This window comes from Neolamprologus brichardi, chromosome 18, assembly GCF_056152115.1.
Source record: "Neolamprologus brichardi isolate AB-2024 chromosome 18, ASM5615211v1, whole genome shotgun sequence".
NCBI lineage: Eukaryota > Metazoa > Chordata > Actinopteri > Cichliformes > Cichlidae > Neolamprologus > Neolamprologus brichardi.
Window position 1 is genome coordinate 5,796,553 of NC_142121.1, and position 60,948 is coordinate 5,857,500.

General features: G+C 40.3%; 4 protein-coding genes across 5 annotated transcripts; all 4 read left to right on the top strand.

The window, feature by feature from the left end:
• Positions 1–4,895: 4,895 nt before the first annotated feature.
• LOC148097495 (uncharacterized) lies at positions 4,896–19,959 on the top strand. Its single transcript, XM_087832164.1, has 5 exons — positions 4,896–5,050; positions 7,994–8,253; positions 8,730–8,981; positions 13,619–13,634; positions 19,716–19,959. Exons 1-5 carry the CDS (start codon positions 4,896–4,898, stop codon positions 19,957–19,959), a joined length of 927 nt encoding a protein of 308 aa, XP_087688290.1.
• LOC148097496 (uncharacterized) lies at positions 10,813–13,377 on the top strand. The gene is made up of 3 exons (XM_087832366.1): positions 10,813–10,825; positions 10,936–11,667; positions 13,355–13,377. The coding sequence occupies exons 1-3, from the start codon at positions 10,813–10,815 to the stop codon at positions 13,375–13,377; spliced, it is 768 nt and encodes a 255-aa protein (XP_087688492.1).
• Positions 19,960–23,144: 3,185 nt separating the features above from the next.
• Positions 23,145–24,601, top strand: LOC148097497 (uncharacterized). Its single transcript, XM_087832411.1, is given in 3 exon segments — positions 23,145–23,202; positions 23,834–24,473; positions 24,475–24,601. Coding segments are annotated over 3 exon segments (825 nt in total).
• Positions 24,602–27,656: 3,055 nt separating this feature from the next.
• LOC148097498 (uncharacterized) lies at positions 27,657–47,671 on the top strand. 2 transcript variants are annotated; one of them, XM_087832134.1, is made up of 6 exons: positions 27,657–27,819; positions 35,993–36,208; positions 37,327–37,578; positions 46,494–46,543; positions 46,661–47,207; positions 47,334–47,671. In XM_087832134.1, exons 1-6 carry the CDS (start codon positions 27,657–27,659, stop codon positions 47,669–47,671), a joined length of 1,566 nt encoding a protein of 521 aa, XP_087688260.1. The 2 variants fall into 2 exon arrangements, with proteins under 2 accessions (XP_087688260.1, XP_087688261.1); XM_087832135.1 differs by lacking the exon at positions 37,327–37,578 and having other exon boundaries at positions 46,494–46,913; positions 47,166–47,333; positions 47,586–47,671.
• Positions 47,672–60,948: the final 13,277 nt, after the last annotated feature.

Genomic DNA, 60,948 nt, shown 5'->3' on the forward strand with positions numbered 1-60,948 from the left:
GCAGACAGCACTCGGGAGCACAGAGACTGGGAGTAAAATAAACTTTTATTACAGAGTATGTGCAGACGTACAAAGTGAACAGAAAGATGCACTAAACAAGAGGACCGTAAACTTAAAGCGCATAAGTAAACCATGAATCTTGTACTCAGACAATTCAATCTTTCACTGTGAATGAAAATACTACTGTGGAAATGAAGACTCCTGTTACAAAACTGTAAGTACAACTTCAACACTTCTATGAATCACTATGAATGAGAGTACTACTGTGATACACTATAACAACACTATGAAAGTCACAAACATTAGCTGTGAAACGAGGTGCAGGTAATCACTACGTGAACCATGAGGGGGTCCATGAGGGAACCTCGGGAACCCGATACTGGGTAACATCCAGTGCAGGAACCGTGCAGTGTGGGGCAGAGGGAAGTTACGTGGTGAAATTCTCAGAGTCACTAAAACAAGGAAAACAGGTGTTAGAAAGTATTCCAGCTGCAGAGTGTAGGTTGCAATTAGTAAACAGTCTTAGGCTGTGTCCCAATTAAGAGACCGCACGCTTGAAGTACGCGCACTACGCGTACTACATACGGTGTGTACTATAAGTACGAGAAGTGCAAAAGTGAGAGGCTTGTGAAATGGGACGGTCTAGCCTTCGTCGCGCTGTCCAGTTTGCCTAGCAACCATGATACTAACCGCGAGAAATGTTTTATACAGCATTGTGTGACATAAATATGGAGAAAAAATGTTTTGTTGGTCATTCATTTTTGTCATGACATCACTTTGATTAGTTGAGTATCTGAGGCTGAGACCACGGGACTGTAAAACATGATAGTTGGGCTTCATTTCTGTACTGAACAGTCATTTCAAGATTAGTTAGTAAATAACAATTAGCTAATGTTGTTCATGAGACTAAAATCATCTCACTGAGGGTCAAAGATTCAAGTTGCAGTTATTTATATTTCCTATCACCTTAAATCTTCACTCAAAGACAACTATCTTTGACAGTGTATGTATAGCTGTATTAAGAGACAAATATTGTTTGTTTGATATGTTGGCATTATTACATTTGGCTCAATTGCTGCTTACATACATGTGTAAAAAGGAGAATGTACGAGCTGTGAAAACAGTTTCTGACAGAATGAAGAGTAGACTGATATATTAAACTTGTTTCTGCCTTTCATAGTGTTTAACTTGAAGGCCCTGAGTACTTTCTCCCACACTGAAAACACTGGAATGATAAAATTATATTAACATTACCTAATAAGACTGATTCAGGACAGACAATTAGTTATGTTAAACTTTTCTAGCAGTCCTTCACAAACAGGGAACAGTCTGTCTATTCTCTCCATCTGTCAGCTGCTGCTGGCTCTTCCTCCTCCTCTTCCTCACACACTGCTGAGTTTGTCCTGGTGGATCATCAGGGGTGCAAAGCCTCACAGATGATGTGCAGCAGTGGGTCCCTCAGTCTGTCCTCACTCTGGACACTTGCAGTTGTCACACATGGAAATTCAATTCAATTCAATTCAATTTTATTTATATAGCGCCAAATCACAACAAAAGTCTTCTCAAGGCGCTTCATAGATACAGAGAAAAACCCAACAATCATATGACCCCCTATGAGCAAGCACTTTGGCGACAGTGGGAAGGAAAAACTCCCTTTTAACAGGAAGAAACCTCCGGCAGAACCAGGCTCAGGGAGGGGCGGCCATCTGCTGCGACCGGTTGGGGTGAGAGAAGGAAGACAGGATAAAAGACATGCTGTGGAAGAGAGACAGAGGTTAATAACAGATATGATTCAATACAGAGAGGTCTGTTAATACATAGTGAGCGAGAAGGGTGACTGGAAAGGAAAAACTCAATGCATCATGGGAATCCCCCGGCAGCCTACATCTATTGCAGCATAACTAAGGGAGGATTCAGGGTCACCTGGTCCAGCCCTAACTATATGCTTTAGCAAAAAGGAAAGTTTTAAGCCTAATCTTAAAAGTAGAGATAGTGTCTGTCTCCCGAATCCAAACTGGAAGCTGGTTCCACAGAAGAGGGGCCTGAAAACTGAAGGCTCTCCCTCCCATTCTACTTTTAAATACTCTAGGAACAACAAGTAGGCCTGCAGAGCGGGAGCGAAGTGCTCTAATAGGGTGATATGGTACTACAAGGTCATTAAGATAAGATGGGGCCTGATTATTTAAGACCTTGTATGTGAGGAGCAGGATTTTGAATTCAATTCTGGATTTAACAGGAAGCCAATGAAGGGAAGCCAAAACAGGAGAAATATGCTCTCTCTTTCTAGTCCCTGTCAGTACTCTTGCTGCAGCTTTTTGGATTAGCTGAAGGCTTTTCAGTGAGTTTTTTGGACATCCTGATAATAATGAATTGCAGTAGTCCAGCCTGGAAGTAATAAATGCATGAACTAGTTTTTCAGCGTCACTCTGAGACAGGATATTTCTAATTTTAGAGATGTTGCGCAAATGGAAGAACGCAGTCTTACATATTTGTTTAATATGTGCGTTGAAGGACATATCCTGGTCAAAAATGACTCCAAGGTTCCTCACAGTGTTACTGGAGGCCAAGGTAATGCCATCCAGAGTAAGAATCTGCTTAGATACCATATTTCTAAGCTTTTCAGCGCCGAGTACAATGACCTCAGTTTTATCTGAGTTAAGAAGCAGAAAGCTAGTGGCCATCCAGGTCTTTATGTCTTTAAGACATTCCTGCAGTTTAACTAATTGGTGTGTGTTATCTGGCTTCATGGACAGATAGAGCTGGGTGTCATCTGCATAGCAGTGAAAATGTATGCTATGTCTTCTAATGATGCTGCCTAGGGGAAGCATGTATAATGTAAACAGAATTGGTCCTAGCACTGAACCCTGTGGAACTCCATAATTAACCTCAGTGTGTGAAGAGGACTCTCCATTTACATGCACAAATTGGAGTCTATTAGATAGATATAATACAAACCACTTCAGTGCAGTACCTGTAATACCTACAGCATGTTCTAATCGCTCTAATAGGATATTATGGTCAACAGTATCGAATGCTGCACTAAGGTCAAGAAGGACAAGCACAGAGATGAGTCCACTGTCAGAGGCCATAAGAAGATCATTTGTAACCTTCACTAAAGCTGTTTCTGTGCTGTGATGAACTCTGAAACCTGACTGAAACTCTTCAAATAAACCATTCCTCTGCAGATGATCTGTTAGCTGTTTGACAACTACTCTTTCAAGGATTTTTGATATGAAAGGAAGGTTGAAGATTGGCCTATAATTAGCTAAGACTGCAGGGTCTAGAGATGGCTTTTTGAGTAAAGGTTTAACTGCAGCCACCTTGAAGGCCTGTGGTACATAGCCGATTGTTAGAGATAGGTTGATCATATATAAGATCGAAGAATTAATCAATGGCAGGACTTCTTTGAGCAGTTTTGTAGGAATGGGGTCTAAAAGACACGTTGATGGTTTGGAGGAAGTAATTATTGAAGTTAACTCAGAAAGATCGATTGGAGAAAAAGAGTCTAACTTAACATCAATGGTACTAGGAGTAGCTGTAGATAATATTACATCTGTGGGATGATTATTGGTAATTTTTTCTCTAATGATAAAAATTTTATTTGTGAAGAAGTTCATGAAGTCATCATTAGTTAACGTTAAAGGGATGGTTGGCTCAAAAGAGCTCTGACTTTTTGTCAGCCTGGCTACAGTGCTGAAGAGAAACCTGGGGTTGTTCTTATTTTCTTCAATCAGTGACGAATAGTAAAATGTTCTGGCTTTGCGGAGGGCTTTCTTATAAAGCAACAAACTATTTCTCCAGGCTAAATGATGATCCTCTAAATTTATGACACGCCATTTCCTCTCCAGCTTACGAGTCATCTGCTTTAGGCTACGTGTTTGAGAATTATACCATGGAGTCAGGTACTTCTGATTAGAGACCTTAGTTTTCACTGGAGCTACAGTATCCAGAGTCGTACGTAGTGAGGAGGTGAAATTATTAACAAGATAATCGACCTCTATTGGGGTAGCATTCAGATAGCTGCTCTGCTCTGTGTTGGTACAGGGCATTGACGATGATAACAGTGGCTGGATTATATTCTTAAACTTAGTTACAGCGCTTTCAGAAAGACATCTACTTTGATAACGTCTACTCTCCACTGCTGTGTAATCAATTATTGTAAATGTAAATGTTATCAGGAAATGATCAGACAGGAGAGGGTTTTCAGGAAACACTGTTAAATGTTCAGTTTCTATGCCATATGTTAAAACAAGATCTAGAGTGTGATTAAAGTGGTGGGTGGGTTCTTTTACATTTTGAGAGAAACCAATTGAGTCTAATAACAGATTAAATGCCATGTTGAGGCTGTCATTTTTAGCATCTACATGGATGTTAAAATCACCCACAATAATTATTTTTATCTGAGCTCAGAACTAAATTAGATATAAAGTCTGAGAAATCAGACAGAAACTGTGTGTAAGGCCCAGGTGGACGATAGATGATAACAAGTAAGACTGGTTTCTGAGTTTCACAGCTGGGGCGGACAATGTTAAGCATCAGGCTTTCACAGTGTGAGTGTGAGGCATGTAAAGTGTTAAGCATGCTTTGATGGTCTGCAGTAAGACACCTTAAGCATAATGAATTGTCAGAGATGGGCATTACAGCTAATCCTCAACTTGAATAATTGGGAACGATAAATTCTTTATCCAGGTTTCTGCAAAGCTCCAGACTTTATGTCAGGAATTGATTTTTGTTGGACTGACCTGATGAGGGCAGTATTACGCCTTTGACACCTCCAGTCTACCATAAGTACAACAGAAGAAGAATAGCGGCAACGGCGCCACTGAGAGATCCCGTCGCGATCCCGAGTTAGGTTTGAAGATGGTGGTTTGGCGGCATCGGTTGTTGTTGCAATAATGTCTTCAATTCAGCATCTGAGAGAGTTTATCAAGGAGAGATTTACTTCTGCTGCAGAAGAAATCTTCTCAGAGTTTGAAAAGACGATCGTCCGGTATGAGGAGGAGATTAGTCAGCTAAGACTGCTTGATATCAGACCCGGGATAAAGTCACACAATACAGGTGTGTAAACTTGTGGAGATGTGGGGGTTGCGGGATCATCGCGGGATTCATGTGGGCATATGGACAATTCCCGAGGTGCTTTAGAGCAGCGGTCCCCAACTTTGTTTGCGCCACGGACCGGTTTATGCCCGACAATATTATTATGTCGCGGATAAATACAACAAAATAAAACTAGTACTGGTACTGAAAGAAGAAAGAAGATTTATTCATAACACAGTGAAAAGACCCAGGAAAATAGAGGCATTTGGAACGTGTGGATAGAGGCTCTGGTGACTTAAACTCTAGTGACATGTAAAGTAATAGGGAACAGCTTTATTTAGTGACCAACGCGGTGTGTGGTCTTCATCAGCATCATTGCAAAATGTCAAATGGCTTGTGTTTAAATAAAAATCAGGAAACAGAAAAAGAAAACTCCAATTAGACCAATCACAGCTTCTCAAATAAAGCAGTTGACCAATTATCATTTAACAAGTTGGTATTGGTAAATTGGTTAAGCCACAGCCCAAATAGGTTCTGGACTGAGCCACTACAGATTAAAAGGGGAAAAAAGATAAATGGCCTGTATTAGTATAGCGCTTTACTAGTCCCTAAGGACCCCAAAGCGCTTCACACATCCAGTCATCCACACATTCACACACTGGCAATGGCAAGCTACATTGTAGCCACAGCCACCCTGGGGCGCACTGACAGAGGCGAGGCTGCCGGACACTTGCGCCACCGGGCCCTCTGGCCACCACCAGTAGGCAACGGGTGAAGTGTCTTGCCCAAGGACACAACGACAGACACTGTCCAAGCCGGGGCTTGAACCGCCAACCTTCCAATTACAAGGCGACCTCCCAACTCTTGAGCTACGATCGCCCCAATGTAAAAAATCACTGCATGTCTTAATGTAATACATACTAAAAAAGTACACAGAAACCTGCAAACAAGTTAATATAAAAAATACAATACCTACAGGAACATTAAAAGGAAAATGAAGCTCTGACAAGCCTATCTGTTATGTTCTCTTACCTCTCTTAAGTTATCATTGGCGGTTCTTTAAAAATCCCTAATGATAAGCTTGGATCACTCTGAAGATTATACCAATATTTTAAAATGATTTCTTTAATGTTCCTGGGTGTTTGTGTAAAAGTTGTCTAGAAGACAAGATTTGATTTATGTTTTGGAGGTTTCTTGATCTCTAAATAAAACTTCCTACTTTTTGAGTCAACCTTTTTTTTTTTCTGCAGATCTTATTGAGTCCTCTTCATAATTTCTTTCTTTAACTGTTTTCAACGTCTCTTCTTTATTCTCATAGTATTGTTCTGGAATTTCACAGATATGTTTAAGGCTAATCAATTGGCTTACAGGTAAGCTTTTTTTGAGGTGGCTAGGATGGAAACTTCCATGACCCAGACCTAGTGCTAGATTTTTTTAAATTATACTCTGCAAAAACGTTCCCACAGTTACGGTAGAGTTATTTTAATCAGTGCAACATTTTCTTTTGTTTTGCAATGTAATGTATTCCAGTAGGTTTGGGGGTACAGAGAGGTACAGAGATTTCTCTTTTTTGTTACGTTTTTGTCGAGGAAGTTAATTTCAAACTCCAGTAATGAAGTAACTTAGAACTTACGGGGCGACCGTGGCTCAGGGGGTTGGGAAGCGTATCTGTAACCGGAAGGTCGCCGGTTCGATCCCTGGGCTCTCTGTCCTGGTCGTTGTGTCCTTGGGCAAGACACTTTACCCTACTGGTGTTGGCCAGAGGGGCCGATGGCGCAATATGGCAGCCTCGCTTCTGTCAGTCTGCCCCAGGGCAGCTCTCGCATTCACACACACAAAGCGCTATATAAATCCAATCCATTATTAACTGGTGAAGGCAGCTACAACCGTAGCTGCCTTCACCAGTTAATAATGGATTGGATTTATATAGCGCTTTTCAAGGCACCCAAAGCGCTTTACAATGCCACTATTCATTCACTCTCGCATTCACACACTGGTGAAGGCAGCTACGGTTGTATGCGAGAGTGAATGAATAGTGGCATTGTAAAGCGCTTTGGGTGCCTTGAAAAGCACTATATAAATCCAATCCATTATTAACTTGTACATAATCTATATACCATAACAAGTGGGAGGAAAGTGCTATTGTAGTAGTAATATAAAATTAGTTCTTTAGTTCTTCCAGGTGACCAAAAAATAGAAAGGCAAAACTGGGTGCCAGAAATGTTGAGATATGGTATGCTGGGTGTTGGTACCACACTGGCTGGTCTGAGTGTTTCAGAAACTTCTAATCTGCTTAAATATTCCAGCACAAACATCTGTATGATTTACAGAGAGTAATCCAAAAAAGAGAAAATATGCAGTGCCCTTAAAATGACAGTGAGTTCCCTGTACTCGGGTCTCCAGAGTCACCGGCTCTCAGCCCAACAGTGCACCTTTGGAATGTAGTGGAATATGAAATTTGCATCATGGATGTGGAATTGACAGATATGCAGCAGCTGTGTGAAGCTCTAAGGTCAATATAGACCACAAATATCTGAGGAACGTTTCCATCACTTTCCTGAATCTCCACAAAGAATTAAATATTAAATCAGCTGTGAGGACGAAAGGGGCTCCAATCCAGTACTAGCATTGTGTACCTAATAAAGTGACCAGTGAGTGTATATTTATTAGTAAAATGTTAAAAGATTAGTATCAACAGCATACTTTAACTGCTTTCATGATCATATTCAGATCATGCTGCTGTTCATTTCTTTGTTTATTCACAGTTTGTGATGATCACTGGCAGTCACATCTAAAAATTAGACCCCAGACAGCTGTAAGGTTATCAACATCACCCAATGAACAAATGACTATGACTGAATGTTTCTGTGGCAACATCTGCAAGAATGCAAGAGCCCGTGAAACCATAAGCTAAATTCTCAATAGGTGACCCCTTTTCATCCTTCTTGATCTTTCTTATCATCACATTAGTCACTATTTTCTTGTGTCTCTTTGTTGAACACGAAGGTCTGGATGATCAGCAGGTCTGTGACCAGGAGAGGAGTCTCAACCAGGAGGACCCAGAGCCTCCACAGACTAAAGAGGAACAGGAGGAAACCCGCAGCAGTGAGGAAGGAGAGCAGCTTGAACTGAAGCAGGAGGATGAAGGCATTAATGTCTGGAACGGAGAACAGCTGGATTTGTTGTGTAAACCTGGATTACGGCTGACCAGAATAGGTATGTGAATCTGTAATATACAGACTTCATAATACCGAAGTGAATATGACTTATATCAAAAGGCCAGGTGATGACATCACAAAGACACGTGCATTACTGCCTGGCATACTACCTTACTGAAAACATGTTTTCTGTTAGCACAGTAAAATAAAAACTGGGTTTAAAATCTTCTGTTTGTTTAAAAAAAACAACTACATTTTCCACCATATAGATTTAAGTCATGTTGTCCCAGAACTGTATACAGAATGTAGGAAAATGTTAAGACAATGAAAAATGTGGATCACTGGCCACATGGACCAAGTTGGAGTAGCGAGCTTTACGCCTCATAAATGATGACTTTCTGCATGTAAACAGAATTCTTTGCTGTTCACTGCATGAGAGAGAATATTTAAAACATTTGTGCACCTTAAATATCGCTCACATACCTGAGAGACCTGCTCACAGTGTAACTTCTTTCTTGTGTTGTGTCCATCAAGACCTCTCACAGCAACATGATTGTAAGGAAAATGAGGATCTGGATGACCCGCAGGTCTGTAGCCAGGAGAGGAACTCCAGTCTGGACCAGCAGGACACAGATCCTCCACAGACTAAAGATAAACAAGAGGAAATCTCCACCAATCAGGAAGAAGACCAGCTTTCCCTGAAGCAGGAAACCAATGGCATCATCATCTGGACCGGGCAGGAACTGGGCATCATGTGGAACCCTGAAGTAAAGTTGCACAGAATAGGTATGCAAAACTTTAGTAGATAGATTCAGTTTTGTATTAAGAAATCTAATTCACGTTGGGTCCTAATCAGACCTCAGAGATATGTTATAGAGGCTAGGGCTGCCACAAATGATTATTTTGATAGTTGACTAGTCACCGATTATTTTTGCGATTAGTTGACTGATCAGATTATGCATCCATTGGACGTAAAACGTACAGCTTATTGCACCAGCATGCATCTGCTCATTAGCTTCCAGTTTGAAGTGTTTAATGTAAGTCGTAACTAAAAATAAAGACAAGATGATAGTTTATTAAACTTTTAATGAAATTTGCAGATTGTAGCAGCAAACTGAAAGGCACACAAAATGTGTGCTGAAGTGTGCATATTGTTGGCTTGGTGAAAACATCGTCTATTGAAGACAACATATTTTTTTAAGCAGTACTGTAACATAATGTTTACAGCTATCAATATGAGTAAGTAGCTCACTGTTTACGCTAATGTTAGCAGCTAACTAGCCAATCACCTTACTGAGACGACTGAACCACTTCGTCGTCAGAAGCCACCACATGCTTCCTTTTCAGATGCTTGTGAATCACTGTCGTACTGCCATCGAAGGGCTGTTCCATTTTGGAGATTTTGCATTGGAAATTCTTCTCTTTTATTTTCTCAGAAGGCTCCCAGACTTAACGACAGCTGGCGTCCTTGTAGATGCATTGCTGCTTTCTTTTGTTTCAGTCCGTTATTACACTCTTAAATCCTACTTTTTCCTGCATCTTTCAGGATCTTACAAAGCTTCAAACGACGCTTTGCTATTAGATTAGTTGTTGACTTTTTTTTTAAAGTCGACGTAATCGTGACTAGTTGACTAATCGTGGCAGCCCCAATAGAGGCACATGAAAAATTTAAAGACCAACTGAAATAAGGAAACTGACTGATTCCAAAAGCCAAAATTTCTAGCTTCCCAGTGGCCCCCTTGGCAAGACTGTACTATGTTGGTAAAAAATTGTTATAAATGAGCCCAACAGAGAGGAAGACACCCTACAATGAGTTGAAACATCAGCTTGTAATTTATTCCTGCATATACATTTTTGTCATTCGTATTGTCACTTTGTTTGTCGGTCACGAATTGCAGTCGTCACTCCTTTGTTTGTGCTGCGTTCCTGCACCTGCAGGCGCACTTACAGTGAATATCAAATTTAATAACAGGAAGTTAACTAAACATGTAATTCTTTTCCTTCTTGTTTTTGGCCAATTGACAAAGGAACAGGTTATTTGCATGGCTGTGTTTTGTAAACACAGGGTGTTGTGAGTAGAAGAAACAGTCATGAATTTTGGCAAGTCCTAAGCCTAATCAGGGTCACCTGATCCAGCCATATCTGTATGCTTTATCAAAAAGGAAAGTTTTAAGCCTAATCTTAAAACTAGAGAGGGTATCTGTCTTCTGAATCCATACTGGCAGCTGTTTCCCCAGAAGAGGGACCTGAAAGGTGAAGGTTCTACCTCCCATTCTCCCAACCAATCAGGCAATGGATAGTTAATCTAAAAAATACATAAATACTGTAGTGAGTGTCCTGTAAGTTTTAAGTAAACTGTTAAATGTTTTCTGCACTTTAAATTTTAAATGACAACATTTTGTTGTTTTGTTTGATTGTATATTGACTGTATTTTCTCACTGTAGATGGTCTGTAATTGATATCACATATTTGTGATTCATCACAAGAGTTTAAATCACTTGAGAAATGTACAATTCCAAAGTTAAATTGATCACAGAAGAAGAGTGTTTTTCATAGTTTGTAAATGAGCAGCCAAAATGGTTTTAAATTAGTCAGCAAAACAGCTTCTCCCCACAACATGCCTTTCATTGGTATATCTGAGCAACATGTTTATCATGTGGTACCTGCTAATGGTTAAGATTACCTTGTAATTTCTGAAACGTGTTGTTCTTGTCTTTTTTTTTTAAATCTGTCACTTCAGATTTTCCACAACAAGACTGTAAGGACGAAAACCTGCTTGTACTGAAGCAGAAGACTTTTCCTGCTTTTCCTGCTTTTCCTGAAGAAAGTGACCAAAGTGACCCAGAACCAAGCAATGAACAGCTACTTTCTCAAAACTATCCTGAGACAGATCAGGACGAAAACAAGGATGATAACTCACACAGAAAAAAGTCAGATCAAGTCCTAACAGGACTGAGAGTTCAAAATCCCAAGACAGCACATTTATGTAGCACCTGTGGGAACAAATTTAATAAGATGGAAAACTTGAATCGACATATACAAATTCACACAGGTGAGAAGCCACATTCTTGTAGCGCCTGTGGAAAAAGATTTAGCCGGAAGTCACTCTTGAATAGACACATGCAAATTCACACTGCTGAGAAACTACATTCTTGTACCACCTGTGGGAAAAGATTTAGGCAGAAGTCACATTCGAAACAACACATGCCAGTTCACACAGGTGAGAAACTACATTCTTGTAGCGCCTGTGGAAAAAGATTTAGCTGGAAGTCACTCTTGAATAGACACATGCAAATTCACACAGGTGAGAAACTACATTCTTGTAGCGCCTGTGGAAAAAGATTTAGCCGGAAGTCACACTTGAATAGACACATGCAAATTCACACAGGTGAGAAACTACATTCTTGTAGTACCTGTAGGAAAAGATTTAGGCAGAAGTCACACTTGAATAGACACATGCTAATTCACACAGGTGAGAAGCCTCATTTTTGTAGCGTCTGTGGGAATGGATTTAGCCGGAAGGAATATTTGAATAGACACATGGAATTCCATACAAATGAAAAATGATGTTCCTGTAGCAGCTGCGGGAAAAGATTTAATGTAAAATCAAATTTGAATATACACATGAGAATTCACAAGGGTGAAAAGATTTACTCGCAAAGGACAGTTGAAGAGGCACATGTAAGAAAATGTTTTCGGAAGCTCAGTTTCTGTTTTCACACATGGACAAGACAAACAGAGTTTGTCTCGCAGCATAAAATTTGTGCACCTTTATCACCTTTTTCTGCCGTTATTGTTTTATAGTTTATGGGCTTTGTCTTGGCTGAAGTTTCTTCATTTCTTTCGTCACGGCCTTGACAGTGCTTGAGATATTTTTGGTGTCTTAATGTAAAAATAACTATTTCTCAAAAACACAATCGGAAATGTCTGTATTTAAAAAATACACGTGTTCATGAGGTAGCCTTAATTAAAGCCAGTTGTTTATCTGAAGTTCACAGTTTGAAGGTGTTTAAAGCAGCAAACAATTGCAATCACTTTTCGCTGACTTGCACACTGCTAGAAGTCCTGTTGTTGTTTTGTTTTTGTTTTTTTTACATTTTCTTTACATTGGCTTGACATATTTGGGAAGTGCTTTGTATACAGAAAAGGAATATTTTCGGGAATGACAATGTTAAGCAGTTACTCATATTGTTTGTGACCCACATACTTAGGTTGTTTATTCTCTATGTTTATATCATAACTGCTTTTATGTGAGCACCTGTTGACACCCAGCTGTTGTTTTGAGATATAATAATTTAGACTAATGTGTAACTTTAACAGTGTTCCATTTTGAATGGTTTGTGATATGTTGGTTGGTAGAAACTGAAACTGGATTTGAAGATGCACTTGGTAATTATTTTATATATATGTGAGTCACTTTGATGGTCCAAACTGTCCAAAGTTGTAGAAGCCCCTAATTAGCGAAATTTATAGCTTACATTTAGCAGTGCAAATTGATTTAAAGGCATAAAAATATCTGTAGTATTAATTGCTTCTTACTATAAGGTTGGCATAACAGTCATTATTCCTGACCCTATGGGCTGACCTTGCCCCCCCCCAAAAAAAAACCAACTATAAAAATGATGAATGAAAAGGTAAAGAAAGTCCAGAAAGTTATGCAAGACAAATGTTGAATATCAATGAATGTCAAAGTGAGACATTAATAAACACATTTAATAGATAAATGTTTTTAAGAAAATGAATTTGACAAAATTGGGGAAATCAATCTAGTTTAAGATGGAATTAAATCAGTTTAAAGATAAAATATGGATAATTCTATAATAAAGGAGGAGGAGCTCCTCTCCAATAAAGGAGCTCAGAAGTGCCCCGGGAGTCTTCATCTTTATTCATTTTTGTTGGCTTTTGGCTTGCATGTGCTTAAGGCGAACACGCTAGAGGTCTTTCCTTTCTTTTAAGTTTCTGATTAAGTTGTATGTTCAATAAAACTGTTGGCATCACACTTCACATCATCTCCTGTAAATTTTGTGTTTTTGTTTAAATTGTGTTCCAAAAGCCTGAACCAACATCTTTCCGGCCTGAAGAAATTCTGCAAAGCCTTTAAAATTTGCAACCCCACACTCCTGCTACTCTTTGAAAAACTAACAGTACTTCTAAACGAGATGTTAAACAGGGCTTCGTGTGATCTGCCTTTTGGTGAAGCAACTGGCCAGAAAGATTGAACACATTCAAGGGGCTTCATCATACTGACTTCCTTCTCGTCCTCACTTTCCAGGTCCTCAACCGTACTCCATCAAAGGCTTCTGAAGTTGTGTTTTTCAGAACAAAAGTGGAGCACATAATAGCAAACACGGAACACACACCTCCCGTGCCTGCCAAGAGCATGTCTGACAACTTCCCTTTATAGCACCATCAGTGACGTGAAGACACATTGTTTAAACAAATCTGCGATGGTATTTTCAGATTAAGTTAGCCAATTAGACATCACAGTGGACTTAATGCAGTCCACAATTCCTTAGGAGGTACCCAACATGAATTTAAACCAGCCTGCAATTTAATTTAATAACACACCCCTCCCTCTCTGAGCTTCAGTAACACCAATTTGCATCAAAATCTTGATTAAATCAAAATTCAAGAATCGTCTTAACTGTATGAGTTAGGTTCAGTCTTCACAGTCACTGGAAGCTCTAATCTTACCGACGTACAGGTTCCAGACCACAACTGAGGCAGCAAATCCAAAAGTGCTTTTCACCACAGAACCAAACTAGGCCGGTCCTGAAAAGAAGTAACTAACAGGTGTTATACTAATTCATAATGTTTATTATTTTATTACACCATGCAGGCTGCATTTCATTTACCTCAGTGGCAATATAGTGAATTAGACATGTGTAATTAATCTCATTTGGCGTATAGATAGGTGGTCTTGTTATGTATTTAACCCATGTAGAAATTCTCTGCCCACTCACAATTTGAAAATTTGTTTATGCTTTATTTTTATTCATTCCTTCTATTGTCTAATATAAGTTTGACCTGTGTCCACCAGGGGTGGTGAGTGACCTGGATGGACCCAGATAGCACTTTAGCTCAGTCCTACCACTAGTTGATACTAACTTACTTATATTTTTTCTCAAGTGAATTTAGTAATTTACATAGGAAAAGTCCCTGTCCTTGAGATCGTCACTGTCTCCTCTGGCAGAGCTTCGACACCATTCAGAGGGAGACTGGGAACATTGAGTCTAAATGGACCATGTTCAGCACCTTCATTGCTGAGGCTGCACCACTGAGCTGGGGTCCGTGTCATGGTGGTAAACCCCTGTTATGACTGTGGTTTTACATCTCCTATAAACACTACAAGATTTTTATTCTATTGTATATAGTATTTTATTTTATTCTAGTCTATTGTGTACAGTACCTTACTCTTATTCTTATCATCTTATCCTATTCCAGTGTTTTCTAATTTTTGCTATGTAACTTTCTGCTGTAACAAAAGAAATTTCCCACATGTGGGACTCATAAAGGTAATCTTATCTGATGTTATCTCTTATCTTATCACCCAGGACTGACCTGATGTATTAAATGCACTGAAAAAGTAAAAAAAAAAACCCAAAAAACATGACCCTCACAGTGCTCACCAGCTAGACCAAATGGGCGTAGGCACGATTGAGCAGTTATATCATGGCATCCTCAGCCCCGAGGTGGGGCTGGTAACAAACTGAAGGAGATCCTGATGTGGCCTAACTATAGGGCGGAGCTGGTTGAGGATGAGTCTTTCCAGGTTCTTCATGATGTGGGTGTTTTGTTTGTCTCCTTATTTATAAAGAATGAGTCCTTTTATGATCTGCTACATGTTTTTATTATTACAGCTAGCAGGAAGAACATGTATATCACGTTTCTAGCTCTCATACTTGTGTAGGTTTTCTCTTACCCTTTAGCTCACATCTTAGTGTCCACACAGATAGTTCCACCTTGATGTCTTGCATGGAACTATATTAACTTTACAGCATCAGCTTCTGATCATTACAGTGGGAAGTCAGTGTCACAGACCTGTAATACTTGGGGCCACTGTGACTTGGCGTCTTTAATACAGAAATGAGGCATGACATCTTCCACTGCACTGCGACCTTCTGCAGACTCAGACTCAACATGAACATAAATACTTTTTATTTTTGTACAGTGATAAATTGTTAAATTGTTGTTAAAAATGTTAGCTGTTATTATCAGAGGGGAAGAGAAGGGCAACCACATCAACAGCCTTATCCTAATTGTCCACGATCATTTGCTCCACATGAAACTTTAATTTTCTCTGTGCTCTAAATGTATGTAGTTTATTTATATTAATGTATTTGTATATTGTTATTTCACTTCCACTTCATGGACCGTACCAGAGAAATCAGGAGACCCTCGTTTATTAAAAAGATTTTATATAATTATTTTTAGAGTGACTATAATCAATGAAGGGATTATTCTTTGTTCTGTTAAATGATTAATGCTGGATCAAACTAAAGGGTTTTCCAATAAATCAAACTTAAATCAAAGTATTTTCTTCTTTCTTTATTCCAGGATATCACTAATAATCTCATGGCAAAATTGCAGTTTTCTGCAAAGTACCAGACTTTATGTTGGACTGGACTGACCTGATGAGGGCAGTATTACGCCCTTGAATCCTCCAGCCTACCGTAAGAGCAATAAAAGAAGAATAGCGGCAATGGGGCTATTGAGAGATCCCGAGTTAAGTTTGAAGACGTTGGTTTGGCGGTATCGGTTTTTGTTGCAATAATGTCTTCAGTTCAGCATCTGAGAGAGTTTATCAAGGAGAGATTAACTTCTGCTGCACACAATACAGGTGAGTAAATTTGTGGAGGTGTGCGGGATTGTGTGATTTACTTGGGCATGATCTAAATGCTTTGCATAAATGCATTGATCTAAACTAGTAATACACCCCAGTAAAGTGTATGCAGCTATATCTGTGCAGTGTTGAGAAGGTTACTCTTAAAATGTTTTCCACTACAGATTACAAAAAAATGGCCCAAATGTAGTTTGAAATGTATTTCGTTATTGCCGTGTGAATTATTGCTATTACTGAAGGCTACTAGCCACCTGTTACGTTCCTGTTTAGCCCCTAATCTCCTCAGTATGTTCAGCTGGTGCTAATTGGCCCCACCTAGTCTGGTGTTGATAAAAGCATACCTAACGCAGGCTTTCAGGAAGCTCACTAGTCTTTGCCTTGGTAGCCATTTTAGCCAACCTGCTATGCCAATTTAAGATAAAACCTCTATCTCACTAACACTCTGGTATTCATCTCCTTTTTACTGTTGTGCTTTTGAGCCGGTTTTCTGAGAATCCATCCTACCTGACGAATCATCGTACCCAATTTTTCTGCGCATGCGCACAATACGAAATTAAGTTGCGAGCCGTCTTACCTTTGTGAAAATCAGCTAGAAAAATACTCTGACTGGTAAAATCAAGTGCCACACCATGATACCTTTGTGACTGTGACCTACAACCATACTTTAATGTGTAAAATGTAGTGGCAAACCATCCTGGGTTTATGAATATGAGCTACAAGTATACTCTGATGGGCAAAGTTAAGTGGCAAACCATCATACCTACTTAAATTTGTGGTGAAATTACTCTGTGAAAGCAGAAATGTGCATAAACTACTTACGGTAGGACGTTTTGCCAAAGTAGGATGGTTTGTCAGAACACCGTAATGTCGTATAGAAAAAATATTCCCACCAAGCACACTCACCAATATTTTGTTTTCGAACTCCATTGCAGTTATTTCACACATTAAACCTTTGATAGAAAATAATAAAACAAAAGTAAGCTGCAATAAATTACAGGTAGCAGTAAAACTATTAACTCTTTTATGCTACGTCCACACCAACATGGGTATTTTTCTATGCATTTGGTCCTTTCGTCCGCACGTAAACGGTGTTTCGAATCACCGAAAAGGTTGGAGAAAACTCAGTTTTTGCATTTACCTGTGGTCGAAGAATATGGAGTTCATCACACAATGTCAGAGATGTGTGCCTTTCACATCACGCTGTGCGCCATGAGATTAATTTCTGCAATGGCAGATAGATTCAAAATACTGTTAATCTTACTATCTGCAGTTTTTACACACTTGCATATACACAAGCAGCAACTGTCCCTCCATTTAGAAAGGCGGAGGTGTAATTATTTTACGTGTAGTTTTTTTTTTTTCCCCTCTGTGTAATAATATTCAACATTGCTATCAAAAAATGGGTTCAAAAACATAAACAACTGTGGGATACTGTTTGTGCATGATTTGGACAGCCTAGCGCATCCTCCCGATGCAGGGGAAACAAATTCTGTTGGGGGTACCTACCTTTTTTTTTTTTTTTTTTTTCCTGTCCCGTTTGGTTCTTTTGCCATCAGAATTATTGTCTAAAGGCGAAGAAAGATGCCCAACGGATTTACTTTATAGGGATATAGGGAAGCGCTGTATAAGGTTCCCGATGTTTGGGTGGTTGACCGGGACGGATTTTCTCCAGTCACTTTCTCGTCATCCCTGACGTGCTCTCCGTTGTTTTTTCCCTGCTAATTTTAGCAGCCAGCTTCGGTATCACGTGGTATAAGGCTCCGCCCTTGTCATTTGTTGAGCAGGAAGAGTGAGCGCTTGTCTTCATGCAGATTACGTCCCGGATCAAAATGCGGTACAGTCGTTGTTGTCCTTTTTTTTTTTTTTTTTTTTTTTTTTTTTTTTTAAATCGTTGTCATTTGGAAATGAGATCGCACATAAGTATGAATTGAGATCGCGATTTTCTAACGATTAATCGTGCAGCCCTACTTACTATGCAAACATGACAAGTGAAATCTCCCGCAGCAAGCTTAAACATGTGAGAGGTTGATCGCGCAGAGAATCGCTGAGCGTTATGTGAGTGCGTGTGTAAAAGCAGCAGGATATAAGGCAAAAAGAAAGTGCAGCTTTATGGTTTCATGGACAGAAGAATTTCTGTGGCTGCAACATGACGAGCTAAATAATAACCAGGGGTGCACATGATTGGTCCGCAGGTGCGCATTCACTGTCAAAATAAAAAAGATAAGAAGTTGCAACACCTGTTTGCGTACATAAGATTTTCTGGAGGAGGACAGACATTTGTTTAGAACTCTTAAAGATGTCGAAGAAGCAAGCTCCTTTAAGCAATTGGTGTTCCTTCACCTCCAAAGAAATGTCAGAAGGAGTTCGAACCACAAAACAAGCGCGTATTCTTGGAAAAGTGGTTGCAGGAGGTGAGCTGGCTTCAAACAAATGATGAACGCACAGAGATGTGGTGCAGAATGTGCTGTGAAAATCCCACTCTAGCGGACAAAAACAGCCTTTTATATGGACGCAAACGCGCGTTGCAACTTCTTATCTGGTGCGCGTCTTTTATTTTGACAGCGAATGCGCACATGCGGACCACTTATGTGCAACCGTGTAAATAACATAATGTTCTGCCGGGTGTGTTGTTGGTTTTCCCTCGATTTCTGAGTCGACAAGCGCCTCTCTTACTGGGACCAGTAATTTTAAGAAAGGCCCCCATTGGAAATGCATTATTGCTCAGTCTGCAATATCTTTCCCAGAACAAACACCAATTGCAAATAACATACTAAAATAAACCTGAAAGATCTGTTTAGAACAGCGTACTATGTTGCAAAGAGTGGCACAATTTAGCAGTCTTTGCAAACTTCAAAAGGCAAATGGCCTCGATCTTGGTTCCACTTGCCTCTTATCCGTGACTTCAGTGGAAATTTCAAATTCAGGATCTGAAACAGACTGATTCATGTTCTACACAGTTCTTACAAGTTCATAGAAATTTCTGTTCAATTAGAACCAAGTATTTGAGTTGATGATTGTAATTTTTATACAATGTTGTAATTTGTGTTTCAACAATTTTTTGATTAATGTTTTGTTTCCCTTACAATATTATACATTAAAGTATAATATTGTAAGGGAAACAAAACAGGAAACAAAACATCAATCAAAAAATTGCTCTTTTTTTATTCGGGCTACTTAAATTTATTTTGGGCTACCAAAAACTGAAGAGTCCCTGCCCGAAGGGCTACCAGGGATTTTGAAATTTTGCGAGCCCTGGGTAGCAGTAAAACTATTAACTCTTTTATGCTACGTCCACACCAACATGGGTATTTTTTGATGCATTTGGTCCTTCCGTCCGCATGTAAACAGCGTTTCGAATCACCGAAAAGGTTGGAGAAAACTCAGTTTTTGCATTTACCTTTTATAGATGTAGTTTATAGATGAGAAGCAAAAAAGAGCCGTCAGGTGCTCAAAATAAACCTTAGACTCAAGTGTAAGAACAGGCGTCCGTTACAACTTATATCTAAAAATATATAGTTTAATGCATTGGTCAAAAAACAACATCAACATCACCCAATGAACACATGACTATGAGTGAATGTTTCTGTGGCAGCATCTGCAAGAATGCAAGAGCCCTTGAAACCATAAGGTAAATTCTCAATAGGTGACCCCTTTTAATCCTTCTTGATTCTTCTTCCTCCCTTTGTTGAACATGAAGGTCTGGATGATCAGCAGGTCAGTGACCAGGAAAGGAGCTCCAGACTGGACCAGCAGGACACAGAGCCTCCAAAGATTAAAGAGGAACAGGAGAAAATCTCCATCAGTGGGGAAGGAGAGCAGCTTGAACTGAAGCAGGAAGCTGAAAGCATTTATGTCTGGGCCAGAGAACAGCTGGATTTGATGTGGAATCCTGGAGTAAAGCTGACCAGAATAGGTATGTAAAAGTGTCATATACAGATTTCATAATATAGAAATGAATATGACTCATCAAAATGTCAAAAAGACACATGGCGTGCATTACTGCCTGGGATACTGCCTCACTGAAGACATGTTTTCTGTTAGCATAGTAAAATAAAAACTGGATTTCAAATCTTCTGTTTAATAAAAAACAAAAAATTCCACCATATTTAAGTCATGTTAGTCCAGAACTGTACACAGTATGTAGAAAAATGTTGAGATGATGAAGACTGGCTTATTGGCCACAAGGACCAAGTTGGAGTGGCAAGCTGTACGCCTCATAAATGATGACTTTCTGCATGTAGACAGAATTCTCCGCTGTTCACTGCATGAGAGAGAATATTTGAATATCGCTCACATATAGAATAGAATAGAATTCAACTTTGTCATTGCACATGTCACCGGTACAAGGCAACGAAATGCAGTTTGCATCCATCCAGAAGTGCTTTAGCCATGATATAGATATATTACAAATATATATTAGCAATAATATAGATATGTGAGTATATTACAGAAATGGATCTATTATGGTATGTTATAATGTACACGGTATGAAGTATGTTATGAATATGCTTTATCTATAAGTATGTACAGGCTGTAGTGAGTACAAGCTATGAACAGGATATAAATATAAAAAAACTATACAGAATATGAAATAAAAAAAAAAACTATACAGAAATATGAGATATACAGCTATACAGAAATGTGAACTATGCAGGTTATAAACAGTTGTAGATTTAAAAATTATCGTATTGTACAGAATGATTATTTACACAGAATTATACAGTAGTGCAGTTAAGATAAGTGAGATATGTGGATAATTTCTACAGAAGCTATATAAAGTGGTTGTGAGTGGTGGTTCAGTCCATGTTATTATTGTGTGTATGAGGGTACAGTCGTCCATTGTGTGTGTAGATGGTTGTGGGTGTGTGTATGTCCAGTCCATGTGTTTAGTGTGGGTCAGATGTCAGGAGGCAGAGTTCAGGAGTCTGACAGCTGTGGGGAAGAAGCTGTTCCGGTACCTGGTGGTCTTAGTCCGGAGGCTCCTGTAGCACCTCCCAGAGGGCAGGAGGGTGAAGAGTCCATGTGATGGGTGACTGGGGTCTTTGATGATTTTCCCAGCTCTTTTCAGACACCGCTTCCTGTAGATGTCCTTTATGGCAGGAAGTGGTGCTCCGGCGATGCGCTGGGCAGTTTTCACAACCCTCTGCAACGCCTTCCGGTCCTAGACAGAGCAGTTCCCGTACCAGACTGTTATACAGTTGGTCAGGATGCTCTCGATGGTGCAGCGATAGAAGTTCACCACGATGTCTGAGGACAGGTGGTTCTTCCTCAGAGTCGTCAAGAAGAAGAGGCGCTGGTGAGCCTTCTTGACCAGCTTGGAGCAGTTGGTCGTCCAGATGAGATCCTCGGAGATGTGAACTCCCAGGAACTTAAAGCTGCTCACACGCTCCACAGCTGTCCCCTTAATGTAGATGGGTGGATGTGGACAATTATATCCACGCTCTTTGGTTCTGTCCACCAGTTCAGAAGTTTTGGCGCGAGATATGTGAAGACTTATCGAAGTGTCTGAAATGTAACATTCCAACTTCCCCTTTAATGTGTTTGTTGGGCAGCTTAGATAATGTCACTACAGAAAAGAATATAGCCCATATGGTTTTCACTGCCCTATGCATAGCCAAGAAAACAGTCCTCATGAACTGGAAAAATAATCCTAATTCTAACCAATATAGAAATTATCTATTAGATTACATTAGTCTTGATACAGCCTCTGCCACCACATCAGATCAATTGCTCTGGGCTCCTTTGACCAGCTCCATCACCTAGTGGGGGTGGGGGGTGGAGGGGGGTCATAGTTTGGTCCCACCTTTGCTGTTGTGATTGGTGTGGGGGTAGCGACAGGCTTGGGGCGTCGGTGCATTCCCCAGGAGCATCTTCCTTGGAGGGCTCAACCCGGGGTTGGGGTCATGGCCTGTTTAGGGCTCTGTTGGCTCTTAGGTGACGGTAGGGCTGCCACGACTTGTCGACTAGTCACGATTACGTCGGCTAATAAAATCAAATGGTAAATGGCCTGTATTTTTATAGCGCTTTACTAGTCCCTAAGGACCCCAAAGCGCTTTACACATCCAGTCATCCACCCATTCACACACACATTCACACACTGGTGATGGCAAGCTACATTGTAGCCACAGCCACCCTGGGGCGCACTGACAGAGGCGAGGCTGCCTCTGACCACCACCAGTAGGCAACGGGTGAAGTGTCTTGCCTAAGGACACAACGGCAGAGACTGTCCAAGCCGGGGATCGAACCGGCAACCTTCCGATTACAAGGCGAACTCCCAACTCTTGAGCCACGAAATCAAATCCTTCAGAGGCTGCATTTGTAGGCCGATTGCGTTACAGCGACTCGATGAAGGCTGTCCAAATGCGGCCAACAAATGTGTCGTTCATTTCCAGATTTGAAGGATGGGTCGGGTGTATCCTTCGCTGCCCAACCTATCCCAGGATTCATAGCGTGGCCCAGCCAATTCCAGTTTCCAACAATGTCAGCAGCTACTTGGTTTTAATATTACCTTTATTACTCCTTCTGAAGCTCAATAAGGATAAAACTGAAATCCTCCTTATTGGCACCAAATCCAACCTTTTGAAGGCAAACCACTTCTGACTCACTATCGATAACTCCACAGTTTTCCCTTCTCCTGAGCTTAATAGCCTTTGTGTCATCCTAGACTGTTCATTTTCCTATAAATCTCACATCAATAATCTCACCTGTTCCATTTCCATCTACGCAACATTAACAGATTTTGTCCTTCTCTTGTCACCCAGTCTACATCCATTCTTGCCCAGTCTTGTTACCTCCCGCATTGACTACTGCAACTCTCTCTTGCATGGTCTCCCCCAAAAATCCCTCCATAAGATTCAACTGGTTCAGAACTCTGCTGCTCGCATTATCACCAGAACTCCCTCCTACCAGCACATCACCCCTGTTCTTCAGGAACTTCACTGACTCCCAGTGAAATTCTGGATATTCCACAAGCTTCTTCTGCTCACCTTCATAACCTCGCACCTCCTTACCTTTCTGACCTGTTAAGCACTACCTTTTCTGTCCGCTCACTTCGATCTTCTTCTTCTTCTATCCAGCTTTCTGTGCCTTCCTTCCGCCTCACCACAATGGGAAGCAGAGATTTTAGCTGTTCTGCTCCCAGGCTGTGGAACTCTATACCCCCAGGTATAAGAAAGATTGGTTCTCTCACCCAGTTTAAATCTCAATGAGCCTAATCAGGGCCACCTGATCCAGCCATAAATGTATGCTTTATCAAAAAGGAAATTTTTAAGCCTAATCCTTTTTTTTTTTTTTTTTTTAAAAAGAGTGTCTGTTTTCCGAATCCAAACTGGCAGCTTTTTCCACAGAAGAGGGACCTGAAAAGCTGTAGGCTCTACCTCCCATTCTCCCCAACTTTAAGGCAATGAATGGTTAATCTAAACAATAAATAAATAAATCCTGCAGTGAGTGTCCTGTAAAGTTTTTGAATAATTTTAAGTAAACTTTTAAATGTTTTGTGCACTTTGATAACAAAATTTAAGAGATACCACTTCTTGCTTTTGCTTGATTATATATCATCTTTATTTTCTCATCGTAGATCATCTGTTTATATTATTTGTAGAATTTGTAAATGAGCAGCCAAAATGGTTTTCACATAAGCAGCAAAACTGTTTTCACATAAGCAGCAAAACGGTTTCTCCCCACAACATGCCTTCATAGGTATATCTAAGCGATATGCTTACCATGTAGAGACCTGCTAATGGTTAAGCTTGCCTTGTTATTTCTCAAATGTATGTTTTTTGATATGTCCCTTCAGATTTTCCACAACATGACTGTAAGGACGAGGATGGGTTCACAAATCAGCAGGTCTGTAACCAGGAGAAGAACTCCAGTCTACACCAGGAGGATCCTTCACAGATTAAAGAGGAACAGCTGGAACTCCGTACCACTGAAATGGAAAAAACGGTTGTTCTAAAGCAGGAGACTGAAACTTTTCCTGCTCGTGAAGAAAGTGACCACAGTGAACCAGAACCAAGCAGTGACCAGCTCCATTCTCACAAATCTCCTGACACAGATCAGGGTGAAATCAAGGATGGTAACTTGCACAGAAATGAGTTGGAGCAAATCGTATCAGGCCTGAGTGTTCAAAATTCTGAGACAGCACTTCTATGTAGCACCTGTGGGAAAGGATTTTTTTGGAAGTCAAACTTGACTAGACACATGCGAATTCACACAGGTGAGAAACCATACTCTTGTAGCACCTGTGGGAAAAGATTTCCTACGACGGGTCCGTTGACGATACACATGCGAATTCACACAGGTGATAAGCCACATTCTTGTAGCACCTGTGGGAAAAGATTTACTCAGAAGAGTCATTTGAAGTCTCACATGCGAATTCACACAGGTGAGAAGCCACATTCTTGTAGCACCTCTGGAAAAGATTCAGGCAGAAGGAAACTTGAAATAACACATGCCAGTTCACAAAAGTGAGAAACCACACTGTTGCAGCACCTGTGTGAAACATTTTAGTTCTCCACTACAGTTGCAAATGCAATTAGGAAAACATGCTAAAGTTCATTTTTAGACAATGGTGATGGTATAACACATAAACAGTGTTTGGGTCATTGAAAACTGAAAATTTAAAAAGGCTTTTGGAAGCTCAGTTTCTGTTTTGACACATGGACAAGACAAACAGTTTGTCTTGCAGCATAAAATGTGTGCACCTTTATCACCTTTTTCTGACATCATTGTTTTATAGTTTATAGGCTTTGTCTTTGCTGAAGTTTCTTAATTTTCTTTGGCATGGCCTCGACAGTGCTTGAGATATTTTTAGTGGCTTGATGTAAAAAGAACTATTTCTCCAAAACACACTTGGTAATATCTGTTGAAAAAACAACTACACGTGTGAGGTAGCCTTTATTGAAATCAGTTTTTTCTCCGAAGTTCACAGTTTGAAGGTGTTTGACACAGAAGACGGTTGACTAACTTTGCACTGTTTGCTAACTTGTACGCTGCCTGAACTCCTGTTGGGATTTTGTTTGGTGGTGGGGTTTTTTTTTTTTTTTCTTTAAATGAAATTTATACACTGGATTGACCTCATTGTTTTATTGTTTATGGGCTTTGTCTTTACTGAAGTTTCTTCATTTTCTTTGGCATGGCCTCAACAGTGCTTGAGATATTTTTGGGTCTTGATATTAAAGAACTATTTCTCAGAATCACACTTGGAAATATCAGTTTAAAAAAACTACCCATGTAGTAGTTGGATTGACATTAATGGGAAGTGCTTTTCAGATGGAAAGGGAGTATTTTAGGGAATGACAATGTTGACAAGTTGATCCATGTTCTCGTATTGTTTGTGATCCATATTTTAAGCTCATTTATTATTTATATTTATAACATAACTTATGGACTAATGTGTCATTTTAACAGTGTTGTGTTCCATTTTGACATTAAACAAATCCAGTTTAAGATTGTAGATAATTCAGTTTAAAGATAAAATATTTATAATTATATAATAAAGGAGGAGGAGCTGGTGACTCATCTCCCATAAAGGAGCTCAGAAGTTCCCCGGGAGTCTTCATCTTTATTTATCTTTGTTTGCTTTTGGCCTCCATGTGCTTATGTCAAACATACTAGAGAGCTTTTTTTTTTTCTTATATGTTCAATAAAAACTGTTGGCATCAAACTTTACATCTCCTGTAAATTTTGTGTTTTGGTTTAAATTGTGTTCCGAAACCCTGAATCAACATCTTTCCAGCCTGTAGAAATTCTGAAAAGCTTTTAAAATATGCGACTGCACAATCCTGCTGCTCTTTGAAAAACTAACAGTACTTCCAAACGAGCTGTTAAACAGGGCTTTGTGTGATCTGCCTTTTGGTGAAGCAACTGGCCAGGAAGATTCAACACATTCAAGGGGCTTAATCATACTAAGTTCATTGATTCTCGTCCTCACTTTCCAGGTCCTCAACCGTACTCCATCAATGTCTTCTGAAGTTGTGTTTCAGAACAAAAGTGGAGCACATAATAGCAAACACTGAACACACAACTCCCCTGTCTGCTAAGAGCATGTCTTCCTTTTTTATACCACCATCAGTGACATGAAAAAAGATTATTCAAACAAATCTGCAATGGTATTTTCAGATTAACTTAGCCAATTAAACATTACAGTGGACTTAATTAATGCGGTCAACAATTCCTTAGGAGGTACCCAACATGAATTTAAAACAGCATGCAATTTAATAACTCGGAGCTACCGTAACACCAATTTGTATCAAAAGCTTGATTAAATCAAAATTCAAGAATCGTCTTAACTGTATGAGTTGGGTTCAGTCTTCACAGTCACTGGAAGCTCTAATCTTACCGACGTACAGGTTCCAGACCACAACTGAGGCAGCAAATCCAAAAGTGCTTTTCTCTACAGAACCAAACTAGGCTGGTCCTGAAAAGAAGTAACTAACAGGTGTTATACTAATTCATAATGTATATTATTTTATTACACCATGCAGGCTGCACTTCATTTACCTCAGTGGCAATATAGTGAATTAGACAGGTGTAATTAATCTCGTTTGGCGTATAGATAGGTGGTCTTGTTATGTATTTAACCCATGTAGAAATTCTCTGCCCACTCACAATTTGAAAATTGTGAAAATTTGTTTATGCTTTATTTTTATTTATTCCTTCTATTGTCTAATATAAGTTTGACCTGTGTCCACCAGGGGTGGTGAGTGACCTGGATCAACCCAGATAGCACTTTAGCTCAGTCCTACCACTAGTTGATACTAACTTACTTATATTTTTTCTCAAGTGAATTTAGTAATTTACATAGCAAAAGTCCCTGTCCTTGAGATCGTCACTGTCTCCTCTGGCAGAGTTTCAACACCATTCAGAGGGAGACTGGGAACATTGAGTCTAAATGGACCATGTTCAGCACCTTCATTGCTGAGGCTGCACCACTGAGCTGGGGTCCGTGTCATGGTGGTAAACCCCTGTTATGACTGTGGTTTTACATCTCCTATAAACACTACAAGATTTTTATTCTATTGTATATAGTATTTTATTTTATTCTAGTCTATTGTGTACAGTACCTTATTCTTATTCTTATCATCTTATCCTATTCCAGTGTTTTCTAATTTTTGCTATGTAACTTTCTGCTGTAACAAAATAAATTTCCCACATGTGGGACTCATAAAGGTAATCTTATCTGATGTTATCTCTTATCTTATCACCCAGGACTGACCTTATGTATTAAATGTAATGAAAAAGTAAAAAAAGAAAAACCCAAAACATATAATTATTTTTAAAGTGACTATAATCAATGAAGGGATTATTCTTTGTTCTGTTAAATGATTAATGCTGGATCAAACTAAAGGGTTTTCCAATAAATCAAACTTAAATCAAAGTATTTTCTTCTTTCTTTATTCCAGGATATCACTAATAATCTCATGGCAAAATTGCAGTTTTCTGCAAAGTACCAGACTTTATGTTGGACTGGACTGACCTGATGAGGGCAGTATTACGCCCTTGATACCTCCAGCCTACCGTAAGAGCAATAAAAGAAGAATAGCGGCAATGGGGCCATTGAGAGATCCCGAGTTAAGTGGGAAGACGTTGGTTTGGCGGTATCGGTTGTTGTTGCAATAATGTCTTCAGTTCAGCATCTGAGAGAGTTTATCAAGGAGAGATTAACTACTGCTGCAGAAGAAATCTTCTCAGAGTTTGAAAAAACGATCGTCCAGTATGAGGAGGAGATCCGTCAGCTAAGGCTGCTTAATATCAGACCCGGGATAAAGTCACACAATACAGGTGTGTAAATTTGTGGAGGTGTGGGGGGTTGCGGGATTGTATGATTTACTTGGGCATGATCTAAATGCTTTGCATAAATGCATTGATCTAAACTAGTAATACACCCCAGTAAAGTGTATGCAGCTATATCTGTGCAGTGTTGAGAAGGTTACTCTTAAAATGTTTTCCACTACAGATTACAAATAAATGGCCCAAATGTAGTTTGAAATGTATTTCGTTATTGCCGTGTGAATTATTGCTATTACTGAAGGCTACTAGCCACCTGTTACGTTCCTGTTTAGCCCCTAATCTCCTCAGTATGTTCAGCTGGTGCTAATTGGCCCCACCTAGTCTGGTGTTGATAAAAGCATACCTAACGCAGGCTTTCAGGAAGCTCACTAGTCTTTGCCTTGGTAGCCATTTTAGCCAACCTGCTATGCCAATTTAAGATAAAACCTCTATCTCACTAACACTCTGGTATTCATCTCCTTTTTACTGTTGCGGCTTTTGAGCCGGTTTTCTGAGAATCCATCCTACCGACAAATCATCGTACCCATCCCAGATAGCAAGGAAACATTGAACAGATGTTGATTTTCCATCTGAACCATCAGAATCGTCAGGGTTGAAATGTCAACACAAATCCAATGTTGAAACAACACTGAAATACTGATGAAACCGCTTACAGCTGCTAACACTTGGACTATTCCATAGCCCCCCTTCTCACAGTGGTACATCCCTTCAGGTAACCATTGTCTTGTACAGTAGAGCGGGACATTAGATTTACTCTCAGCGGAATTGACCGGAGAAGGCATCAGTTCATGCACTGCACTGGCCTGCACCACGATTAATATAAGGTAAGAATGAATGACTTTTGTTCTATTCGTTATTTCCACGGTTGCATTTGAATAACAGTAAAAAAACAAACAAACTTGTTAATGTAAAGTTTCGGACAAAATGTGGGAGCCCGAAATTGTGTCTACTTTCATCTTACAATCCGGCAACAAATAAATTGCACTGCGAACAAAGTCAACAAAGAAAACATTTTCGTTTCATACTTTTCCGTTATATTCCCTTACAAAGCTAGCTTAACGCTTCGAGGGTTCCTTTGTTCTTGCCGTCGCCTCGGCGCTTGACCCAGACTTTCGCTCTGTAGTTGCTTTTTAGCATAGTACTACAAAAAATTGTAAATCTGTGATATATGATTGATAAACGTAAAGGTAACTGTATAAATGTGTTCAATGACTTTGTTACTTTTAATGATTGGAGAGCACCCGCTTCGATTCGCACTCAATTCAAACTTTACGTTGCACGCTCACCTAACTTTACGTTGCACGCTCACCTAACTTTACGTTGCACGCTCACCTAACTTTACGTTGCACGCTCACCTAACTTTACGTTGCACGCTCACCTACCTCGCGTTTGCACCTTTTGTCCACACGTAAACTGCGTTTTATTATTTATATATTAGTTTTTCGCCTCTCACTGCTTAAGCCATTAATCTTTCTGGAATTGTTTTTTTTAAACAGATGCGACCTCACAAAAGATATTAGCTATGCTGTCAGACCTGACGACAGCTGTTAACGAACTCCGTGAGGAGGTCAGAGCCATCCGCCATCCCTGCTGCAATGAATCGGTAGATGCTGGGGTATTGCCTCTGGATTTGCCCTTGCACAACATTGAGGAGCTAAACAATGAAGAGGCAGCTTTTCAATCATAAGAGGCAAATAAGGCAATGGTAAGTATATAAAGGTTATGTACACTTTGTAACTATAAAGTGTAATAGCTGTCAGATGTGATTTAAATACATAACAACGGCCTGTTGATTAAACACACAAGCACTTGCATACACATTTAAGACATGAGACACGCTAATTCCATCTCTTAAAATGTGTCACACTGGAGGTGCGAGTCCGCCGTGTAATGGCTTATGCCATTACAAACGAGCTGGCCTCGGTACTCAACTGGGCAGGGAAAAAAACCAAGGACCAGACAAAGCAAAAAATGGCATTTAAAGATACAGCGCTCTGCAAATGCATATATGGTGGTAAGTTTTACAGTTTTTTTGCTATATTACTTTGTCTTTCTTAATAACAAGACTTTCATGTCCGGTTAAGCTGGAGATGGAGTCTTTGGTCTTTGGCTTGTTTAGTCCTCGGGTTGTAGTTGTACAGCCCGAGGACCCCATGTTTATTTTGTTTTAAAGGATACACGGCACACCATGCTAAGACTTATAACTTATCACAGCTCATAGCTCTTTGGGAATCAAATGCGGCAGTTTGCAGATTTACGCCTGGTGACTTTCATGTTTATCAGCCTAGGAGTTTACATACTTTCTCCCTGCTGAAGACAGTTAACAAGAGCTTATTCATGTGCTCTAATTCACTTTTTTTGTTTGTTTGTGTGTGTATTTTTTTCCTAGATGGCCTGACGCAGCAGTTAGGGGCAAACTCTATGTCCAGGTTTGTCTTTGCACAAGCAGTGCAGAAATGGCTCCGATACGCCCCAGATCGTATGGGTATGGGTGGTGCAGGACGCACATCATGTATCCCCATCCCAGAGTAAAAAATTACAAACTTCTGTGAAACATATAAATGTAAATAGGAAACTGTCTTTTAATAAAGTATTTAGCAAACGAAACACGCCTATTGACCTTTTTTTGTTTATTTTTTTTCTCTGTTACATCACATGCAATGCTTTCTTATTTTAGGATATTAATATTGACATGATACATTGTGAGACATTTGTTGTTGTTTTTTTTTTTTTATAAAGGGTGTCCACTTTGAGGAATAAGTACAATTATGTGTTTAGGTGGTTTAAGTATTGATGGAAACATGCAGTAGTTTAGTATTGGTTAAAATACCTATAAAGAAAGGTAGATTTCCAATCATGATTTAACTGTTGTTTTAATAAAAAGCAACTGTGCGAAAGAGGTGGAAAATCAACACCATAGCTCAACAGTGTTTCAATATCAGAATCTGACATTGTTTCAATGTCAGGTTTCAACATTGATTCAACATCAAAACCTGACGTTGTTTCAACATTAAAAAAGGGTGCAAGAGTGACGTTAGGTCAACGTCACACTTCAACGTTGATTCAATGACGTCGCCTGATATTGACTCAACGTTGTTTCAATGTTTCCTTGCTATCTGGGATTGTTTCTGCGCATGCGCACAATACGAAATTAAGTTTCGAGCTGTCTTACCTTTGTGAAAATCAGCTAGAAAAATACTCTGACTGATAAAATTCAGTGCCAAACCATCCTGCCTTTGTGAATGTGATCTACAAGCATACTTTAACAGCTAAATTAAGTGGCAAATCGTCTTACCTTTGTTAATCTGAGCTAGAAACATACTCTGACTGGTAAAATCAAGTGCCACACCATGATACCTTTGTGACTGTGACCTACAACCATACTTTAATGTGTAAAATGTAGTGGCAAACCATCCTGGGTTTATGAATATGAGCTACAAGTATACTCTGATGGGCGAAGTTAAGCGGCAAACCATCATACCTACTTAAATTTGTGGTGAAATTACTCTTTGAAAGCAGAAATGTGCATAAACTACTTACGGTAGGACGTTTTGCCAAAGTAGGATGGTTTGTCAGAACACCGTAATGTCGTATAGAAAAAAATATTCCCACCAAGCACACTCACCAATATTTTGTTTTCGAACTCCATTGCAGTTATTTCACACATTAAACCTTTGATAGAAAATAATAAAACAAAAGTAAAATGCAATAAATTACAGGTAGCAGTAAAACTATTAACTCTTTCATGCTACGTCCACACCAACATGGGTATTTTTCTATGCATTTGGTCCTTTCGTCCGCACGTAAACAGCGTTTCGAATCACCGAAAAGGTTGGAGAAAACTCAGTTTTTGCATTTACCTTTGGTGAAGAATATGGAGTTCATCACACAATGTCAGAGATGTGTGCCTTTCACATCACACTGTGCACCATGTTACTGTTTACATGAGATTAATTTCTGCAATGGCAGATAGTAAGATTAACAGTATTTTGAATCTATCTGCAGTTTTTACACACTTGCATATACACAAGCAGCTACTGTCCCTCCATTTAGAAAGGTGGAGGTGTCATGGTGTAATTATTTTACTTGTAGGTTTTCCCCCCCCCCCCCCCCGTGTAATAATATTCAACATTGCTATCAAAAAATGGGTTCAAAAACATAAACAACTGTGGGATACTGTTTGTGCATGATTTGGACAGCCTAGCGCATCCTCCCGATGCAGGGGAAACAAATTCTGTTGGGGGTACCTACCTTGGCACATGTGCAGGTGAAGCCAAAGGCAAGATATGCTTCATCATATTTTCTAGTCTTTGGCTTTGAAGGAAGTTGGTTTGGAAATATATTCGGCGATGCTTCAACCTCTGCTTTGTGTTTGTGTGGGAGCCCCGTCAAAAAGACCTGTCCGTTATTCTAGCAGTGTCCAAGCATTCTTTTTTTTTTTTTTTTAAACATTCATACCTACGGTGGCCCCTAGAGACAAAGCATGTACAAACTCCAAAACACTTGCAAACTCCAAAACACTTGCAAACTCCAAAACACTTGCAAACTCCAAAACACTTGCAAACTCCAAAACACTTGCAAACTCCAAAACACTTGCAAACTCCAAAACACTTGCAAACTCCAAAACACTTGCAAACCCCAAAGCACATGCAAATTCCAAAACACAACGGAAGTGCTCCAGGACGCTAGGGGCAGTGTTGAGCTTTTGTTACCTAGTAACTACACAAGCTAGGATGTACCAATGACCGGATTTGGGGTCTGCAGCCTTAAAGGCCGCATTTTAAGGCCGATTACGTCACAGCGACACGACGAAGGCTGTCCCAATTCAAAGGCTGCTCGAAAAATGCGTCCTTAATTTCCCTGAATTTTAAGGATGGGTCGCTGTAGCCTTCATGGCCCAACATATCCCAGATTTCATAGCGCGGCTGTGGTGTGGATAATTTTGCCGAAAAAAACGGCGGAAGCGGAGCCGCCGAAGAGTAAACTTTCAGAAGTAAGTACTGAATATTATGTCACTTATTTATGCGCAAATGTTTTTTATAATGAAGAACATTAAAACATTACTGTTGGCCACATGTCGGGAAAGTTATGTGACATTAGCGATGTTTGTACTAACTTGGTTTTAAAGCCTTTACTCCAAAATATACGCCGTTCAATAGTTGACTTTAATCTTACAGAGAATGTGATGATTTTATGGATAATTAAAGTCAGTCATATATCCACAAACACAACAGGCTGAAAGTCAGTGATGCTGCTCGGTTTGCAGTCCTGAATATCACGGCACAAGCAGGATTCACTGCACTGTTAATGTTAGCTATGTTATATTGCTGCCTCTGTTCGGTGGTGTCGAGCCAAATGGACTTTAACGTGTGTTTGAACGAGCTGACGGTTCACTCGTTAAGCTGAAAGAAACGTGCTTTAATCACAAGAGTCACACATGTGTCCACTGTACCATCTGGGAACTCTTCTTGTTTCGTAATAACACAGTCCTCCTTCTTTTGTGCTGTTTTGTAGCAGTGTGTACACCTGAGACTATCACCTGTCTGTCTGTCCTGCACTCTCTCTCTCTTTTTCTTTCTCTCTGATTGTGTAATAAAAGTATGAACATGTATTTATAAGTTACACTTGTGTTTGAATCCTGCAGCTTATCACGCATTTGATTTCCATGTGTGACAACTGCAAGTGTCCAGAGTGAGGACAGACTGAGGGACTCACTGCTGCACATCATCTGTGAGGCTTTGCACCCCTGATGATCCACCAGGACTCAGCAGTGTGTGAGGAAGAGGAGGAGGAAGAGCCAGCAGCAGCTGACAGATGGAGAGAATAGACAGACTGTTCCCTGTTTGTGAAGGACTGCTAGGAAAGTTTAACATAACTAATTGTCTGTCCTGAATCAGTCTTATTAGGTAATGTTAATATAATTTTATCATTCCAGTGTTTTCAGTGTGGGAGAAAGTACTCAGGGCCTTCAAGTTACACACTATGAAAGGAAGAAACAAGTTTAATACTCAGAAACCTAAAGTATGTATCAGCAGCTGAATGGACCTAAAAATAAATGTTTGTTTCAGTTCTATGAAGCTTTGAGTATTTTGGATTAGTAGCACTGCTGTGTTTGTTGCATCATATTGCTGTAATTGTTTATATACTTTATATATTCTGAGGTAAGTTGATCTATAGTGTTACATCATATTCTATAATGATGCTATGTGTTTGTAGACTTTCTGCCCAGTTTGACCCATTTAGCAGAAGTCAGCCTGTTTAAGGCTCTGATATCTATTCTGTATGACTTAAAGCAGTTATGACATGGTCTGATTTTCTCACCCAATAAAGGAATATTCAATATATCAGTCTACTCTTCATTTTATCAGAAACAGTTATCACAGCTCATATAATTTCTTTTTACACACGTATGTAAGCAATGAGCCAAATTTAGTAATGCCAACATACTGAAGGAACAACATTTCTCTCTTATATATGATACACCTATATATGCACTGTCAAAGATACTTGTCTTTGAGTGAAGATTTAAGGTGATAAGACCTATAAATAACTGCAACTTGAATCTGTACTGAGGCTCAGTATTTGACACAGAGTTCATGTTCACTGCTGTAATAGCTAATAATGATTAATATAATAACTATAATATTGGCCATATTATATTTACATTACCAAAGTGATATGACTTTAGTCTCATGAACAACATTAGCTAATTGTTATTTACTAACTAATCTTAAATGACTGTTCAGTACAGAAATGAAGCCCAAAAATCATGTTTTACTGTCCTGTGGTCTCAACCTCAGATACTTATCAAATCACACAAAACTCTTGTAGAAACAAACAAACAAATGAACAAAATATGTTTTCCTTCATTTCTGTCAAACAAAGTTGTATGACACGTTTCCAGCGGTTAGTATCATGGTTGCTAGGCAACCTGGGAAGCGCGACAGAGACTAGACCGTCCCATACAGACAAACTTGCCGTTTATTTTGCAAATCGAGCTCAACACTGCCCCTAGTGTCCTGGAGCACTTCCGTTGTGTTTTGGAATTTGCATGTGCTTTGGGGTTTGCATGTGTTTTGGAGTTTGCATGTGTTTTGGAGTTTGCATGTGTTTTGGAGTTTGCAAGTGTTTTGGAGTTTGCAAGTGTTTTGGAGTTTGCAAGTGTTTTGGAGTTTGCAAGTGTTTTGGAGTTTGCAAGTGTTTTGGAGTTTGCAAGTGTTTTGGAGTTTGCAAGTGTTTTGGAGTTTGTACGTGCTTTGTCTCTAGGGGCCACCGTACATACCACCTGCAATGGCTCTGCGCCCCCCACTTTGGGAACCCCTGTAGTAGGCTAACATTGTGCAATGTGACGAAATATATCTGATGATGAAATTAAAACATCTATCGTTTTGAATGATACGCTATTGTTTGTTTTGTGGTGTCGCAAAACACATTTACAGCAATATTTTTTCATTGGTTTCATCTTCACTGGCTGTCAATAAAGATGAGGCAGAACCTGGTAGCTCCAAACAGAAGGACCAGCCAAAACAAACTGAGGATGTTATTCCTAAACCAGGGGCTCCCCCTGTAGGATGGACATTGTTTGGTTATGATAAATCTTACACGGATCAGAAAACTCTGCCATGCAAATTATGCCGCAAAGCGGTCTCCACCACGGACTCAAACACGACATTTCTGTTCGACCACCAATCATTTGAAAGGTTGTGGAGAGAGTTTATAGATGAGAAGCAAAAAAGAGCCGTCAGGTGCTCAAAATAAACCTTAGACTCAAGTGTAAGAACAGGCGGCTGTTACAACTTATATCTAAAAATATATAGTTTAATGCATTGGTCAAAAAACAAAGACTTCCAGTCTGCCGTCTTAAAGTACTTTAAGCTTTCATGATCATATTCAGATCATGCTACTGTTCGTTCGTTTGTTTGTTTATTCACATTGTGTGATGATCACTGGCACTCACATCTAAAAATTAGACTCTAATTTATCTACGGTTATCAACATCATCCAATGAACAAATGACTATGAGTGAATGTTTCTGTGGCAACATCTACAAGAATGCAAGAGCCCTTGAAACCATAGGCTAAATTCTCAATAGGTGACCCCTTCTTGATCTTTCTTATCATCACATTAGTCACTATTTTCTTGTGTCCCTTTGTTGAACACGAAGGTCTGGATGATCAGCAGGTCATTGACCTGGAAAGTACCTCCAGTCTGGACCAGCAGGACACAGAGCCTCCAAAGATTAAAGAGGAACAGGAGGAAATCTCCATCAGTGGGGAAGGAGAGCAGCTTGAACTGAAGCAGGAAGCTGAAAGCATTCATGTCTGGACCAGAGAACAGCTGGGTTTGTTGTGGAATCCTGGAGTAAAGCTGACCAGAATAGGTATGTAAAAGTGTCATATACAGATTTCATAATATAGAAATGAATATGACTCATCAAAATGTCAAAAAGACACATGACGTGCATTACCGCCTGGGATACTGCCTCACTGAAGAAATGTTTTCTGTTAGCATAGTAAAATAAAAACTGGATTTCAAATCTTCTGTTTAATAAAAAACGAAAAATTCCACCAGATTTAAGTCATGTTAGTCCAGAACTGTACACAGTATGTAGAAAAATGTTGAGACGATGAAAAGTGGATTATTGGCCACAAGGACCAAGTTGGAGTGGCAAGCTGTACGCCTCATAAATGATGACTTTCTGCATGTAGACAGAATTCTCCGCTGTTCACTGCATGAGAGAGAATATTTGAATTTGAATAGTGGTGCTCCGGCGATGCGTTGGGCAGTTTTTAACAACCCTCTGCAACGCCTTCCGGTCCGAGACAGAGCAGTTCCCGTACCAGACTGTTATACAGTTGGTCAGGATGCTCTCGATGGTGCAGCGATAGAAGTTCACCACGATGTCTGAGGACAGGTGGTTCTTCCTCAGTCCTCAACAAGAAGAGGCGCTGGTGAGCCTTCTTGACCAGCTTGGAGCAGTTGGTCGTCCAGATGAGATCCTCGGAGATGTGAACTCCCAGGAACTTGAAGCTGCTCACACGCTCCACAGCCGTCCCCTTAATGTAGATGGGTGGATGTGGGTCAGCATTCCTCCTGTAGTCCACGATGAGCTCCTTGGTCTTCTCAGTGTTAAGCAACAGGTTGTTTGTGTCGCACCACTCAGCCAGACGATCCACCTCCTCCCTGTAGGCGGCCTCATCGTTGTCACTGATGAGGCCAATCACCGTGGTGTCATCTGCAAAAGTAATGATGGTGTTAGAACCACCGGCAGGTCTGCAGTCGTGGGTGAAGAGGGAGTAGAGGAAAGGGCTCATCACACAGCCTTGTGGTACACCGGTGTTCATTGTGATTGTAGATGAGCAGTGGTTATCCAGCCGGACATGTTGGGGGCGGTTGGTCAGGAAGTCCAGTAACCATTTGCACATGAGGGAACTGATGCCCAGGTCTGAGAGACCTGCTCACAGTGTAACTTTTTTCTTGTGTGTTGTGTCCATCAAGACCTCCCACAGCAACGTGATTGTAAGGAAAATGAGGATCTGGATGACCCGCAGGTTGGTAGCCAGGAGAGGAACTCCAGTCTGGACCAGCAGGACACAGATCCTCTACAGACTAAAGATGAACAAGAGGAAATCTCCACCAATCAGGAAGAAGACCAGCTTTCACTGAAGCAGGAAACCAAGGGCATCGTCATATGGACCGGGCAGGAGCTGGGCATCATGTGGAACCCTGAAGTAAAGTTGCACAGAATAGGTATGCAAAACTTTTAATAGATAGATTCAGTTTTGTATTAAGAAATCTAATTCACGTTGGGTCCTAATGAGACCTCAGAGATATGTTATAGAGACGCATGACAAATCTAAGGACGAACTGCAACAAGGAAACTGACGTAATATTCTATGAGCCAAAATGTCTAGCCCTCCAAGTGTCGCCCCTGTCAGGACTGTCCTAAGTTGGAAATAATTAAGTTGAGTACAAGAGAGAGGAAGACACCCTACAATGAGTTGAAACATTGTCAATTATTCCTGCATATACATTTTTGTCATTCATATTGTCACTTTGTTTGGCCTGTGCAGTGATGTTATTGGTGGATTTCCTAATTGTGTGGCCAATCCATCATCACTTTCTTTCAGAACTGGTTTTTTTTAATCTTCTCTGGCCACTGGATACAGAGGATTTGCTGCAAGCAGATGTTGATGAATGTCTATAACATACAGAGCACTGTCTTTGTCCTGCTCCATGTTTATGAACTATAGAGAAGTATAGGTTTGACCCTGATTTTAAAAATGCTCCGCTTGTTGGAATTTCTGACCTCTTGAGTTTCAAACATCTTTTTAAATTATGTTGTTTCTTTTTTCTTTCTTTTTTTTAATAATATACACCAACAAGTGGCCACCAGTAAATAAAACATACAAACAGATTTTAAGAGAATGCTAACTGCCGGTACTGATCTTATGAAAGCATACGAGAGAAGAAAATTAAGAAAATATACAAACACTGTTCCATTGCACTAAGAGTCATGACTCTCTCAGGAACTCTCATTCCTTGTGTGAGGTGATATGACATTATTAAAGAAACGTCTCCCATATCCTATTAAAAAAAAAACAAAAGAAAAAAACAACTGCCACTATGATTTGTGCATAAATGATTCTTCAGTTTCTCTAACATGGCCTCCTTCACTCAGTTCAATTCTATTCTATGTTATTCATATAGGGAAATACAGTGGGATGCAAAAGTTTGGGCAACCTTGTTAATAGTCATTATATTCCTGTATAAATCGTTGGTTGTTACAATAAAAAATGTCAGTTAAATATATCATATGGGAGACACACACAGTGATATTTAAGAAGTGAAATGAAGTTTATTGGACTTACAGAAAGTGTGCAATAATTGTTTAAACAAATTCAGACAGGTGCATAAATTTGGGCACCACAAAAAAGGACATGAAATCAAAATTTTGTGGATCCGCCTTTTGCAGAAATTACAGCCTCTAAATGCTTCCTGTAGGTTCCAATGAGAGTCTGGATTGTGGTTGAAGGTATTTTGGACCATTCCTCTTTACAAAACATCTCTAGTTCATTCAGGTTTGATGGCTTCCGAGCATGGACAGCTCTCTTTAACTCACACCCAAGATTTTCAGTAATTTTCAGGTCTGGGGACCGAGATGGCCATTCCAGAACGTTGTACTTGTTCCTCTGCATGAAAGCCTTAGTGGATTTTGAGTAGTGTTTCGGGTCGTTGTCTTGTTGAAAGATCCAGCCCCGGCGCAGCTTCAACTTTGTCACCGGTTCCTGGACATTGGTCTCCAGGATCTGCTGATACTGAGTGGAATCCATGTGTCCCTCAACTTTGACAAGATTCCCAGTCCATGCATAACACCACTTGTTATGCCCAAATAGCTCATTTTTTGTTTCATCAGCCCACAGCACCTTATTCCAGAATGAAGCTGGCTTGTCCAAATGTGCTTTAGCATACCTCAAGTGGCTCTGTTTGTGCTGTGGGTGGAAAAAAGGCTTCCTCTGCATCACTCTTGCATACAGCATCTCTTTGTGTAAAGTGCCTGAAATGGTTGAACGATGCACAGTGACTCAATCTGCTGCAAGATGATGTTGTAGGTCTTTGGTGCTGGTCTGTGTGTTGACTCGGAATGTTCTCACCATTCGTCACTTCTGTCTATCCGAGATTTTTCTTGGTCTGCCACTTCGAGCCTTAACTTGAACTGAGCCTGTGGTCTTCCATTTTTCTCAATATGTTCCTAACTGTGGAAACAGACAGCTTAAATCTCTGAGACAACTTTCTGTATCCTTCCCCTAAACCATGATGGTGAACAGTCTTTGTCTTCAGGTCACTTGAGAGTTGTTTTGAGACCCCCATGTTGCTACTCTTCAGAGAAAATTAAGAGGGAAACTTACAATTGACCCCCTTAAATACTATTTCTCATTAATGGATTCACCTTTAAATGTAGGTCAGGGGTCACTGAGCTCACTAAGCCAATTTGAGTTCCAATAATTAGTTCTTAAGGTTTTGGAATCAATAAAATGACAACAGTGCCAAAATTTATGCACCTGCCTGATTTTGTTTAAACAATTATTGCACCAGGCAGGGCTGCCCACTCTCCCCTTCACTGTTTGCAATTTCTATTGAACCACTAGCAGCAGCAATTAGACAGAATTCAGTAATTAAGGGCATAAAATGCAAGAACGTGGAACTTAAAATCAGCCTTTATGCAGATGATGTGTTACTTTCTCTCCAAAACTTACAAACCAATATCTCTGGGGTGATTGAATTGATAAACTCGTTTGCAAGAATATCAGATTACTCAATTAACTGGCCAAAATCTACAGTCCTTCTGATTAATTGCTCCTTCCATAATTCTTCTTCTACACCACTGCAATCGGGAAATAAAGCTTGCAGATTGAACTAAATTAAACCATATCCCACTTTTAAAGAAAGTAGAAGGTGATCTGGCTAGGTGGAAATGTCTACCCATATCACTCATGGGAAGGGTTGCCGCTATAAAAATGATGGTCTTACCAAAAATAAATTATTTATTCTCAATAATCCCAACTAAACCGCCACAAGATTGGTTCAGGTCTCTAGATTCATATATGTCCAAATTCCTTTGGAAAAATAAACCCCCAATTATTAGCTTAAAAACACTACAAAAGACCAAGGATAAAGGAGGATTAGAACTACCTAACCAGCACTACTTCTTCAGTTTATCTCAGGATGGCTAAAACATACCTTCTTAGACGAACCTTGGCTAGATGTAGAACAAGCACTTTGCAATAATCTAGAGATTTCAGACCTAACATTTATCAGTTCAAATATCCAACGACATGAATGCTTCAAAAGCGTCAGCATCAGCTCTTCTCTGACAGCATGGTGGGAGTTTCTAAAATTGACGGAGTCTTCATTAATCCCATGCAAACGTACACCTATCTGGAACAACCCTAAAGTATTACAAAACAATAATATGATAAACTTTCCAGACTGGAGTGGTGCAGGAATCAAATACTTAGAACATATATTAGAAGGAACAGAATTTATTCTGGGGGTTCTGGGGGTGCTCCGTCTGTGGGCTGGGGCCCTGGCTGGGCTTTGGGGTCTTGGGTCCTGGTTGGTGTGTTGCTGGGGTTGTAGGCGGGTGGGTGTATGGGAGCCCAGCCCTGGCGCAGGGTGCTGTCAGTGCATTGAGCCACCTGGGGGGGCTCTTCAACTGGTGGGGGAGGCTGTTACATCTTGCAGGAGGTCTCCTCTCTTCAGGAACTCACTCTGCAGGAGGGGGAGATATAGGAGAGATTGAGGATCTCAGCCTGAATGTCTATTGTCTTGTGTAGTCTGGAAGATGAGTGGATGACGAGGTGGGTGCAGTTTTCTCTGTGGTGGGGTCGGGTGGGCTGTCCCGGGCTCTGTGGGGCGGGGCGGCACTGCTGAACTGGGCCCCGGTCCGGATGGGCCTGGGACCCCTTTCCCTGGGGTATGGGGGTGCCTACTGGGGTCAGCGGGGGAGCTGGCCCCAGGGAGGGGTCACTAGCCCCTCCCTTCCTTCCCTCCCCATCTCCAGCTGCCTCCCTTTTCCCGCTCCACCACAATCACCCACAATTGCAGGGCCTTGGGGTAAAGGTGTGTCAGCAGGGTGCAGGGGAGGCATCCCCCCCTCTGTCCCCTTCTGGCTGCCTGTGTCTCAATTTTATCCCACAACTTAGAAATTCACATTACTCACACTCTCATTACACATACATATTGGATCTTGGGGGTGGGCATGCTACACGGTATCCAAAAGACCATCAGGGTGTACAACCTCACCCCTGGCGTCGTTGCCTACCTCTCAATTTTAAATACACATAGACATTGAGGGCTATCGGGGGGAGGGGGGCAACGCGCTTACCTGCTGCTCTCTGGCAGGTAGCTCCATGCCCTCCTGGGTTTTAAATGCACCTTAGAACACACATGCATCAACACTACATATGAGCGGGCGGAGGGAGGTTTGGAGTCTTCACACACCCCCGTTCTCTGCGGCCTTTTGGAGCGTGGGGCCAGGAGGAGGAGTTGGCCGTCCAATTGGGGTCTGGAATGTGGGGCCTCCCTGCTGCTGCTGAGTCGGGGCAGTCTGCTTCTCTCCACCCCAGGGAAAACGGTAACACTACCTAGGTTTGGGTGCAGTTTCCCCCTCCAGGGGCAAGGTTACCTAGACCTGGGGCTTAGGGTACGCTTAGGGAGTGTGATTGTGTGTACAGTGTCTCTTTATGTCTGTCTCCACGTTGGGTGAGTGTTGAGTAATTGCATATGAGAGCATGAGGGTGGGAATGGATGTTTGTATCTGTGTGTGCCTGTTTGTCTGTGTCTATATGTCAGGTTGGGTATCAGACACCACCTCTCTAGGGACATCTCAGGCCCTCCAAGGTATGGAGGCCTATCTCCCCCCACCACTTCCCCTGCCAGTGGCAGACGCCCTCAGGCATCGGTGCATTGGTGGTTCTTTGTGTCCGGGGATGGGCGTCCAGGTACACACCGGCTCACTCCTAGTGGCTGTTTGTCAGGGCCTGGAGCCTGGGGCTCGCTCGGGCCACTTTCGGGATGGGGTGCCCTTAGCCTCTCGGCCTGGGTCTCGGCCCACTCTGTCACAGCTGGCTGCCGGCGGAGCTCACGGCACGTCACTGCAACTCCCCCTGGCTTCTGCTCCATGGGTGCTGAGTGACCCCTCATCGGGGGCTCTCCTCAGCTCTTTCTGGGATAGTGCCGCAGCCGCCCCTCTGTTGGTCTTCCTTGGTTTCTTGTGTTCTGAGGGCCTCTGGATGCCTGGAGTTTTGATCTCCTCCATACCTGCTTCATGCCCTGGAGGACGGAGCTGTGGCTCCCCACACCCACTAGCAGATCATTACATGAAGGAACCTTTTAAATACCAGTGCGCTCATGCTCACAGGTGTACACACGGGTACTCACACACACAAACTACACCCTTTTTGGCTCCTACCTCAAAGCACACTGTGCGCTGTCAATCTTACGTGCTGCACAATAATGTTTAATATTTAGTATTTACTGTTATATTCCCATAGATCAGACCTTCCCAAAGTGTGGGTCCCGCCCCCTAGGGGTGCGCAGAGCCATGGCGGGGGGGCGGGATGAAAGGGGGGGGGGGTGAAAAGGGGGGGGGGGGAACAACGCTTGGACACTGCTAGCACGGGCGCCTAAAGAAACGCAAAGCAGGAGATGAAGCATAGCTGAATATGTTTCCAAACCAACTTCATTCTAAGCCAGATACTAGAAAATATGGTGATAAAATATATTGCCTTCACCTGCACAAGTGCCAAGGTAGGTCTTATCAGCAGAATTGCTTTTTCCCTTCGTCGGGAGCAGCGCTGGGGTGTTTTAAATCACGGACAAACAGTATCCCATATTCGTGATTTTTAGTCACAAACACTTGTTGTAATGACTAAGTATTCCTGACATTTTGGAGATATACATACTATACTATACTTTATACAGTAAAGTTACAGTGGGATACAAATAATATCAGGCCGATCCTGCCATGATTTGTTCCCCCGGTTCAAATCACGGACAAACAGTATCCCACAGTTGTTTATGTTTTTAAACCTATTTTGCACAGAGAGACATTTTTTTGAAAAATGTATTGATAGCAATGTTGAATATTATTACAGAGGGAAAAAAACAACTACCTGTAAAATAATCACATCGTGACGCCTCTGCCTTTGTAAATGGAGGGACAGTAACTGCGTGTAAAACCTGCAGATAGTCAGATTAACAGTATTTTGTCTCTATCTGCCATTCTGCAATTCATCTCATGTGCACAACGTGGCGCACAACGTGGCGCACAGTGTGATGTGAAAAAAGGCACATACCTTTGACGTTGCGTGACGAACTCTGTATTCCTCGTCCACACGTAAACGCAAAAAAGGAGTTTTTAAAAAATCGCAGTTTTTGGTGATTCGAAACGCCGTTTACAAACGGCTGCATTATCAAAAATACCCGTGTAGGTGCAGACGTAGCGTAAATTAGTTGGTAGTTTATTTTCTTACTACCTGTAATTTATTGCAGATTACTTGTATTTGCTGAATTGTTTACTAAATGTTTGAGGTGTGAAATAAACCGCAATGGAGCAAAATATGGGTGTGTGTGGTTGGAGGATGTGTTAGTGCGTGTGTGTGCACGCGGGGGGGCGCGAACATTTTTCTTTTAAAACAAAAGGGGGCCCAGCAAAAAAAGTTTGGGAACCACTGCCATTTTTCTTTCTCAACAGGTGATCCAGGTGATTGATATATGCATTTTTTGTCTGCTTATTTTGTTGTTTTTTGTTTTTTGCCCTTTATCACCATTCCTCTTCCCTGCTATTTTTCTTTCCCTCTTTCTTTCTCCCCTTTCTTTTCCCCAGTCAAGTCTGTCCCGTATTTAGCAAGTGAAAATAAAATAAAATAAACAATAAAATGTGAATCAAACAGACCATTACGGCAAGGCTGGAATGGTCCATTTGGTAAAGTAAATCCGTTGGGCAGCTTTCTTCGCCTTTAGACAATAATTCTGATAGCAAAAGAGCCAAACGGGACAGGCAAAAAAAAACCCTCAAAAACAAACAATTATTGCACTTTCTGTAAATCCAATAAACTTCATTTCACTTCTCAAATATCACTGTGTGTCTCCTATATGATATATTTAACTGAGAATTTTTTTTATTGTAACAAACAACGATTTATACAGGAAAATAATGACTATTAACAAGGTTGCTCAAACTTTTGCATCCCACTGTAATCCCAACAACAGTGTCCTGAAGGGGGTTTATACTGTAAGGTAGGGCTGCCACGACTTGTCGACTAGTCACGATTACGTCGACTATCAAAATCAAATGGTAAATGGCCTGTATTTTTATAGCGCTTTACTAGTCCCTAAGGACCCCAAAGCGCTTTACATATCCAGTCATCCACCCATTCACACACTGGTGATGGCAAGCTACATTGTAGCCACAGCCACCTTGGGGCGCATTGACAGAGGCGAGGCTGCCTCTGACCACCACCAGTAGGCAACGGGTGACGTCTCTTGCCTAACGACACAACGGCAGAGACTGTCCAAGCCGGGAATCGAACCGGCAACCTTCCGATTACAAGGCAAACTCCCAACTCTTGAGCCACAAAATCAAATCCTTCAGAGGCTGCATTTGTAGGCTGATTGCGTTACAGCGACTCGATGAAGGCTGTCCAAATTCAAAGACTCCTCCAAATGCGGCCGACAAATGTGTCCTTCATTTCCAGATTTGAAGGATGGGTCGGGTGTATCCTTTGCTGCCCAACCTATCCCAAGATTCATAGCGTGGCCCAGCCAATTCCAGTTTCCAACAATGGCAGCAGCTACTTGGTTTTAATATTACCTGTATTACTCCTTCTGAAGCTCTATAAGGATAAAACTGAAATCCTCCTTATTGGCACCAAATCCAACCTTTTTGAAGGCAAACCACTTCTGACTCACTATCGATAACGCCACAGTTTTCCCTTCTCCTCAGGTTAAGAGCCTTTGTGTCATCCTAGACTGTTCACTTTCCTATAAATCTCACATCAATAATCTCACCTGTTCTGCCTATTTCCATCTACGCAACATTAACAGATTTCGTCCTTCTCTTGTCACCCAGTCTACATCCATTCTTGCCCAGTCTTGTTACCTCCCGCATTGACTACTGCAACTCTCTTTTGCATGTTTTCCCCCCAAAAATCCTTCCATAAGATTCAACTGGTTCAGAACTCTGCTGCTCGCATTATCACCAGAACTCCCTCCTACCAGCACATCACCCTTGTTCTTCAGGAACTTCACTGACTCCCAGTGAAATTCTGGATATTCCACAAGCTTCTTCTGCTCACCTTCATAACCTCGCACCTCCTTACCTTTCTGACCTGTTAAGCACTACCTTTTCTGTCCACTCACTTCGATCTTCTTCTCCTATCCAGCTTTCTGTGCCTTCCTTCCGCCTCACCGCGATGGGAAGCAGAGCTTTTAGCTGTTCTGCTCCCAGGCTGTGGAACTCTATACCCCCAGGTATAAGAAAGATTGGTTCTCTCACCCAGTTTAAATCTCAATGAGCCTAATCAGGGCCACCTGATCCAGCCATAAATGTATGTTTTATCAAAAAGGAAATTTTTATGCCTAATCTTTGTTTTTTTTCTTTTTTTTTCTTCTTTTTTTTTTTTTTTAAAGAGTGTCTGTTTTCCGAATCCAAACTGGCAGCTTTTTCCACAGAAGAGGGGCCTGAAAGCTGAAGGCTCTACCTCCCATTCTCCCCAACTTTAAGGCAATGAATGGTTAATATAAACAATAAATAAATAAATCCTGCAGTGAGTGTCCTGTAAAGATTTTGAATATTTTAAGTAAACTTTTAAATGTTTTGTGCACTTTGATAAAAATTTTTAAGAGATCCCACTTTGTGCTTTTGTTTGATTATATATATATCGTCTTTATTTTCTCATTGTAGATGATCTGTTTATATTATTTGTTGAATTTGTAAATGAGCAGCCAAAATGGTTTTCACATAAGCACCAAAACGGTTTCTCCCCACAACATGCCTTCATAGGTATATCTAAGCCATATGCTTACCATGTAGAGACCTGCTAATGGTTAAGCTTACCTTGTAATTTCTCAAATGTATGTTTTTTGATATGTCCCTTCAGATTTTCCACAACATGACTGTAAGGACGAGGATGGGTTCACAAATCAGCAGGTCTGTAACCAGGAGAAGAACTCCAGTCTACACCAGGAGGATCCTTCACAGATTAAAGAGGAACAGCTGGAACTCCGTACCACTGAAGTGGAAAAAACGGTTGTTCTAAAGCAGGAGACTGAAACTTTTCCTGCTCGTGAAGAAAGTGACCACAGTGAACCAGAACCAAGCAGTGACCAACTCCATTCTCACAAATCTCCTGACACAGATCAGGATGAAATCAAGGATGGTAACTTGCACAGAAATGAGTCGGAGCAAATCGTATCAGGCCTGAGTGTTCAAAATTCCGAGACAGCACATTTATGTAGCACCTGTGGGAAAAGATTTTTTTGGAAGTCACACTTGACTAGACACATGCGAATTCATACAGGTGAGAAACGACATTCTTGTAGCACCTGTGGGAAAAGCTTTAATCAGAAAAGCCATTTGAAAATACACATGGAAATCCATGCAAATGAAAAACAATATTCCTGTAGCACTTGTGGGAAAAGATTTTATATAAAATCAAATTTGAAAAGCCACATGCGAATTCACACAGGTGAGAAGCCATATTCTTGTAGCACCTGTGGGAAAAGATTTAGGTGGACGTCAGATCTGACTAGACACATCAGAATTCACACAGGTGAGAAGCCACATTCTTGTACCACCTGTGGGAAGAGATTTAGTTTGAAACAAATTTTGAATATGCACATGCAAATTCACACTGGTGAGAAGCCACATTCTTGTAGCACCTGTGGGAAAAGATTTAATACGAAGGGTCCGTTGAAGATACACATGCGAATTCACACAGGTGAGAAGCCATATTCTTGTACCACCTGTGGGAAAAGATTTAGGTGGACGTCAGATCTGACTAGACACTTCAGAATTCACACAGGTGAGAAGCCACATTCTTGTACCACCTGTGGGAAGAGATTTAGTTTGAAACAAATTTTGAATATGCACATGCAAATTCACACAGGTGAGAAGCCACATTCTTGTAGCACCTGTGGGAAAAGATTTGCTCAGAAGAATCATTTGAAGACTCACATGCGAATTCACACAGGTGAGAAGCCACATTCTTGTAGCACCTCTGGAAAAGATTCAGGCAGAAGGAAACTTGAAATAACACATGCCAGTTCACAAAAGTGAGAAACCACACTGTTGCAGCACCTGTGTGAAACATTTTAGTTCTCCACTACAGTTGCAAATGCAATTAGGAAAACATGCTACATGCTAAGTTTCATTCTTAGAAAATGGTGATGGTAGAACACATAAACAGTGTTTGGGTCATTGAAAACTGAAAATTTAAAAAGGCTTTCGGAAGCTCAGTTTCTGTTTTGACACATGGACAAGACAAAAAGTTTGTCTTGCAGCATAAAATGTGTGCACTTTTATCACCTTTTTCTGACATCATTGTTTTATAGTTTATAGGTTTTGTCTTTGCTGAAGTTTTTTCATTTTCTTTGGCATGGCCTCGACAGTGCTTGAGATATTTTTTAGTGGCCTGATGTAAAAAGAACTATTTCTCCAAAACACACTTGGTAATATCTGTTGAAAAAACAACTACACGTGTGAGGTAGCCTTTATTGAAATCAGTTTTTTCTCCGAAGTTCACAGTTTGAAGGTGTTTGACGCAGAAGACTGTTGACTAACTTTGCACTGTTTGCTAACTTGTACGCTGCCTGAACTGCTGTTGGGATTTTGTTTGGTGGTGGGGTTGTTGTTTTTTTTTCTTTAAATGAAATTTATACACTGGATTGACCTCATTGTTTTATTGTTTATGGGCTTTGTCTTTACTGAAGTTTCTTCATTTTCTTTGGCATGGCCTCAACAGTGCTTGAGATATTTTTGGGTCTTGATATAAAAGAACTATTTCTCAGAATCACACTTGGAAATATCAAAAACTACCCATGTAGTAGTTGGATTGACATTAATGGGAAGTGCTTTTCAGATGGAAAGGGAGTATTTTAGGGAATGACAATGTTGACAAGTTGATCCATGTTCTTGTATTGTTTGTGATCCATATTTTAAGCTCATTTATCATTTATAACATAACTTATGGACTAATGTGTCATTTTAACAGTGTTGTGTTCCATTTTGACATTAAATAAATCCAGTTTAAGATTGTAGATAATTCAGTTTAAAGATAAAATATGGATAATTATATAATAAAGGAGGAGGAGCTGATGACTCATCTCCCATAAAGGAGCTCAGACGTTCCCCGGGAGTCTTCATCTTTATTTATCTTTGTTTGCTTTAGGCCTCCATGTGCTTATGTCGAACATACTAGAGAGCTTTTTTTTTATCTTATATGTTCAATAAAAACTGTTGGCATCAAACTTTACATCTCCTGTAAATTTTGTGTTTTGGTTTAAATTGTGTTCCAAAACCCTGAATCAACATCTTTCCAGCCTGTAGAAATTCTGAAAAGCTTTTAAAATATGCGACTGCACAATCCTGCTGCTCTTTGAAAAACGAACAGTACTTCCAAACGAGCTGTTAAACAGGGCTTTGTGTGATCTGCCTTTTGGTGAAGCAACTGGCCAGGAAGATTCAACACATTCAAGGGGCTTAATCATACTAAGTTCATTGATTCTCGTCCTCACTTTCCAGGTGCTCAACCGTACTCCATCAATGTCTTCTGAAGTTGTGTGTTTCAGAACAAAAGTGGAGCACATAATAGCAAACACTGAACACACAACTCCCCTGTCTGCTAAGAGCATGTCTTCCTTTTTTATACCACCATCAGTGACATGAAAAAAGATTATTCAAACAAATCTGCAATGGTATTTTCAGATTAACTTAGCCAATTAAACATTACAGTGGACTTAATTAATGCGGTCAACAATTCCTTAGGAGGTACCCAACATGAATTTAAAATAGCAGGCAATTTAAGAACACACCCCTCCCTCTCGGAGCTATCGTAACACCAATTTGTATCAAAAGCTTGATTAAATCAAAATTCAAGAATCGTCTTAACTGTCTGAGTTAGGTTCAGTCTTCACAGTCACTGGAAGCTCTAATCTTACCGACGTACAGGTTCCAGACCACAACTGAGGCAGCAAATCCAAAAGTGCTTTTCTCCACAGAACCAAACTAGGCCGGTCCTGAAAAGAGGTAACTAACAGGTGTTATACTAATTCATAATGTTTATTATGTTATTACACCATGCAGGCTGCACTTCATTTACCTCAGTGGCAATATAGTGAATTAGACAGGTGTAATTAATCTCGTTTGGCGTATAGACAGGTGGTCTTGTTATGTATTTAACCCATGTAGAAATTCTCTGCCCACTAACAATTTGAAAATTGTGAAAATTTGTTTATGCTTTTTTTTTATTTATTCCTTCTATTGTCTAATATAAGTTTGACCTGTGTCCACCAGGGGTGGTGAGTGACCTGGATCAACCCAGATAGCACTTTAGCTCAGTCCTACCACTAGTTGATACTAACTTATATTTTTTCTCAAGTGAATTTAGTAATTTACATAGCAAAAGTCCCTGTCCTTGAGATCGTCACTGTCTCCTCTGGCAGAGCTTCGACACCATTCAGAGGGAGACTGGGAACATTGAGTCTAAATGGACCATGTTCAGCACCTTCATTGCTGAGGCTGCACCACTGAGCTGGGGTCCGTGTCATGGTGGTAAACCCCTGTTATGACTGTGGTTTTACATCTCCTATAAACACTACAAGATTTGTATCCTATTGTATATAGTATTTTATTTTATTCTAGTCTGTTGTGTACAGTACCTTATTCTTATTCTTATTCTTATCATCTTATCCTATTCCAGTGTTTTCTAATTTTTGCTATGTAACTTTCTGCTGTAACAAAAGAAATTTCCCACATGTGGGACTCATAAAGGTTATCTTATCTGATGTTATCTCTTATCTTATCACCCAGGACTGACCTGATGTATTAAATGCACTGAAAAAGTAAAAAAAAACAACCAAAAAAACATGACCTTCACAGTGCTCACCAGCTGGCCCAGATGGGCGTACGCACGATTAAGCAGTTATATCATGGTGTCCTCAGCACCGAGGTGGGGCTGGTTACAAACTGAAGCAGATCCTGATGTGGCCTAACTATAGGGCGGAGCTGGTTGAGGATGAAATGAGGCATGACGTCTTCCACTGCACTGCGACCTTCTGCAGACTCAGACTCAACATGAACATAAATACTTTTTATTTTTGTACACTGATAAATTGTTAAATTGTTGTTAAAATGTTAGCTGTTATTATCAGAGGGGAAGAGAAAGGCGACCACATCAACAGCCTTATCCTAATTGTCCACGATCATTTGCTCCACATGAAACTTTAATTTTCTCTCTGCTCTAAATGTATGTAGTTTATTTATATTAATGTATTTGTATATTGTTATTTCACTTCCACTTCATGGACCGTACCAGAGAAATCAGGAGACCCTCGTTTATTAAAAAGATTTTATATAATTATTTTTAGAGTGACTCTAATCAATGAAGGGATTATTCTTTGTTCTGTTAAATGATTAATGCTGGATCAAACTAAAGGGTTTTCCAATAAATCAAACTTAAATCAAAGTATTTTCTTCTTTCTTTATTCCAGGATATCACTAATAATCTCATGGCAAAATTACAGTTTTCTGCAAAGTACCAGACTTTATGTTGGACTGGACTGACCTGATGAGGGCAGTATTACGCCCTTGAATCCTCCAGCCTACCGTTAGAGCAATAAAAGAAGAATAGCGGCAATGGGGCCATTGAGAGATCCCGAGTTAAGTTTGAAGACGTTGGTTTGGCGGTATCGGTTGTTGTTGCAATAATGTCTTCAGTTCAGCATCTGAGAGAGTTTATCAAGGAGAGATTAACTTCTGCTGCAGAAGAAATCTTCTCAGAGTTTGAAAAAACGATCGTCCAGTATGAGGAGGAGATCCGTCAGCTAAGACTGCTTAATATCAGACTCGGGATAAAGTCACACAATACAGGTGTGTAAATTTGTGGAGGTGTGGGGGGTTGCGGGATTGTATGATTTACTTGGGCATGATCTAAATGCTTTGCATAAATGCATTGATCTAAACTAGTAATACACCCCAGTAAAGTGTATGCAGCTATATCTGTGCAGTGTTGAGAAGGTTACTCTTAAAATGTTTTCCACTACAGATTACAAATAAATGGCCCAAATGTAGTTTGAAATGTATTTCGTTATTGCCGTGTGAATTATTGCTATTACTGAAGGCTACTAGCCACCTGTTACGTTCCTGTTTACCCCCTAATCTCCTCAGTATGTTCAGCTGGTGCTAATTGGCCCCACCTAGTCTGGTGTTGATAAAAGCATACCTGACGCAGGCTTTCAGGAAGCTCACTAGTCTTTGCCTTGGTAGCCATTTTAGCCAACCTGCTATGCCAATTTAAGATAAAACCTCTATCTCACTAACACTCTGGTATTCATCTCCTTTTTACTGTTGCGGCTTTTGAGCCGGTTTTCTGAGAATCCATCCTACCGACGAATCATCGTACCCATTGTTTCTGCGCATGCGCACAATACGAAATTAAGTTTCGAGCCGTCTTACCTTTGTGAAAATCAGCTAGAAAAATACTCTGACTGATAAAATTCAGTGCCAAACCATCCTGCCTTTGTGAATGTGATCTACAAGCATACTTTAACAGCTAAATTAAGTGGCAAATCGTCTTACCTTTGTTAATCTGAGCTAGAAACATACTCTGACTGGTAAAATCAAGTGCCACACCATTGATACCTTTGTGACTGTGACCTACAACCATACTTTAATGTGTAAAATGTAGTGGCAAACCATCCTGGGTTTATGAATATGAGCTACAAGTATACTCTGATGGGCAAAGTTAAGTGGCAAACCATCATACCTACTTAAATTTGTGGTGAAATTACTCTTTGAAAGCAGAAATGTGCATAAACTACTTACGGTAGGACGTTTTGCCAAAGTAGGATGGTTTGTCAGAACACCATAATGTCGTATAGAAAAAATATTCCCACCAAGCACACTCACCAATATTTTGTTTTCGAACTCCATTGCAGTTATTTCACACATTAAACCTTTGATAGAAAATAATAAAACAAAAGTAAGCTGCAATAAATTACAGGTAGCAGTAAAACTATTAACTCTTTTATGCTACGTCCACACCAACATGGGTATTTTTCTATTCATTTGGTCCTTTCGTCCGCACATAAACAGTGTTTCGAATCACCGAAAAGGTTGGAGAAAACTCAATTTTTGCATTTACCTGTGGTCGAAGAATACGGAGTTCATCACACAATGTCAGAGATGTGTGCCTTTCACATCACGCTGTGCGCCATGTTATTGTTTACATGAGATTAATTTCTGCAATGGCAGATAGTAAGATTAACAGTATTTTGAGTCTATCTGCAGTTTTTACACACTTGCATATACACAAGCAGCTACTGTCCCTCCATTTAGAAAGGCGGCGGTGTCATGGTGTAATTATTTTACGCGTAGTTTTTTTTTTTTTTTTTTTTCCCCTGTGTAATAATATTCAACATTGCTATCAAAAAATGGGTTCAAAGACATAAACAACTGTGGGATACTGTTTGTGCATGATTTGGACAGCCTAGCGCATCCTCCCGATGCAGGGGAAACAAATTCTGTTGGGGGTACCTACCTTTTTTTTTTCTTTTTTCTTTTTTTTCCCTGCCCCGTTTGGTTCTTTTGCCATCAGAATTATTGTCTAAAGGCAAGGAAAGATGCCCAACGGATTTACTTTATAGGGATATAGGGAAGCGCTGTATAAGGTTCCTGATGTTTGGGTGGCTGACCGGGATGGATTTTCTCCAGTCACTTTCTCGTCATCCCTGACGTGCTCTCCGTTGTTTTTTCCCTGCTAATTTTAGCAGCCAGCTTCGGTATCACGTGGTATAAGGCTCCGCCCTTGTCATTTGTTGAGTAGGAAGAGTGAGCGCTTGTCTTCATGCAGATTACGTCCCGGATCAAAATGCGGTACAGTCGTCGTCGTCATTTTTTTTTTTTTAAATCGTTGTCATTTGGAAATGAGATCGCACATAAGTATGAATTGAGATCGCGATTTTCTAACGATTAATCGTGCAGCCCTACTTACCCTCCAAAGAATTGTCAGAAGGAGTCCGAACCACAAAACAAGCACGTATTCTTGGAAAAGTGGTTGCAGGAGGTGAGCTGGCAAACAAATGATGAACGCACAGAGATTTGGTGCAGAATGTGCTGTGAAAATCCCACTCTAGCGGACAAAAACAGTGCCTTTTATATGGACGCAAACTCGCGTTGCAACTTCTTATCTTGTGCGCGTCTTTTATATTGAAAGCCAATGCGGCCCATATGGAAAAGAAATAGTAAAAACTTATATGACTTAACTCATGAAAGTGGCCACTTTCTCATTACTTTCATATATTGTTTTAGTAAGTATTCAAAACATACAAGTTTCATTATATACTTTTTCAAGGGATCTTATATCTGTGTTTACTCTTGTCTGCTTTTCATACAAGTTTCACACAAGACAGATACAAACTTTATAAGATTTATATATATCTTTTCCATATGGGGGACTACTTATGTGCACCCGTGTAAATAACATAATGTTCTGCCGGGTGTGTTGTTGGTTTTCCCTCGATTTCTGAGTCGACAAGCGCCTCTGTTACTGGGACCAGTAATTTTAAGAAAGGCCCCCATTGGAAATGCATTATTGCTCAGTCTGCAATATCTTTCCCAGAACAAACACCAATTGCAAATAACATACTAAAAATAAACCTGAAAGATCTGTTTAGAACAGCGTACTATTTTGCAAAGAGTGAACTACCACTGGCACAATTTAGCAGTCTTTGCAAACTTCAAAAAGCAAATGGCCTCGATCTTGGTTCCACTTGCCTCTTATCCGTGACTTCAGTGGAAATTTCAAATTCAGGATCTGAAACAGACTGATTCATGTTCTACACAGTTCTTACAAGTTCATAGAAATTTCTGTTCAATTAGAACCAAGTATTTGAGTTGATGATTGTAATTTTTATACAATGTTGTAATTTGTGTTTCAACAATTTTTTGATTAATGTTTTGTTTCCGTTACAATATTATACATTAAAGTATAATAATGTAACGGAAACAAAACAGGAAACAAAACATCAATCAAAAAAATTGACTCAAGTGTAAGAACAGGCGTCCGTTACAACTTATATCTAAAAATATATAGTTTAATGCATTGGTCAAAAAACAACATCAACATCACCCAATGAACACATGACTATGAGTGAATGTTTCTGTGGCAGCATCTGCAAGAATGCAAGAGCCCTTGAAACCATAAGGTAAATTCTCAATAGGTGACCCCTTTTAATCCTTCTTGATTCTTCTTCCTCCCTTTGTTGAACATGAAGGTCTGGATGATCAGCAGGTCAGTGACCAGGAAAGGAGCTCCAGTCTGGACCAGCAGGACACAGAGCCTCCAAAGATTAAAGAGGAACAGGAGAAAATCTCCATCAGTGGGGAAGGAGAGCAGCTTGAACTGAAGCAGGAAGCTGAAAGCATTTATGTCTGGGCCAGAGAACAGCTGGATTTGATGTGGAATCCTGGAGTAAAGCTGACCAGAATAGGTATGTAAAAGTGTCATATACAGATTTCATAATATAGAAATGAATATGACTCATCAAAATGTCAAAAAGACACATGGCGTGCATTACTGCCTGGGATACTGCCTCACTGAAGACATGTTTTCTGTTAGCATAGTAAAATAAAAACTGGATTTCAAATCTTCTGTTTAATAAAAAACAAAAAATTCCACCATATTTAAGTCATATTAGTCCAGAACTGTACACAGTATGTAGAAAAATGTTGAGATGATGAAAACTGGCTTATTGGCCACAAGGACCAAGTTGGAGTGGCAAGCTGTACGCCTCATAAATGATGACTTTGTGCATGTAGACAGAATTCTCCGCTGTTCACTGCATGAGAGAGAATATTTGAATATCGCTCACATATAGAATAGAATAGAATTCAACTTTGTCATTGCACATGTCACCGGTACAAGGCAACGAAATGCAGTTTGCATCCATCCAGAAGTGCTTTAGCCATGATATAGATATATTACAAATATATATTAGCAATAATATAGATATGTGAGTATATTACAGAAATGGATCTATTATGGTATGTTATAATGTACACGGTATGAAGTATGTTATGAATATGCTTTATCTATAAGTATGTACAGGCTGTAGTGAGTACAAGCTATGAACAGGATATAAATATAAAAAAACTATACAGAATATGAAATAAAAAAAAACTATACAGAAATATGAGATATACAGCTATACAGAAATGTGAACTATGCAGGTTATAAACAGTTGTAGATTTAAAAATTATCGTATTGTACAGAATGATTATTTACACAGAATTATACAGTAGTGCAGTTAAGATAAGTGAGATATGTGGATAATTTCTACAGAAGCTATATAAAGTGGTTGTGAGTGGTGGTTCAGTCCATGTTATTATTGTGTGTATGAGGGTACAGTCGTCCATTGTGTGTGTAGATGGTTGTGGGTGTGTGTATGTCCAGTCCATGTGTTTAGTGTGGGTCAGATGTCAGGAGGCAGAGTTCAGGAGTCTGACAGCTGTGGGGAAGAAGCTGTTCCGGTACCTGGTGGTCTTAGTCCGGAGGCTCCTGTAGCACCTCCCAGAGGGCAGGAGGGTGAAGAGTCCATGTGATGGGTGACTGGGGTCTTTGATGATTTTCCCAGCTCTTTTCAGACACCGCTTCCTGTAGATGTCCTTTATGGCAGGAAGTGGTGCTCCGGCGATGCGCTGGGCAGTTTTCACAACCCTCTGCAACGCCTTCCGGTCCTAGACAGAGCAGTTCCCGTACCAGACTGTTATACAGTTGGTCAGGATGCTCTCGATGGTGCAGCGATAGAAGTTCACCACGATGTCTGAGGACAGGTGGTTCTTCCTCAGAGTCGTCAAGAAGAAGAGGCGCTGGTGAGCCTTCTTGACCAGCTTGGAGCAGTTGGTCGTCCAGATGAGATCCTCGGAGATGTGAACTCCCAGGAACTTAAAGCTGCTCACACGCTCCACAGCTGTCCCCTTAATGTAGATGGGTGGATGTGGGTCAGCATTCCTCCTGTAGTCCACGATGAGCTCCTTGGTCTTCTCAGTGTTAAGTAGCAGATTGTTTGTGTCGCACCACTCAGCCAGACGATCCACCTCCTCCCTGTAGGCGGCCTCATCGTTGTCAATGATGAGGCCAATCACCGTGGTGTCATCTGCAAACTTAATGATGGTGTTAGAACCACCGGCAGGTCTGCAGTCGTGGGTGAAGAGGGAGTAGAGGAAAGGGCTCATCACACAGCCTTGTGGTACACCGGTGTTCATTGTGATTGTAGATGAGCAGTGGTTATCCAGCCGGACATGTTGGGGGCGGTTGGTCCGTGCAGCAGCTGGGCATCATGTGGAACCCTGAAGTAAAGTTGCACAGAATAGGTATGCAAAACCTTAATAGATAGATTCCGTTTTGTATTAAGAAATCTATTTCACGTTGGGTCCTAATGAGACCTCAGAGATATGTTATAGAGACACATGACAAATCTAAGGACGAACTGCAACAAGGAAACTGACGTAATATTCTAAGAGCCAAAATGTCTAGCCCTCCAAGTGTCGCCCCTGTCAGGACTGTCCTAAGTTGGAAATAATTAAGTTGAGTACAAGAGAGAGGAAGACACCCTACAATGAGTTGAAACATTGTTAATTATTCCTGCATATACATTTTTGTCATTCATATTGTCACTTTTTTTTGTCCCTCACAAATTGCAGTCATCACTCCTTCTGCCACATTTTTCAAGTGACCTATATTGAATATCAACATGTAAAAAAACAAACAAAAAAAACCCCCTGAATTATGCTTTTGGTGTGCCACCTCAAAGTTTTCAGTAGCCCCCATATGGCCACCCATATGAATAAAATTCTAGAGGCACCCCTATACATTATGACTAAGTACATCCACTGGACCTTTTGTGGATAACATAATTATCCCCATTAGGACTGAACAATCAGTTTAAAATATTGATTTGAAACTAAGCTTTTAACAAACCACACAACAATATGATAGTTGTGCCCTTGTGCCATGTGTTTCTGGTTCTTTCTTCTTCTGTCCCTTTTGGATTCCAGCACAAGGCCTGTGCAGTGATGTTATTGGTGGATTTGCTGATTGTGTGGCCAATCCATCATCACTTTCTTTCAGAACTGGTATTGCTATTGGTTCCTGGTTTGTTCTTGACTACATTTTTTTTAATCTTCTCTGGCCACTGGATACAGAGGATTTGCTGCAAGCAGATGTTGATGAATGTCTATAACATACAGAGCGCTGTCTTTGTCCTGCTCCATGTTTATGAACTATAGAGAAGTATAGGTTTGACCCTGATTTTAAAAATGCTCCGCTTGGTGGAATTTCTGACCTCTTGAGTTTCAAACATCTTTTTAAATTATGTTGTTTCTTTTTTTTCTTCATTCATACATAAGGCACACTCTCGATATCTTGATATTTAAGAAGTGAAATGAAGTTTATTGGATTTACAGAAAGTGTGCAATAATTGTTTAAACAAAATCAGGCAGGTGCATAAATTTGGGCACCACAAAAAAGGACATGAAATCAATATTTTGTGGATCTGCCTTTTGCAGAAATTACAGCCTCTAAATGCTTCCTGTAGGTTCCAATGAGAGTCTGGATTGTGGTTGAAGGTATTTTGGACCATTCCTCTTTACAAAACATCTCTAGTTCATTCAGGTTTGGTGGCTTCCGAGCATGGACAGCTCTCTTTAACTCACACCCAAGATTTTCAGTAATTTTCAGGTCTGGGGACCGAGATGGCCATTCCAGAACGTTGTACTTGTTCCTCTGCATGAAAGCCTTAGTGGATTTTGAGTAGTGTTTCGGGTCGCTGTCTTGTTGAAAGATCCAGCCCCGGCGCAGCTTCAGCTTTGTCACTGATTCCTGGACATTGGTCTCCAGGATCTGCTGATACTGAGTGGAATCCATGTGTCCCTCAACTTTGACAAGATTCCCAGTCCGTGCATAACACCCCTTGTTATGCCCAAATAGCTAATTTTTAGTTTCATCAGCCCACAGCACCTTATTCCAGAATGAAGCTGGCTTGTCCAAATGTGCTTTAGCATACCTCAAGCGGCTCTGTTTGTGCTGTGGGCGGAGAAAAGGCTTCCTCTGCATCACTCTTGCAGATTTTTCTTGGTCTGCCACTTCGAGCCTTAACTTGAACTGAGCCTGTGGTCTTCCATTTTCTCAATATGTTCCTAACTGTGGAAACAGACAGCTTAAATCTCTGAGACAACTTTCTGTATCCTTCCCCTAACCATGATTGTGAACAGTCTTTGTCTTCAGGTCATTTGAGAGTAGACCCCCCATGTTGCTACTCTTCAGAGAAAATTAAAAGAGGAGGGAAACTTACAATTGACCTACATTTATTCACCTGTAAATGTAGGTCAGGGGTCACTGAGCTTACTAAGCCAATTTGAGTTCCAATAATTAGTTCTAAAGGTTTTGGAATCAATAAAATGACAACAGTGCCAAAATTTATGCACCTGTCTGATTTTGTTTAAACAATTATTGCACCAGGCAGGGCCGCCCACTCTCCCCTTCACTGTTTGCAATTTCTATTGAACCACTAGCAGGAGCAGTTAGACAGAATTCAGTAATTAAGGGCATAAAATGCAAGAACGTGGAACTTAAAATCAGCCTTTATGCAGATGATTTGTTACTTTCTCCCCAAAACTCACAAACCAATATCTCTGGGGTGATTGAATTGATAAACTCTTGCAAGAATATCAGATTACTCAATTAACTGGCCAAAATCTACAGTCCTTCTGATTAATTGCCCCTTCCATAATTCTTCTTCTACACCACTGCAATCGGGAAATATAAAATATTTAGGTATTATCGTTTTTCCCAAGCTTGCAGATCTAACTAAATGAAACCATATCCCACTTTTAAAGAAAGTAGAAGGTGATCTGGCTAGGTGGAAATGTCTACCCATATCACTCATGGGAAGGGTTGCCGCTATAAAAATGATGGTCTTACCAAAAATAAATTATTTATTCTCAATAATCCCAACTAAACCGCCACAAGATTGGTTCAGGTCTCTAGATTCATATGTCCAAACTCCTTTGGAAAAATAAACCCCCAATTATTAGCTTAAAAACACTACAAAAGACCAAGGATAAAGGAGGATTAGAACTACCTAACTTTCAGCACTACTTCTTCAGTTTATCTCAGGATGGCTAAAACATACCTTCTTAGACAAACCTTGGCTAGATGTAGAACAAGCACTTTGCAATAATCTAGAGATTTCAGACCTAACATTTATCAGCTCAAATATCCAACGACATGAATGCTTCAAAAGCGTCAGCATCAGCTCTTCTCTGACAGCATGGTGGGAGTTTCTAAATTTGACGGAGTCTTCATTAATCCCATGCAAACGTACACCTATCTGGAACAACCCTGACATATTACAAAACAATAATATGATAAACTTTCCAGATTGGAGTGGTGCAGGAATCAAATACTTGGAACATATATTAGAAGGAACAGAATTTATTCCATTTGACAGACTAGTTACACAATATGGGATCAACAAGAAAAGCTTTTTAGAATATCAACAAATTAAATCCATAGTAAAAAAGAAATTTAAAGCGGGTCAAGTTGAACTACAAACGCCACCAAGTGTGGTACAATTTCTTACTCTTAAAACCCCCAAATTACTTTCCAAAATATACAGAATGCTTTCTAAAACGGATGAATCAATATCACTTCCTATTGCAAAATGGGAAGCGGATTTATCAGCTTCCCGGCTTTCCAGATTACAACTGGCTGAGGAGAAGGCTACCTGTGGGGACCTAATCAGGTCGTAAGTCCCTGTCTAAAAGGATTGTAGCGATTCAATCCAGTCCAAAAGCATAAAGAACTATTTTCCTAAAACAAAATAAGACAAATGAATGAGCTCATGTTGCTGAGGGTGGAGAATCTGATTACTTGCGCGGGAGTCTCCACTATCAGCAAAAAGCTGGTGTGAATGCATGTGAGTGAATTTGTGTGACTGGACCAAAGTTGGGATGACTAACTTTTTTTAATTTCCTAAGCTTGGGTGAAGCATTTTTAGTTTGACACATGAGATGTGTCAAAAAAGGGGGAATTTAAGGTTTGAAATAGGTTTTAGGATCATTTTATGACTTTTGGAGTTTTTTGATAATCTAGATATGGTAAAACTGAGGCAGAAATTGTTATTTTTTTAATGTTAAGGTTAGAGGATTAAAGTGAACTGAATCCTGTTTAGAAGATAAAATGCCGGTGTTTATAAGAAGTAGTGTACAAAACTTTAAGGGAAACTGTGGGAATAAAAGATATAGGGAAACTAGTGAAGATTGTGGGAGTAGAAAAT

What these genes read in the sequence shown, in the direction of transcription:
- LOC148097495 (XM_087832164.1), top strand. Translation starts at nt 4,896, where the DNA reads ATGTCTTCAATTCAGCATCTGAGAGAGTTTATCAAGGAGAGATTTACT. An exon ending in AGACCCGGGATAAAGTCACA is followed by an intron (nt 5,051 to 7,993) that starts CAATACAGGTGT and finishes CTTGATCTTTCT; the next exon opens with TATCATCACATTAGTCACTA. An exon ending in ATTACGGCTGACCAGAATAG is followed by an intron (nt 8,254 to 8,729) that starts GTATGTGAATCT and finishes GTGTCCATCAAG; the next exon opens with ACCTCTCACAGCAACATGAT.
- LOC148097496 (XM_087832366.1), top strand. An exon ending in ACACATGCTAATTCACACAG is followed by an intron (nt 11,668 to 13,354) that starts GTGAGAAGCCTC and finishes CTTCTAAACGAG; the next exon opens with ATGTTAAACAGGGCTTCGTG.
- LOC148097498 (XM_087832134.1), top strand. Translation starts at nt 27,657, where the DNA reads ATGTCTTCAGTTCAGCATCTGAGAGAGTTTATCAAGGAGAGATTAACT. An exon ending in GATAAAGTCACACAATACAG is followed by an intron (nt 27,820 to 35,992) that starts GTGTGTAAATTT and finishes TTGAACACGAAG; the next exon opens with GTCTGGATGATCAGCAGGTC. An exon ending in CACCTGTGGGAAGAGATTTA is followed by an intron (nt 47,208 to 47,333) that starts GTTTGAAACAAA and finishes GAATTCACACAG; the next exon opens with GTGAGAAGCCATATTCTTGT.